A 71563-nucleotide genomic window follows, 5' to 3' on the forward strand; every position below is an offset into this window, starting at 1 on the left:
AAGGTCAGTTGTTTATAATTTGTTTCTAAAGCTGGGTTCTTTAATTGAATGACAAGGCTTTGATTCATCCTTTATTTTATCTCAAGGCGTAACTAACTATCTGCCCATCTAAGTACATGCAATGTGAAAATAAATAGCCAGGCTGTGTTGACTATCTTTAAACCTAAAGGAGGGCAAATGCTGCACTAAGATGCTTCGCCAGCTGTTTTCTGCAAACTCACCGCCGTTTTAAACAAATTATACAGCATCTTAGTGCCAAAAACTTGTCTTAATCCTGCCGTTCTGTTCCTAGCTGGTCTATTTTGATCAGTCCTTTGACCACTGCAAATGTCTTTTTCAAATACCCGGGGTGTGGAACAGTTCCCAGGACACTGTAGGTATCACGGCATGTGTTCCAGAGTCATTGAAATGTCAGGTGCATTTCAATGTGTGGGTGTGTGTACTGTCTGTCTCCTACAGAACAAGTCCTGTATGAATAGCCTAATCATTATTTCAACCAATACTGAGCAGGAGGCAGACACAAGAAATAGATTGTGCAGTGCCATACGGTTCCATATAGGACATAATTGTCTGGGTCAATGAATCACCGTCTCGGCTGTAGTAATGTGACAACCCTTACACTGGCCTCCTGCCACGTATTTGACCCCAGCCCACCAGTTGAAGATCATGGTGCCGTGGTGGTAGACATGCAGGAACGTCAGCTGACTGTTCTTCTTCCTCAGGATGAAGAAAAGCTGGAAGAGACGTGTCATATTTCATTTATTTATCAAACCTGACAGATATACAAGAATATGACAAAAACACAATTAGCTATATGGACAGAAGACAGCACATTAAAGATGTCTTGATAGAAGAGATGTAATAAGAGCACACCGTTTTTGCTTCAACCTGGGATAGTAGAATCCCTGAAGTGTACTTACAGTATCACTGAGCTCGATGACTTTGGAGAAGTAGAACCACCAGCAGACCTTGGCCATCTATTCAGAACACATAGAATATACATTTCAGCAGTAGGTTAAGATTAGAAATCATTTACACACAGTATATGTATATTAAGGCAATTGCAAAGCATTGCAGTGGATATGAGTTACCCGCATTGCCAGTGGGCTGGTGTTGTAGTCCACTGGCTGACATAATATACTATAGTTTGCCAACCAGGATGACGCTGTGAACTGAGGAGAGAGTAAAATGCATTAAAATACTATATGCTTACAGGTAGAGAAATAGCTACTCATCATCACTTATTTACACATACACTATATAACAAGGATATAGATAGGTACTGTACTGTGTAAAAGCACATACAATGTGAGTAAAATAGCTACAAGCTATCCATGCTTTCCACTGTTTCCATACCTCATAGAACATATAGGCAGACAGGCAGACCATAGCAAAGTTGTACATGATGAGCACAGGCTTGAGGTTGACTGGCTGTCTCTGAGCCATCAGCTTGGGGCCCACCCATATGAGGAGCAGGTAGCACAGGAAGATGCAAGTGATTGGCACAGGTGAGTACACCAGCAACCAGCTGTCAGTTCTTTTGTCTGAAAGCACACAGAGACAGCATTACTATAGGATAAGAAAATGGATTGGTGAAGCAATGATTCACATATGTTGGTCTTGTACTGGTAACTTCAGTCAGCACTGTCTGGTTTTAGAAGCTGGGCACAGTTACCTCCATTATCTAGCACCCCTTGGTAGAACAGTTGGATTTTCTGCCATGTTGTGGCCATCCCTAAACGCTGCAAAAATATGACGAGTTAAATGCATTTTTATCACTTTACATTATATGAAGTAAATATTCACTCTGATGAAGCTATCCAAATAGTTGGTGTGAATTATTTGCTCCTAGAAGTTGACATTTTATAACTCATACAGCAGATTTCAGAAGGATGTCTACGAAAGCGACAGTACTGCCACCTAACGTCAGATTGGTCAATTATGAAAAGGGTCACAATTGCAAAACACGCACAGAAATACTGTGCCTGAGGTGTTTTGTTGACAGGCTACTCAAATCAGTCGGCCAGCTGGATAAGCTAAAGCAGGTTTAGCTTCTTGCTTCAGGAGGATTTAGGAAATCCCTTACACAACGGCACAGCCTATTGAACCTCGGATAAACTCTTCTGTATTTTAACTCTGTCGCCTACAAGAGTTACACTTTTATGATTTTTTTTCTCTCTCACAGAAGTGTGTATAGCTCTTTATGAAATAACAAGGTGTTGGCATGAATAGTGGAGATGATGCTAATGGTGATGATCAAATGATTAAGGTATTTCCCTTGGTTATACCACTACAGTCTAGACTAGAGGGACATCCATTTTTTAGAAATGACAAAATAACTATTTAGGCTAGGCCTAACTGATTTTGTCATACGAAAGTCATTTTATAATAGGCTGTAATTGTCTATATTCAGATGCGAGATTAACAGAACTTACTTCGTAGGCTGCACTCATCGACCGGAATGCACAAATTGCAGATCTGATGGTCGCAAACCATCTAACCATGGTTGAATTTGTCCGCCATCCAACGCAGCATTCTCTCTCTCTTGATGGCGATATGAGTGAGCTGAATTGTCGTTTACCATCACCCCCCGCGGCAATGAGGTAATCCACCTGCTGTGCATGGTATTTTAGCCTATAGCCGAGCCCTAGGCTATCTATTTCATGCCTTGCCCACTTGTGAGAAGCTATTTAACTTGAATAAATGTATGGTTTCAAAGAATAGTGAATAGATATAGGCCTAGGCTCAAACACAAACAGTAACATTGACCTATTATTCGTTAGGAAATAGCCTATGAGTTTACATAAAGGTGAAACAATATTGACTCTCAGTGCTTGATTTAGACAGGAGCTCACCAGTACTCCGGCACCACAAATGTTCTAATGCTTGAGCTCCTGTTCTTCATAGAATATTAGCTCAAAAGTATTGTGGAGCTCCGGCACCTAAATATAAACAGTACCGGCACCCAACACCAGTACTGGCACCTATTTCAGTCCAAGTCAAACACTTAATGACACTGAGATGTAGCCCTACTGCTCATTAACAATGTATGGCTCACAGGTCAGTATGAGCAAGGTAGGACTCATTTAACTAATTCAGCTCACCAACCGCTTCTCTGGCACATCAGTGATAGAGCAACAGAGTTGTTCATCAGCTCAGAGTCAGACTAGTGTCATGCCCTGACCTTAGTTATCTGTTTTCTTTATTATTTTGGTTAGGTCAGGGTGTGACGAGGGTGGTATGTTAGTTTTTGTATTGTCTAGGGGATTTTGTATGTCTAGAGGTTTTTGTAAGGTTTATGTATGTCTTTGGTGGCCTGAATTGATTCCCAATCAGAGGCAGCTGTTTATCGTTGTCTCTGATTGGGGACCATATTTAGGCAGCCATATTCCTTAGTTTGTGGGTTCTTATTCTATGTTAAGTTGCCTGTTCTGCACTTCTCATATTAGCTTCACGGTTCATTTTGTTGTTTTGTATAGTTTGTTCAGTGTTTTTTCTTTAATAAAGAAGTGTGTACGCTTACCACGCTGCGCCTTGGTCTCCTCCATATGACGACCGTGACAACTAGATCCAAACTGCATTACGAATTCCCTACTCCTGTCTGCCCCCTCCCCACTGTCTGCCCTGGGTGCTTGTCTGAGATCACTTTATGAAACTCTTATTATTTCTACTTTTTAAGTTTTGCTGATGTATTCATATTCAGTTTCCTCCCTGTATCCACTGTCAGTAACTCCAGACCAGTGGTGTAAAGTACTTAAGTAAAAATACTTGAAAGTACTACTTAAGTCTTTTTTTTGGTACTGTATCTGTACTTTTTTACTATTTATATTTTAAACAACTTTTACTTCACCACATTCCTAAAGACAATTATGTACTTTCTACTCCATACATTTTCCCTGACACTCAAAAGTACACATTTTGAATGCTGAGCAGGACAGGACAATTGTCTAATTCACACACTTATAAAGAGAACATTCCTGGTCAATCCCTACTGCCTCTGATCTGGCGGACCCACTAAACACATGTTTGTTTGTAAATTATGTCTGAGTTGGAGCGTGCCCCTGGCTATATGTAACTTTAAAAAACTTGAAAATGGTGCCGTCTAGTTTGCTTAATACAAGGAATTTGAAATTATTTATAGTTTTACTTTTAGTACTTAAGTATACTTTAGCAATTACATTTACTTTTGATACTTAAGTTTTCTTTCTAAACCAAATACGTTTAGACTTTTACTCAAGTATGATTTTACTGGGTGACTTTTACTTGAGTCATTTTCTATTAAGGTTTCATTACTGTTACTCAAGTATGACAGTTGGATACTTTCCCCACCACTGCTCCAGACAAGCAAAATAAACCCACCCTTTATGAACATAGAAACACCACATATTGAAATGATTTTGATTACATTCATACAACAACATAATCATACTTTTAATTGTGAACAACCAGCAACCTGGACCGTAAATCTTATGTCTGAGTCCAGAACGTATATATCATGTATATATACACTAATGTTCAAAAGTTTGGGGTCCCTTAGAAATGTCCTTGTTTTCCATGAAAACATACATGAAATGCGTTGCAAAATGAATAGGAAATATAGTCAAGACATTGACAAGTATACCCTGAAGTCCAGCACACTGCCCTGCATGGGTTCGGTGATTGTCAGTCCAACTTTCCTTAGCACAGCATCTATCTACAGACACCTCCGTAGGGTTTGACCTGCAGACTTCATAAACTGCAGAGGAGAGCAGGACCTGTCACCAGACCACATGTAGGGAAGACATACTGTATTTCCAGGGCCTAAGTAATTCCAGTTTACTGTACAGGTTTGCCTTATCAGACACAATTGACAGGCACAGACAAAATCAAATTGAATTCATACAAAACTATTTATCGGACTGTCAAGTCACTGACACAAGCCACCACCACCACCACCACCACCACCACCACCACCACCACCACCACCACCACCACCACCACCACCACCATGCTAATGAACAATTACTCGTCTCATAAACGACACAATGTTAATTGGAGTCCTGTTTATCTGCATCTGATCCATGATTGTGGTGGTGCTGATGCTGATGCTGCTGCTGGTGGTGGTGGGGGTACTGATGATGCTGATGATGTATGTGTGACATGTTACCACCCCCCTCAGACGACATCTGGGGTCCATCACTTGGAACTGGGCTGCTGACGGTATCGACATCAATAGACCTCATTGTACTGTCTGTCTCGTTAACACGCATCTCTGAACTGCTCAGTGTCTCGTTTCTCCGGGTGCTGTTCCACCCAGCTGAGGAGGTTGTGTTGGAGTCTACCTGTAAAAGAGTAGAACAAACTAAAGTTAACAAAACAGGTACAAGCTAAAAATACACCTAGGAGATCCGCAGAGAGATCTCTATTATTAGGTTTACTAATCAGAACCTTTATTACGCTACAAGGCCAAATCAGAGAGAGAGAATTACTAGAAAGAGAAGAGTCTGTTGAGTTTTCCTGTTCTAGTAATTGTATTTCTATGGAGCACTTCTGCAGACAGTAGTGTTTTCAATTGAGGGGGCAAACTGAAATGAAATGTCTACAGTTCCCTTAATAATTGTGCTTTCACTTACGGTGCAGTTGCCACAGATGTCCTTGTGGTAGGTGGCTCTGACGGCTGCCTCTATGTAGGGGTAGTGGAGGAAGCTGTAGGGTAGGACTATGTGGAACGTCAGTCTCCCACATCTGTCAGAGAGAGGAGGGGATAGGAAAGAGATACATTACAAGGCCACACGAATGAGGTGTCACACCAGTTCTAAATATCTCTGAAGATAGAAAATGTCTCAATACAACCTGATAGATACTTCATACCATTAAAGTCAAAGAGCAGTGGTAAGCCTTCGATTAGGGCTGACGGGTTTCCTTCCATCAACACAAGCCCATTCCTTATTCATGAGAGATGTATCATTTTGAGAAACAACATGGCAGTATTTTGGCCCTCTTTGATGGCTCTTACCAGTCATATTGAAGTGAAGAAGTAATTCAGTTACTCTTGGAGGACAGTGGAAGTTGAAAAAATGACTTATTTATTGTTTAAGATCCAAAAGAGTGAAATTGTGAAAATGATGATAATGCCCTGTTAGTGTAAGAGCTGTTTAAAAAGACAGACTGAAATGTCAGTATGTTTTGGTGGGATGGTGTTTTGGTCTGTAAATTAGTTAATAGACGAATAAGTAAGAGATTTCCAAACCTCTGCCAGTAACAGTTCGTTTTAAGTTTCCCCCTCCCCACTCAAGACCACTCCCAGACCGTCCTAGCAAAATTCTTCCTGGAGAAATTTATCTTCGCTAAGAAGCTATTTTTTCAAGTTAACATTTTAATGGAAAAAAATCACCATGAGGTAGGTTTACTTAATTGTTACCCAGAAATCATTTGATATTGAGAAAAAAACTGCTGCATTTGACCTTTAAGTAAAGCCAAGGCATTTCACCATTATCATGGTCCATCAGGGTTTTTGCGCCTCAATTTCTGCACCTTGGTTGGAAAGCAAGGTAATAGTGGCAGTGTTACCTTCCATTATTACCTGTCATATACCAGGAAGTCGTCCTTGTCTCCATCCAAGGCCTCCCAGACGTCGTCCTGTAGCGGGGCCTGTTGGTAGACAGGGATGCCCGGGGGGGCCCTCCTCTTCAGCTCCCAGTACATGGCTCTGGACTGGGCCTCCCTCTCGTTCACGATGAGGAACGACACGTCTGTCAGGTTGCTGCGGAGCAGCTTGTCACGCAGGCCTCCTAGTCTACTCAGCAGCAACAGGACAATGGCAGATCAGTCATGACGAGGTGCCACTTGATTGCCACTAGATGGCGTTATTTAACTCATTTCCCATTCTTTCATAATTCATATAATTTCTCTACTGTTTGGGAAGGCTGCTCTCAATAAATCTGAAATGGATCACCAGCAGCATTACATCAACAACTTTACATACATTTGTTTGTAAATACATTATTATTACATCTTACTGATTTCTATACCAAATCTTTGCACAGTGGTATAATAACAGTATGTTGCAGTAGGTTTACAGTAATGTTATGCAAGACAGATTCTGAAGACTTCTCTCTTACTTGGAGGCCTGTGTGCGGCAGAAGTGTCAGCTTGCTTTCAGCAGAGCCAGAACAACTACATTTCCCAGCAGCTCCTTCATGGGGGCCCCATGGCCCTTGATCTCCCAGTGCGGTGCAGGCTTGCAGATCTTGGAGGCATCATTGTCCCCTTCTACTAACAGAGGCGATGCGCATAGGAGCCCTGGCAGAGCAGCACACAGCCACAAAGTCAAGAGACCCTGCATCATGTCCTCCAAACCTTACCTAAAAAGAGTTCCAAGAGAGAGGCCGATGTCAGAAGTTCATTTTCAGTTGTGATGGTCATTACAACTCTCCGTATGTATCACTAGCAAGGAACATAGCCATAGTCTCTGCTACATACAGTATGCAAAATATGGACTACTGAATGACATGATACCCGGACTGACCTCTGTCCTCGTTGAGTCTATCTTCTGCTTCACACAACTAAGCAATACAATGTTACGCTGCTGTTTTTAAGCCCTTATCTCAGGTAAGCACTGCCCCCAAAACAAACAAAGTAAGCCAGTATTTACTTTAGGGTAAGAGGGTTGTGAAACCCAACACTAACCTGTCAATTCCAGATACGTTTTCTTCTCTATGAGGCTACATTTTTGGATAATGTAATTAATGGTCAGGAAAATTTGTCAAGTTGTATTGTATTCTAATGAATGTTATAGACACCAGATCCAAGGCACTGAATTCCATGCTCATTCCATTCTGATTCCATGCTCTTTCCATGCTGATTCCATGCTCATATACTGTGTGTGATGGCTGACAAATAATGCCAAAACAGGAGAACTATAGAACAAAAAGGGTTGTGTAAATCTTCAAAAACAACATTATCAAACTGATTGTATATATACTCCTCAATGCGGAATCATTGATCACAATTTAGCAAGGTTTACCAAGAAGTGGATCAGGGGTCCAACTGTGTGGGAGTAGAATACATGCGTGATATACAAACACATCTACAAGTAGCATGTCTGATTCTGAGAACTCCAAATAACTTCAGCACCAAAGGCCTTTTCATATTTGGAGTAACAAAAATCAGAAACGTCTTTTCTGCACCTCTTTTGTCTCTCAGAATTTTGGAAAAACACTGCAATTGATTTTGACCATAGCAATGCTCTTTCTACCCTGAATGATTAGGTCAAAGTACAGTACAGGCTAAAAGTAAATCTACAGGGTGATGGGCATGGCTTTTCAAAGGTCACAACATTCCAGAGAAGCGCTATATTACTAATCCAAATATGATAAATATGTTCAACAGAATAGTTCCTGTTTCATGAATCAGTTTCATAGTATCTATACTGAACAAAAATATCAATGCAACATGCAGTTACTGATTTACAGTTCATACAAGGAAATCAGTCAATTTAAATAAATTCATTAGGCCCTAATCTATGGATTTCACATAACTGGACAGGGGCTCACTTGGCCCACCCACTTAGGAACCAACCAATCAGAAGGAGTTGTACCCCACAAAAGGTCTTCATTACAGACAGAACTACTTAGTTTCATCAGCTGTCCAGGTGGCTGGTCTCAGACGATCCCGCAGGTGAAGAAGCCGGATGTGGCATCCTGGGCTGGAGTGTTACATGTGATATGCGGTTGTGAGGCCGGGTGGATGTACTGCCAAATTCTCTAAAACAACGTTGGAGGCAGCTTACGGTAGAGAAATGAACATTCAATTCTCTGGCAGCAGCTCTGGTGGACATCAGAGCCAATTGTCATCATGCCAATTGGACGCTCCCTCAAAACTTGAGACATGTGGCGTTGTGTTGTGTGACAAAACTGCACATTTTAGAGTGGCCTTTTAATGTCCCCAGCACAAGGTGCACCTGTGTAATGTAAATGCTGTTTAATCAGCTTCTTGATGTCACACATGTCAGGTGGATGGATTATCTGGGCAAAGGAGAAATGCTCAATAACACAGATCTAAACAAATTTGTGCACAAAATTTGAGAGGAAGAAGCTTTTTGTGCATATGGAAAATTTCTGGGATCTTTAATTTCAGTTCATGAAACATGGGACCAACACTTTACATGTTGCATGTATATTTTTGTTCAGTATAGTTATAGTACTATGAGTAAGGTATGGTCTCCTTTGCAAAACAATGTTTCACACTGTTGATAAAAGTGAACACTTCAACATCACAAAAAACAAAAGCCACAAACATAGGCAGCCTACTTGATAGTAGTGATGAAAAAAAAATTAAGTTACATATTGGTATATTTTTTTGACGATGCATCATTTTGACAATATTGCAATACTATATTTGCGCTGGTTGACTGTACCTGCACCAAAACTCTAGTAGTTCTTATTCATAGCTTGTTCTCCATCTTCTTTTTAAATAGGGAGCCAATTTGTTTTCAGCACTTTTATTTCCATGACTAATCAAAACTTGTTTTCTCAAGTCTCTTTCTTGTCCCTTTGCAGAAGACATATGAGTGATATGTTTGGAACACTTGACTAAGAGTTGAGGAGACTGAATGCATCACTTATTTTTATAAGAAACATTGATGTGTTAAAAATCCCAAATTGTTTGCAAAGTCAACTTACAGACAGTTCTGACACACACTTACCTCACCAGACATGCCACCAGGGGTCTTTTCAGTGCCCAAATCTTGAATGAATTCAAGAAAGCATACAATATTTTATAGAGCCATTATTGCATGGAGCTCCGTTCCATCTCATATTGCTCAAATGAACAGCAAATCTAAAAGAAAAACCGAGATAAAGCAGCGCCTCTACCCTGTTTGACCTCGAGGGTTTGTGTGTATGTATTGACATGTAGGCTACATATGCATTTTTTTTGTGTCTATTAATGTTCTGTATTATTTCACATTTCATGTTTTGTGTTGACCCCAGGAAGAGTATCTGCTGCAACAGCTAAGGGGATTCTAATAAAATACCAAACATCGAATCGGCACCAAAGTACTGTGATAATATTGTATCATGAGGTCCCTGGCAATTCCCAGCCCTACTAGATAGATTTCTTTATTCTTTTACAGTACCATTGTTTTGATCAGGGTACTGCATACTCTCCTGCCTCTTTAGTGTTTTCTACAATCCTCCTCCCACCCAGAGGTTCTGCTTGCTGGCTAATATCCCATTAGTGATTGTAACAAAAGAAGCCTCAGGTTATTCAGCCTAAGTTCAGGGGGCGCAGCCAGTATACAATGCAGCTACCACAGTTCTCCAAAGGCTGCATACTGCATTGCAGTTTCCAAATGCAGCTAAACAGATTCCCATTACAAAATACAAACAAATCCTCCAATTTGTCCACTTAACATAAGTGACAATGAAGAGCAACTAAAAATTCTGCTCTTCCTTTGCATTTGTCAAACATTCTGAAGAAAAAAGGTGCACAACAAATTATTTAGCGTAGCTTCTGAATTATGACCTCACATTGAGCACAAAGGTGATTTGAAATTGCAGCTTCAAAGCTTAAAGGAGCAATCAGCAGTTGCTACATCCATTTTTGGACTTAGAAATTAATGTGTACTCATTGATTCTTGAAGAATATAACTTATGTCTCATGAACTTAGTTCAACTGTCAAACCCCATTAGAACTCCAAATATAAACTTGTTTTACTCCAATGTTTGTAGACAAAGAAAATGTAATAAACACTATATAGCATCAAAACATTGTTAAAACTATAATTTTGATATCATGAATGGTCAATCCTGGCATCTATAGGTCTATGAATTTGAGAGTGATTAAATTTCTCCCGACCCATCGCTCAACTTTTTACTGAGCCAGGGGTGGGGAGGACACTTTGTTATTGTTTCTACTGCCAATTGCCGCTTTAAGGCAGATGACTGCTGCTCTTTATTGTTTTGAAGGAGCTTATGTTTCATTCCCAAAATAAAACACCAAATTCTTTAGCATGAGTAAACCATTCTAAAAAAAAAAAACAATTTTATGTGAAACCAAGTCCAGAAGCAAGAACGCTTTTACACTAACATCTCCCATTCTACAGATGCTTCCACATTGTCTTCACCGCATAGGGCTACTAGCTGTCGTCAGTCTCTGTTATATTGTCCTGTCATTTTGCGTTGCATTCTTCAAAATGAAACACATAGTCAAACAAATTGATCAAAAAATCTCTCATTCATGAGTCATGACATCACTCCAATGAAAGCCTCCTCATTGTCCCCATCTCGCTCTGGACTGTCACATGTAGATATGATTCCTAGACCAAGCTCTGCAAGCTCATCACAGCCCATGGCTGTCGTCACCATGATTTTTTCCTCCAGGCGGTTGCATAAAGTTCTATAAGAGGGCAAAGGGTAGCCTAACTCCCGGAGGAATTCATAACCCTTGGCACCGACTGCACATCGGATTTTACGAGCCTTCAGCACTGTCTCGTGGGACCACACAGCTCTCCGGGAACGCTTGGTCAGGGTCAGGGCACGGATCTGGTCTTCATACAGAAATGTCTGGAGGCCCCTCTCTATTCTGTCCAGTTTGAACATCCTCTTCTTCATTTCCTCAGCCTGCACACAAGTTAACATGTTGAGGAGGTGTTATCTTTTCCAAGATTCTCACAAAATGCTATGTTGTTCTTCTGTGAGAAAATTCTAAATGACTGAAAGTGTAAAGGGTCCATTGTATAATTTCACATAACATAATTTACACTGAAAAGACTTGACTAGAGAAAGATGTTTTAGGAAATATGAGGCAATCGTTTGAAATTAGTTGGGAAAAGAGAGCTACCAACACACCTCTTTCTGAAGTCTGGCAGTGTGTTGCATTTCTTGTTCCAGCAGGGTTTTGTAAGGTTGACAATGGGTGCAGGGACGTTCCTCTGCCTTGTGTAGTTCATCAGCATCTTCCTCCATGCCCAGAGTTGGTTGCCGCCGTGCATAGCCATGATCCCCCACATTCAGATCTCTCTCTACTAGGTATACAGAGAGCATTAACAACACATCTGAATCACTCACTTGATCCACTGTTACAATCAGGAACTAACAGTTGAAAAAAAAGTTATTAGCACAACTGGACCAACATTTGCATTAGGCCTACCAGTATTCAACAATCTGATAATGTGTCAATATCTATTTTGACAGATGTTATGATTTTGAGAAATAAAGAAAAAAATAGTTACCTGGCTCTGGTTTGAAAGGTAGCACTATCTGTGGGGTGATGGGATAAGGTGGATTTTGCACACTGAAAAGAGTGGGGATAGCGTTTGGTTTCAGCTTCTTTCCCCCTGCTGGCGACCTGGCTATTTCTTCAAACTGACTCAGCTCAAAATGGTCCTGCAAGAAGACATAGCTGTAGGATTAGCTGGCTAAATATCGATGTATTTTCTCTTGGTGCATTATATATTGCACTAAATCAAATAAGTTATTATATTCAAAGTGTAGACAAACATGTCAACATGTTTTGTTCTAATTTGGAGTTGGGAATTGTTGACTGGTGGACCAAACTAGCTAACGTTAGCTAGCCAGTAAAGGTTAACATTAGTCACCCATAAACTTGCCTGGCACAGTCTGGAATGTGGAGTTGGTACAAAATTACGCCGGCAGTTTACAAGCCATTTATTCTTGCGTATAGGCTCTTTTGGAAAACGAAATAGTTGCTTCCCAATGGTTGTTGAGTTTGAGCAATTTGGAGCGGAACACCCACCCATACCTATCGCGCTAACAAGTCAAAACTGCTGCATGCAGCTAGCTAGCAAGCGAACTCTAGCCCCAGTTACTTGCATTCCAATCAAACAACAGAGCTAGCTTGTAGCTAACTTTACACTTGTTCTCATAGGAAACAAAACTAAATAGAACATGGTTGAACCATGAGCTCACATAAGATATTTTATCATCACAAAGGTTCACAAAAGTATTAAGCGATGTTAGCATGCCAAATAATATGAAATTGCAAAGTAAATAATTTCCGACTTTGTTTGAGCCAAAATGGCGCACCTGCCCTCAACGGTTGTTTGATAACGTCACGGGTTTGAGCTGCCCATGTGACTGCATGTTTCAAATATTTCTTCCAGACAACTATAAAGTATCCTCCATTAAAATTCGATTAATGCAGACTAACAAAATATACAATATATATTTAGTCAACATCGTCCCCATATTGAAAGGATGGTTATAGGATGGTAAAAACGACTGTTTAACATTTTAAATTGGAAAACTTTGTCCACTCCTACTGGGGTCCTTTGTGTGTTGCTGGTGTACAATCTGTAAGGACCCATTCAGACCACGTTGGTTGGATGTTTACCATTGCGCTTAATTCTTGCCAAGAATTTGGGTCTTCCTCCCTGAAAACGATTGTCGGATTGCATTGATTCGTTTCTCAACAAACGAAGAATAACGCATAGTAGTGAACAGGAAGCTTTCACTGGACAACCGAAAACCTCCTGCAATGAGCTCCCTGATCATTCAATAAGTCTAATCACTCCCCGTGTTCAGTTAGCTAACTAGCTTACACTGAGTTGAACATTTTGGTTGTATTCCATATATTAACTATTTAGCTATGTCATCCTCCATGATAGTCCCTGTTATTGATGTGCAAAATGATAATTTCAAAGAACTGTGGCCTGCTATGGTCCTTGCAATCAAGACAGCCTCCTTCATTGCACTGGATACAGTAAGTTACAGCGAGCTTTGCAGACAAACAGCTGTGGGTACATTGATGGTTTTACGTCTCTTATGTAAGCCCATTGACACTAATGTCATATGTTTGCATGTTTTGTTTCAGGAATTGAGTGGTCTTGGAAGCAGAAAAGCTCTGCTGGCAGAGTGAGTATGGTTGATTCTGGGTTTTTCTTCATTATTTAATGTAGCTAATGGGGTAAATCATTTGAATTCAGTAACTTTTTGACAGAACCCCTTTTGATTTAAACGAAACCTCCCATGCATTTTGCCAATTGTATAAGTTTTTAGAAAGCGACTGGACCTGAGTGCAAACACATTCAAGAGATAAAGGTGCTCAAAGTTGACCCATTTTGCGTACCATACCATGAGACATCCATCTTTTCAATAGGCTGAGATTTATATCATTTAAAAGCTTATACACAGGGTTGTCAAACTATTTTCTATAAGTATTTTATTTTTTCATTAACTTCAAGTCTATTTACAAAAGACATGTACATTCCTATTTTTCTTCTTCATATTTGCATATGCTGTAGCTTATACACTATTTGACATCATCTAAGGGTTTTATTGTGTCCGCTATCAGTTCAGACACAACATGCTCTTGGATACAGGGTGGGTGTCATGTTTTGGCTGATAAATTAACTAAAATGGGAATAAAATTGAAATGTCAACTCTAAAATTGTACTACCAAGAGGGGAGGTCCATACATCATAGAATGTTGACTTGAATGGGCATATCTGTTCCTTTAAATAGGAAACCCTTTGAAATATAGATAGTAGAAAATACATGATTTAAGTTGATATTTGACAGTGGCGGTGATCTTTGTTGTACTAATTAGATGTTCAAATTTCAATTCAATTTACATTTCGATGGTATACCAGCTAAGTTGATGTGGTCTGAAGGGATAGGTCCATTCTATGAAATGTATTTCTAGGATCGAAATGACAGCCACCCTGTATTCAAGAGCATGCTGTCTCAGCTGATGGCGGGCACAAACACAAAAACTTCCGATGTGAAATAGGATCTAAACACATGCAAATAACATTTGATACTTTTTTGATTAAATTATCAAACTCAACCGGTTTATCTTTTCCGGTGATGAAGAAAGACATGGCTGTCTCATGGTATGGTGGGGTATGCAAAATGGGTCAACCTTGACCACCTCTATCTCCTAAATGTTTAGTCATTCAGGTCCAAAAATGCACTTTCTGACCACTTCTTCCACAGGCAAACATGTATGGAAAGTTTTGTTTAAGTCTAAAGGGATGCGGTCAAAAAGGGATTTAATTCAATTGGGTTTACCCAATGTACTTTCACTATGCTATCTCAAGTTTTACATTAGATCTCTGTTTGAATTTTAAGATGCATAGAGGACCGTTACAAAGCCATATGCAATGCAGCTCGCACCCGCTCCATTCTCTCCCTTGGGTTTGCTTGCTTTAAGAAGCTTGAAAACAAGGTAAATGTATCCTTTGCACATTCTGACATTCAGAAAGCTTAACACAAAACGTTCCATTGTTTTATGATGTATTATATATCTCTTTGCAGGATGATGATACGTACCTTGTTCAGGTGTACAACCTGACGTTGCTCTGCAGTGAGGAGTATGTAATTGAACCACAATCTGTGCAGTTCCTGGTGCAACATGGATTTGACTTCAACAAACAATATGCTGAGGGTGTCCCTTATCTCAAGGGCAATGACAAGGTGAGATAAAGTTGTTGTGATCCGTCATAGATCCTGGGCTATTCCTTATTTTTACATTTAAGTGGTGAAGTGATCCAGAGTTCTGTTCCTTCCTTGTATCCAGGGAGGGGATTCCCATGGAATAAACATGCGGATGCTGTTTGTGGAACTCCTGCGTGCTCGCAAGCCATTGGTTCTACACAATGGCTTGATTGACATGGTGTTCCTGTATCAGTGCTTCTATGCCCACCTGCCAGAGAAACTTGGCACTTTCACTGCTGACCTGTCCCAGATGTTCCCAGCTGGGATATATGACACCAAGTACGCCACAGAGTATGAGCTGCGCTTTGCTGCCTCTTACCTGGAGTATGCCTACAAGAAATGGTTAGTAAACTAAACATGACACATACCCATACTACACATTCAAGGAAGTAGTTAGTATTTTTGGTGCTCTTTCCCCCCCCCCACAGTAAATTGGACAACAGCAAGTCTCTTGAGGTTGGTGGTAATGGGCACCATCTGTTCCTGGAGTTCTGCAAATACTCAGGCGACCTGTCCAGCTATGTGGACTTCAGGCCCTGCCTGGCCGGGTCGAGCCCGGAGGGACCGCTGAATGTCTGCCAGCGTTTCTCTGTAAGTACATCACTTCTTAAACTTGTAGGCATCCCCAGATTCTGTTTTAAAGGATCCCAAAAATGTGTGCCATAATGATCAGCACTGGGGCACTTCATGGACTCTTATGCAATAACTAGTGTATAACCAAGCTATTTTTCTAATGATAATAAAACTGAATCTGAACAATGCAGTGTCTTGACCCTGCATTATGACCCTGTTACACTTCAGCTGACACACGTGCAATGGGGTAATAAGTATTTTATTTTTACACATGCAACTCGTAATAAGACTAAGCAATTAACCCATTCAATTAATAATCTGCCCACATAAGATAACTAGCCATATGCAAGACACTATGTAAACCTTGTGCACCCAAGTATTATGCATTTGGCCGACTAAGATCAAGGAATGGTAAGGAGGAGCGAATATCAAAGCAAGTATTATTTAATAACTTGAATGGGTTCACATACAAGGCAAAGCCTAAGTTACAAAGCATGTTGAGTGAGAGAGGTGCACCATGGCTCGTGGCAAGGTGTAGGTATCGCAGCACATCAGTTCAGGAACAAAAAAGTGAACGGCCCTTTTATAAGCATCCGAGTTGTTTGGATTCAAAAGTTACCCTCCAATCAGATATCAGACCTGTAAAGACAACAGAACCTCTGCTTCTCAGGTGTGACAATGTGGGTTGGCAGGGTAAGAGAAAGCTTTTATACAGTTGATAAGTCACTTCAGGGGCTGTGCTGCCATACAAATAATAATTCCAATTTCTCTATTTTGTTAACTTAACATGCTGTATTTTGCAGGCTTACGGTTGGTGCCCCAATGGGTCAGAGTGTCCCTTGTCACATGACACTGACCTCATCATCCAGCACGATGAAAAAAACAAGGTGGAAAAGAAAAAGAAACGGAAGAGGAAAAGAAAAAACTCTTCTCAGGGAAACGTGGACTTTGAAGGCGCCTCCGAGAATAAGCAGGCCCATATGGAGCTGAAGGATGGAGAGCAGGGCCTGGACCAGGTGATCCCTGACACAGAGCAGGTAGATGGGACTCCAGTACAGGGGTCAGAGAGCGGTGAGAAAACGATAACCGAGAAGGTAGAGGAAGGCAACGGAGTCGCAGAGCCACAGGCTGTGTCTGCAGATGAAGAAATTAAGACTGACAAAGAAAAGGTGGAAGGCAATGATATGTCAGAGCCACAGCCTCTGTCCACATCTGATGTGGCGAAGAAAGAAAAGTCCAAGAGGAAGAAGCTGGAAGGAGGTTCCCACCGGGCAGGGTTCGATGCATTCATGACCGGCTACATCTTCTCCTATGCCGCCACTCTGACAGAGAGAGTAGGTGAGCCACCGTGTTCAGAGTCCTGGCTCCCTGAGTGCCTGAACAAAGTTTACCTCAGTGGCAAATCTGTCCCGATGCATATTGTCAAGAGCACCTTCTCCAAGTCCTCCAAGGCTCACATGCACAAGATGGACATTGTGTGGGGGAAAAGCTTTTCTAGCAGTGTGGCTAGCAAAGCAGAGGGAACTGTATAAACATTCAATGGAACCAAATGTATTCCTCGTTTATAATAAAGCCTTTTTAGTTAGACATGCTGTTGCACATCTTAAATGTTTGTTGATACAGTATTATGTTTCAATAAAAAGGCTTTTCCTTGGTTATGACAAACATGGTCATTTGTGTCTTAAACAACTTGATGTGAGGTTTGGCAGGAAAAGTGGTCCGATTTCACATTAGTCCCCATCAGCCTGTAGTACACTCGGTATGACTATGTTCATAGGATCACACTGAAATAAGCATAAGAAGCTAAAGTTAGCAATTTATTTTTAAAAACGATTGCGGACACATGTTCTTTATCAACGTAAACAACTATTGAATTGTAAGCTCGTCAGCTTTGCCTGAAAGATCCTGTTACATGTTCATACATCAGCCAAGACGAAGAAACAGGGTAGTTAACATCTCCATCACACCATCCACACACACCTCAAACAGGAAGACTTAAAAAGGAATATTGATTTTTACATCAAAATAGATCCTCTATGTAAAATTATCCTGATGCAGTTTATATTTATTGCATAGAAATTGTGATAAAGTTAAAATGTTTTCCTTTCAGGTGCAATTTCCTATTAAAGTGGTTAGACAGGAATATTTCAGTAGACCAAAACATGTGCCAAGAGAGTAGTGAACCAAAGTGTGTGAGTGATGCATCCATGCCAACTGGTGTGTGTGTGTGTGTGTGAGTGATGCATCCATGCCAACTGGTGTGTGTGTGAGTGATGTGTGTGTGAGTGATGCATCCATGCCAACTAGTGTTCCTTATACCCAACAGAGCTTTCAACTTAAGTCCAAAATAGGACCCGCCTCAACATGTGATCCCACATTCAAGCCACACCTAATTCCACAAGTTTTCAACACATATCAATCATGAAGCAATCATTTTTCATGATGGAGGACGGACATAAAATACCCCCGCCCCACCCTCAGAACAACCTCAGTTTGTCAGGGCATGGACTCTGGAAGGTGTCGAAAGCCTTCCACAGGGATGCTGGCCCATGTTGACTCCAATGCTTCCCACAGTTGTGTCAAGTTGGCTGGATGTCCTTTGTGTGGTGGACCATTCTGATACACACGGGAAACTGTTGAGTGTGAAAAACCCAGCAGCGTTGCAGTTCACTCAAACTCAACTGGTACACCTGGCAATTACTACCATTCCCCGTTCAAAGGCACTTAAATATTTTGTCTTGTCCATTCACCCTCTGAATGATACACACACACACACCATGTCTAAAGGTTTAAAAATCATTATTTAACCGGTCTCCCCTTCATCTATACTGAAGTGGATTTAACAGGTGACATCATAGCTTTCAACTGGTCAGTCTGTCATGGAAACAGCAGTTCGCAATGTTTTGACACTCAGGTTATACCAAACGCTTAAATCATAGACATGTTAAAAAGGTACATACAAACCATTTCCAGTGCACGTGGGCGTGCACATTTACACAAACAGTATTTGGTTTTACCGCAAATTTAAGAGCAGTTTATTTTTAGTCTCCATAAGAGACCTCTGTAGTCTGGTGAACCACACTCATTTTACTAGCCTTGATATGGTCTGGATCTGGCTCTCCTTTCTGGCAGGCACCGTTGTATAGTACAGAAATACCACTAATCAAGATGATGCAGGGGTGGGGGTCTCAATGTTGGAAAGACAGTGAGTATGCCGTTTTTCATTCAGAATTCAACCCTTTCTCCCTGGTGTTAGAAGTGTTACTTTAATATCATATGCATCTACTCTCCTACATTTCCACATGGGGCAGAAGATAAACACAATAGCATTGAATATCAAGGAGAAGGCAGTGATTTAAAACCAGCATACACACAGAACCTCAACGAACTATGAGACCCCTGGTTTAGGGGTGCCTTTTTAAGAAATAAAATACACGTTTTTCAGTATATTAAATAGAAATCTTTAAAAAATAAAGAATATCTGCAGAGCATTGATCATCATCACACGTCATCATTCCTATCTGAGGAGTGTCTCTCGAGGTTAAAAACGAGTTCACAACAAGGCTCCCTTTCTCCTTGACCTGTTTAAGGCCTAGATGATGTCACACTTAGAGGGCAGTTCTGTGGAGGAGTGTGGGGCCGTACAAGGCACCAGTATGATGGGATTCAGATGGTCTTGGTTTGTGGCTGGGCTGACAGTAACAGTTGGATAGCGATTGCTCTGCAGCTGCATGCCCTCCTGGTCTTCAGTCTCCATCTCCTCAGACACAGCATCCCTACTGTCCTTCACTGGGCCTCCATTCTGGGCCTGCATGGGGCAGCAGACATGTTTGTCTTTGACGTTGTCCTCCTCTGGACTCCCTTGGCTGCTAGAGCAGTCCATAGCTTCTGTACGGTCACTGGGCATGGGAGAGAGAGACCCGCTCTCATCTACTCTGTTCCCCTCCTCTTTTGTTTCTTTCCCTCCACAGTATGGAGGGATCTCCATCACAGCATATTTCCCGGCCCAGGCGCTGAGGACCTTCTGTCGGACCTCTTGGCCCAGCTGTGCCGGGTCACACTTGGAGACAGTGGCAGAAAGGGGGCAGCAGCCATCCAAGAGGGCCAGCTGGGGGGAGGCGGGCAGAGAGCGGCACTGTCTGCCAGTAAACCAGGTCTCCTGCCACATACCTGGGTGGATGTGGGCTCCAGTGTGGATCTGGGTCCCAGAGGAGAACACATTATCCTGGGGAGAGTGCAGGTCGAACATCAGGGAGAACACAGACTTGCTGGGCACGTCGAAGAACTTGATCTTGCCTCCGCACAGGTCCTCGCGGGCATTGAAGGGGTTGATCTTGCGGGCCCCTGGTACAGCCCTGGGGCCCGGGTTGTAGTAGGGGTCGTGGACATTGACTTTCCGGATAGGCTTGCGGGAGAAGATGTCTGACTGGCTGCGGGACAGCCAGATATTGCGGCGAGGACGAGGTGACTTGGGAGAGATCTTATCCTCCAGATCCAACGGGTTCAACCTCTTAATCCCCTGGACCTTGTCACCTGGACAGAGAGAGAGCGCGAGACAGAGAGAGAGCGTGAGACAAGAGAGACAGACAGAGACAGACAGAGACAGAGACAGAGAAAGAGACAGAAAGAGACAGAGAAAGAGAGAGAAAGAGACAAGTCAAATCTCTACTACACAACACATGATTGTTTTGAAGTGTTCGTTCCCAATGTAGCCACCAGGGGGCAATATATGCAAAGATATAAAAATAAACGGGGCACAGTCAAATTCTTACATTGAAGTAAATGGCATAGGGCAAAACATTATGGGAAATACATTCAAATAATTAAGATAAAGTAGAAATACTAAAGTGGACTGGGCCTCAGAGAAAGTAGATCCAGAAGGTAAACAAACAGTGAAGAGGGAATGACTGGCCAAGGAATGAAAGCTGGCCCCTGAACCAAAATAGAATTGAAATAGGATCTGAGAAAATACACATTATTTACAACCTACTCAAAGGATACATGGTGGTTTCCACCTAACAACAAATAACCGTACTGTATCTTATTCTTTACTTCACAGAATCAGGTGATTGCGAAACACTCAAGAGGTTAGAGATTTACCTCGTGCTAAATTGTAAGGCAACTTGAACCTGCAAGCAGACACTGTGCATCATTAAAAGTAGAGGAAAGGACTGAGTGGACTATTTGGGACAGGGCTTGGGAGGGAAAGGACATCCCTGGCTTGCAACTGGACCTATTTAGAGTAGACCTGGGGTACATCCAAAATGGCACCCTATTCCCTACATAGTGTGGGTTGTGGTCAAAGTTATTACACTACAAAAGGGAATAGGGTGGCATTTGGGAGGCACACCAGCTTCTTCCTGGTTCCAAGAAACCATTGGTCTGCACCGTGCAGCTATTACATGGAAACTGGGTGTCAATGACTGCGGGGTGCAGGACTGCGGGCTAACATGGCAGGCATGCGAGGCAAGCTTTCATTGCCTGTAGAAATGTACATTGAAGGGATATGGATTGCTGAGGGGCATCTTTACACAGTTTGTATTGTTTTATGGAGTTTGTTAGGTGGTGATGTTTATGGTTTTGATCGTGCATATGATATGCTATCCTCATAAAATGATGTTTGATCATGCTATTCCATAAAACAGAGTCACTGCCATGGCAGTCAAGCTTCTGTAGGGGTTAGATAGGAGGTTGGAGGCATCACCTTTAGGGATGGTTTTCTTATCGTTGTCCCCACAGAGGGGGATCCTCTCTCGTTCAGACTCCTCGGCCTTTAGCCGACACAGGATCTCCTCCAGCCTCTTTACCAGATCAGGGAACGTGGGTCGCAGCTTGGGGTCCATCTGGAGAAAGTGGACACGGACATGGTGAGGAGTGGGGGGGGGGGATACAGCAGCCAGGTCAAACAAGATCAGGGGTACTGCTCGATCAGATTGGGTTTCTAGTTTCTATTCCACACAAGGGAATAAAGATTTGGAAGCAGTTGTGTTTTGGGAAAACGGAGAGATTGAGGGCCTACTTACATTGCAGCAGTTGAAGGCCAGCTGCAGGAAGTCAGGAGGACAGTCTCCTACCATGTGCTGGAAGGCATGATAATCCAGGCCAAAGTTCTATCAAGGAGGGAGTGGGGAGAGAGAGCTCAGGCAGGAAATTCATTTCAACTAAATCCCAGATATGAGTCTTATGTAATGTGATGTATCAAGGGGATGAGGACTGAGGAAATGGAGCAATACTCACTTCAGTGCGAGGAAGGTAATCTGGGTCGGCCTGTATTCGGGCAATAATCTCACAGAGGACAATACCGTAGGAGAACACATCTGCCTGGAAACGGAAGAAAACAGAGAGACAGGCGTTTGAGATGAGTTCTTAACTTGAGGGGTTGATGTGTATCAGACCAGTAGTCCTGTCCAGTCCTGTCAAGAGTAGAGGTCAAGGGTTAGAGATCAGGGACCTACCTTAAGGCTCCATGGATTGATGAGGAATTGAAAAACTGTATAGTTGAAAGAGATGGGGCAAAAGGAGTAAGTCTGGCTGTACATCTGAATGGCTGACTTACTGCAAATGTAGAAATGATAAACAAAAAGAATAAGAATCTTTATTAGAAGCCAAGATCAATGATATAAAGATTGAATGGGATTTTCTTTTAATTTAAAGTACTCAAGTTATGGGCAGAAAGACAAATTCAAAACCATTTTTCAATGAATCAGATGGCTTATTCATCACAAAACCATTTATTTAATTGGCAAAGTGGGCAAACTTAGGCAGGAAATGCCCACGACAAACAGTGAGTAATTATATTAATGTATAAAAAACAAATGAAAGAAAAGCAGTGCAAGTTTGAATTTTGTAAAGTTATTGTGAAAAATGACAAACCTCCTGGCATTGACAACTTAGATGGAAAGCTACTGAGGATGGTAGCTGAATCTATAGCCACTCCTATCTGTCATATCTTATATCTGAGCCTAGAGGAAAGTCTTTGTCCTCAGGCCTGGAGGGAAGCTAAAGTAATTCCGCTATCCAGGAGTGGTAAAGCGGCCTTTACTGGTTCTAACAGCAGACCTATAAGCTTGCTGCCAGCACAAAGCAAACTGCTGAAAAAAATGTGTGTTTGACCAAATACAATGCTATTTCTCTGTAAACAAATTAACAACAGACTTTCAGCATGCTTATAGAGAAGGGCACTCAACATGTACTGCACTGACACAAATGACTGATTGGTTGAAAGAAATTGATAAGAAGATTGTGGGAGCTGTACTGTTAGATGTCAGTGCAGCCTTTGATATTATTGACCATAACTGGTTGTTGAAAAAACTTTAAGTGCTATGGCTTTTCAACCTCGGCTCTGAATCCACAATATGGCATTCTTTAATGGAAGCATCTCAAATCAAAGTTTGTCACATGCGCCAAATACAACAGGTGTAGTAGACCTTACAGTGAAATGCTTACTTACAGGCTATAACCAATAGTGCAAAAAAAGGTATTAGGTGAACAATAGGTAAGTAAAGAAATAAAACTACAGTAAAAAGACAGGCTATATACAGTAGCGAGGCTACATACAGACACCGGTTAGTCAGGCTGATTGAGGTAGTATATACACATGTAGGTATGGTTAAATTGACTATGCATACATGATGAACAGAGAGCAGCAGTAGCATAAAAGAGGGTTTGGCGGATGGTAGGACACAATGCAGATAGCCAGGTTAGCCAATGTGCGGGAGCACTGGTTGGTCGGCCTAATTGAGGTAGCATGCACATGAATGCATAGTTAAAGTGACTATGCATATATGATAAACAGAGAGTAGCAGCAGTGTAAAATAGGGGTTGGGGGGGGGGCACACAATGCAAATAGTCCGGGTAGCCATTTGATACCTGTTCAGGAGTCTTACGGCTTGGGGGTAAAAACTGTCGAGAAGCCTTTTTGTCCTAGACTTGGCACTCTGGTACTGCTTGCCATGCGGTAGTAGAGAGAACAGTCTATGACTGGGGTGTCTAGGGTCTTTGACAATTTTTAGGGCCTTCCTCTGACACCGCCTGGTGTAGAGGTCCTGGATGGCAGGCAGCTTAGCCCCAGTGGTGTACTGGGCCGTACGCACTACCCTCTGTAGTGCCTTGCGGTCAGAGGCCGAGCAGTTGCCGTACCAGGCAGTGATGCAACCAGTCAGGGTGCTCTCGATGTTGCAGCTGTAGAACCTTTTGAGGATCTCAGGACCCATGCCAAATCTTTTTAGTTTCCTGAGGGGGAATAGGCTTTGTCGTGCCCTATTGACAACTGTCTTGGTGTGTTTGGACAATTCTAGTTTGTTGTTGATGTGGACACCAAGGAACTTGAAGCTCTCAACCTGCTCCACTACAGCCTCGTCGATGGGAATGGGGGCGTGCTCGGTCCTCCTTTTCCTGTAGTCCACAATCATCTCCTTAGTCTTGGTTACCTTGAGGGATAGGTTGTTATTCTGCCACCACCCGGCCAAGTCTCTGACCTCCTCCCTATAGGCTGTCTCATCGTTGTCGGTGATCAGGCCTACCACTTGTGTCGTCTGCAAACTTAATGATTGTGTTGGAATTGTGCCTGGCCATGCAGTCGTGGGTGAACAGGGAGTACAGGAGGGGACTGAGCACGCACCCTGGGGAGCTACAGTGTTGAGGATCAGTGTGGTAGATGTGTTGCTACCTACCCTCGCCACCTGGGGGCGGCCCGTTAGGAAGTCTAGGATCCAGTTGCAGAGGGAGGTGTTTAGTCCCAGGATCCTTAGCTTAGTGATGAGCTTTGAGGGTACCATGGTGTTGAACTCTGAGCTGTAGTCAATGAATAGCATTCTCACATAAGTGTTCATTTTGTCCAGGTGGGAAAGGGCAGTGCGAAGTGCAATAGAGATTGCATCATCTGTGGATCTGTTTGGTTGTGTGTGGTGTACCGCAAGGCAGCATACTAGGCCCTCTACTCTTTTCTATTTTTACCAATGACCTGCCACTGGCATTAAACAAAGCATGTGTGTCCATGTATGCTGATGATTCAACCATATATGGATCAGCAACCACAGCTAATTAAGTCACTGAAAACATTAACAAAGAGTTGCAGTCTGTTTTGGAATGGGTGGCCAGTAATAAACTGGTAGTGCACAGCTCTAAAACTAAGAGCATTATATTTGGTACAAATCATTCCCTAAATTCTTGACCTCAGCTGAATCTGCTAATGAATGGTGTGGCTGTTGGACAAGTTGTTGGAGAAAAAAATATGACTTAGATTGTAAACTGTAATGGTCAAAACATACAGATTCAATGGTAAAGATGTGGAGAGGTCAAGCCGTAATAAAGAGATGCTCTGCTTTTTTGACACCACATTCCACAAAGCTCTGCAGGCTCTAGTTGTCTAATCTTGATTATTGTCCAGTCAAGTGGTCCGGTGCTGCTAGGAAAGACCGAGTTAAGCTGCAGCCCAGAACCGAACAGCACGTTTTGATCTTCATTGTAATCATAGGGCTGATATAAATACTATGCATGCCAGTCTCTCTGGCTAAGAGTTGAGGAGAGACGGACTGCATCACTTCTTTTTTATAAGAAACAATGTGTTGAAAATACCAAATTGTTTGCATAGTCAACTTACAGACAGCTCTGACACACACACTTATCCAACCAGACATGCCACCGGGGGTCTTTTCATAGTCCCCAAATCCAGAACAAATTCAAGAAAACATACAGTATTATAAAGAGCCCTTATTGCATGGAACTTCCTTCCATCTCATATTGCTCAAATAAACAGCAAACCTGTTTTTTTTTTAAACAGATAAAGCAACACCTCGCGGCACAACGCCTCTCCCCTATTTGACCTAGATAGTTTGTGTGTATGCATTGATATGTAGGCTACGTGTGCCTTTTTAAAAATGTATGTACTTCTGTCCTTGAGCTGTTCTTGTGTAATGATGTTCTGTATTATGTATCATGTTTTGTGTGGACCCCAGGAAGAGCTGCTGCTGCTTTTGCAACAGCTAATGGGGATCTTAATAAAATACCAATACCTTCTCATTGTAGGGTTCATCTCGCAGCACCTCAGGGGCCATCCAGAAGGGAGAGCCCACCACAGCCAGCTTCTCCCCCTCACCACTGCAGGCAAAACAAGTACAGGAAGATAAACAGATTGGAGTTTACAAGCCTTTTGAGTGAGTGAATAATGCAATTCATTACAGTAGATCGGGGTGGCAGGTAGCCTAGTGGTTAGAGCGTTGGACTAGTAACCGAAAGGTTGCAAGATCGAATCCCCGAGCTGACAAGGTAAACATCTGTCGTTCTGCCCCTGAACAAGGCAGTTAACCCACTGTTCCTAGGCTGTCATTGAAAACAAGAATTTGTTCTTAACTGACTGGCCTAGTTAAATAAAAGGTTAAAAAACAAAACACAATTGGACTATTTTTGCAATATTTATCACAACAATTATCAGACAAGCCAAAATATTTGTTATGAAAGCAGGTCGATTCTTCAGATTAATATGTAATAATGAAGTCATAGCCTGAAGAGAGAGAGAGAGAAAGAGAGAGAGAGAGAGAGCATCCTTCTTAACCTGCTCTGGTATTATTAGCCTAGAGCACCAGTTTATTCCAAAACAGTACTTCATGTTCCTGCCTAATCAAATGACCCTCCCCCTACTGGCACTTGTCCATCCCTTTACCTCCAAGCCCCACATTCATTCACTACAGAGACATTTCACTGGACTCAAAGGAGCAAATCTTTATTTTAGAGTAAAAAAAATAAAAATAATAATTCAACCATGGGATTCAATTTCAGTCCTGATCTTAAATCTTATGTATCGTGCTAACAACTGTTTAAGCAATGAATGTAAACCAACATTGTGTTTGTATAGCACTGGCCCCTGTTTAATATATAACCGTTACCATGGAAATGACTTACTCATAGTTGGGAATCTTCTCAGCGAGACCAAAGTCTCCAACCACTGCAGTGTAGCAGTTCTCATCGGACTTGATCAGGCAGTTCTGAGGACAAACAGTGAGCACAAATTCCATTATGAGCTTCTAAAATGACTGACATTTATGAAGGGAAAGTGTCAGTGAATGCTCAGTCAGTCATACTTGAACTGAATCACAAATTAACTTGATGTACTGCATGTTGGTTGATTAGATTCAAGTCAAAGAGGTTTACACCCTGCATGAGTCAAAGCACCACGTGGCTCAGTTTCAACCCGCAATACAAGAAACCGATACAGCCAGAGAATCACAATAACGTCAAGTACTATTGCATGGAAACCAGGTCCCAACTCCTATGGTTTGAAGAAAATGCACTGGAACACACGTTACTGTATATAAATGCTGACTAGATCTATTATCTCGGTTTCAGAAAGGAAACAGTGCACCACATTTCAGACACATCCACCCACAGTCAACTGCCACCCACTTTGGAGGTGAGGTCCCGGTGGAAGATGCCTTTGGAGTGCAGGTAGCCCAGGCCATTGGCGATCTCACAGGCCAGCTTGATCCTGGCTGCCCAGCTCAGAGGCTTGTTGCTGTCCAACAGCTGCTCCAGGTTCCCACCGTTGATGTACTGCAGAAAGGTCGAGAGGGGGGAAAACAGAACAATTTAGGAAGGTTTCAAATTAAAGTTCAGGAGAAAGTTGTCCTCTGTCACAGGCTTTCACCTTGATGTGAGCAAAAGCTGGGTAGGAAAAGTACACATTATCAGTAAATGTACACTATTGAATTCAATGACTATCGTGTACATACTCTACATGAGGTATTGAGATATGAAGTAATGTTCTGTACAGACATTGTTACAGCATCCTGTTGGTCATTTGGGGCTATGCCCCGCCCCATTCAGGAAGACCGGTCAAAGTCAATCGACTTACTCTGAGCGCTCTAAACATAGATTGATGCTAATGCCAAGCACAGCTGAGGACAATGACAGACAAGACTGCCTGCTTGCAGAAAAAGCTAAGTGAATTGGAAATCCACTCAGTAGTTTTAAAAGTAGCTCTGTCGGCTCGGAAGAGGCTTGGCTGTCCCACACAGAACTAGCCTAACCTATATCATGTAGAATGATTAATCCATCCACAAAACAAAAATTTGGAAAATAACTACGGAGAGAAATTAAAGTAGATAAGGGTCACGAAAAGAGAGACTGGGGTCCCTGGACTGACCAGACTTCTCTGGGCCTCCCTTGTGATTCTAGACTGGTGTGGACCGGATGCCTTTTTGCTAGCTTTTATATTTCTTGGCAAACTGTCAATGAATACATTGAGGACTTCTAGAAAAGAGAATATTAGTCAAAACGCGTCTGTTTTCCCTCAGTTGGAACTGTAAATAAATGATGTATGTGAACGAAGACTAAACTCCCTTAGCTTGTACCTTTAACAGCTTAACCTTTCAATGGAATTTAGCCCGCCCAAAGCGAAGGTTACAGCATCATACACATTTGACTTGTGCTGCAGCCGTCTACCTTTGTCCAGGTGGAATTTTGGAAGTAGGCCTAATAATAAGTCAACCTAGAAACACACCAACTTGTGTGTGTGTGTGTGTGTGTGTGTGCGCGTCATTTGGTCTTAGGTGCTGAAAGGCCACCGCACTGTAATACTGTCTTCCCCTGCCCTGCAGCCCATCCCCAAACCAATCCCAGACGCAGGAGAGGATGACAGCTTGTTTGCCTAACAAATTCCTCTGTAGCCCCCCGCATCTGTCGTCTGCCAGCCTAGGGCTCCACTAGGAGCCTCCACTTCACAGGGGTAAAGCCCAGACAAATCCTGCTGCCAGTCGGTCGGTGCGGACATGATCCACTCCATGCACCCTGTAGGTTGAGGTGACAGTCTCCAGATCAGATGAATGAGCCAAGGCCAAAAGTTAGGCACACAAGTAAGGTTACAAGGCCACATCAACTCACCTCCACCCCAAACCCTGACAAGGTAACCTGGAGAAGGGAAGGCCATTAACACATGATCACAGAGAGCAAGAGTAGCAGACTGGAGGATAAAAAGGGCAGAATCCAGGCAGTGAAAATGTGACTAAACAGGATATGTTGATGGAGAAACAAATCTAGCAATGTTTTCCACAAGCGCCGGCTGTCGGCGAAATGGACAATAACAAACACATTGTCAGCTGGCTACTTTTCCCCCACTTCATTAAACTAGGCTTATTTTCATTTAAAATGTTTAAATTGGCTAGTCAGAAAAGTCTGTATAGCCTTTTTCCACTAGAATGAACGATATCCATCTTGTAGTGATCTATCAATAGCACAGGCCCCTGTCAGTCAAAGCCAAACTTCTGGTTTGCCAGTCTGCTGTCTCACCTGCCGCTTCGGTACCAGTGTTATTTTTTGTGCGCTGTGGTTGGCTGCGGTAACATTTCTTTTCACGGAGGAGGGAGAGCATGATGATTATTCGTCGTCTCCTGTGAGTGAATTTATGTCCCATGTAATGTAAGTGGTAAAGATGAGTTGGAATCCACGTAATTATTGTTTTATGGCACATTCACTTACATTCTCTTTTGCGTGTTTAGCCAGCCACAGAATCGGTGGTCATATAGGCTATTACTGTTATTTCATTGGAAGACCAAACAGCTTGTGCGGAATAGTTCATAAAAGGTGTCAAACAGACTGAATAAAGTCAAATCTCCTATATCCCGCTTTTCAATTCATGAATCATACAACGTCGTTATATGTCCATGGCATCAGGACATGTAAACCAAAGATCTTGTTTGTATTTTCCTAGGAGTCGAAGCCCACGTCGAGACCTGCCGGTGACCGCTCAAGTGACTCGTCAGCGTAGCCCCATACGGTCACTGGTGTAGCCTAGTGATGGGTTGTTTGTGAACGGACGGCATTCGTTTTGCCCATTCTAACGTTCAATCGTACAGTAACTGAATGCCCGGATGCCTTTTTGCTAGCTTTATATAGCAAGCCATTGCTAAGTGACTGAACTGGCCACTGAGTGTATAATGGTGTGTAGACAGTATATTAATAGGAAAGGTGTACAGCAGTAGTTATATAGGATGAGCCATAACTAGAATATAGTTTATACATATAAAGTGGGTAAAACAGTATGTAAACATGATTAAAGGGACCAGTGTTCAATGACTATGTACATAGAACAAAGCAGTCTCTAATGTGCAGCGCAGGGTACTGGGTGGTAGCTGGCTAGAACAGTGATTAAGGTTCAGGGCAGGGTACTGGGTGGTAGCTGGCTAGAACAGTGATTAAGGTTCAGGGCAGGGTACTGGGTGGTAGCTGGCTAGAACAGTGATTAAGGTTCAGGGCAGGGTACTGGGTGGTAGCTGGCTAGAACAGTGATTAAGGTTCAGGGCAGGGTACTGGGTGGTAGCTGGCTAGAACAGTGATTAAGGTTCAGGGCAGGGTACTGGGTGGCTAGTGGTGACTATTTAACTGTCTGATGGCCTGGAGACAGAATCTGTTATCAGGTCTCAACTTTGATGCACCTGTACGGTCTCTCCTCCTAGATGGATGAACAGGTCGTGGCTCGGGTCTTCTTGGCCTTCCTGTGACACCAGGTGCTGTAGATGTCCTGGAAGGAAGGCAGTATGCCCCTGGTGATGTGTTGGGCTGACCGTACCACCCTCTGGAGAGCCCTGCAGTTGTGGGCAGTGTAGTTGTCGTACCAGGCGGAGATACAGCCCGACAGAAGTTTGTGAGGGTCCTTATGAGTCAAGCCACATTTCTTTAGTCTCCTGAGGTTGAAGAGGCGCTGTGGAGGGACCATTTCAGGTCCTCCGTGATGTGCATGCTGAGGAACTTAAAGCTTTTGACCCTCTCCACTGTGGCCTCGATGTGGTGGGGGAGTGCGCTCTCTGCTGTTGAGGGAGAGGTTATTTTCCTAGCACCACTCCCAGGGCTTTCGCCAGGGCTCTCACCTACACCATATAGGCTGTCATCATTGTTGGTAAACAGGCCTACCATATGTGTCCTAGATGGATGAACAGGTCGTGGCTCGGGTCTTCTTGGCCTTCCTGTGACACCAGGTGCTGTAGATGTCCTGGAAGGAAGGCAGTATGCCCCTGGTGGTGTTGGGCTGACCGTACTCACCTGCTCTGGAGAGCCCTGCAGTTGTGGGCAGTGCCCACATTTCTTTAGTACCCTCTCCTGTGGCCTCAGCCTGACAGAGGGCTTTCGCCAGGGCTCTCACCTACACCATATAGGCTGTCATCATTGTTGGTAAACAGGCCTACCACTGTTTTGTCGTCAGCAAAGTTGATGATTGAGTTGGTTCTGTGTAGAAAAGCCCATGTTTAACACCTGTTTTATTGTTCAAATCACACCTGTCAGTCTATTCATGGGCACCTGACTTTGTATAAAAGCGGAGGTGCACAAAATCAGAAAATGTTTGCATAATTTTTTTTTCTTAAATAGATTCCCTATTGAGAAACAATATGGTACTTGACAGAACACAACATTTTTTCTTAGATTTTAACCACAAACTACATTGAAAGGGTAGACTAGACTATTTTTTCTGTCTAGATTAGTAATCTACTGCCTTCCATCAATGTCTCACCCACAGTGATTGATTGACAGGCAAAACCGTTAATGGGATAGATCATCCATATTACCCTAAGTGTCCATAGCAGCAGAGACACTAAAATACATCATTTTAACAAACATTGTGGTAATTCATATCTTGCAGAAAAACTAAACATGACTTGAACCTCAAGAGAAGACCGGTTTAATCTTACTTAGTAGCCTAGGCCTGGACAATATCCAAAACAACTAACATGCATAAAATACTGTTCTAGGCAGGTGCAACTCTTAGAAATCATTAACTGATACACTTTGCTGAAGACAAGGCTTTCCCTGAGCCTTCCTGAATTAAAGCTAAGAAAGCCAGAAAGGAAATGGGAATTAATTGTCTCTTGTGACCACTGCGAGCAGCTTCAAATAATGGTCTAATCTCCCCAGTGGCTCATGGATTACCCAGATTATAATGCTCCTAATCGCTCTTTGCCTAATGTGTAAACGAGGTCTGTCAGGCAGTGGGAAGCAGAGCAGAGGTTACTGTGCCAACCCGATGGGCCCTGGCAGGGCCAGCGGAGTCAAAGGGTGTTTTGATCGGAGGAGCAGGGCTTTACAAGAAGCAGGGCTTTTACAAGGAGCAGGGCTTTACAAAGAGCAGGGCTTTACAAAGAGCAGGGCTTTACAAAGAGCAGGGCTTTACAAAGAGCAGGGCTTTACAAAGAGCAGGGCTTTACAAAGAGCAGGGCTTTACAAAGAGCAGGGCTTTACAAAGAGCAAGTGATTCTAAATGGAAAAATGTAGGCACACTAAGAAATGTACGAACACAATGAAAAATATGAGGTAATAAAGCTGGAATCCTTCATTCTTCTAGGCGCACTGATCCTCCTAAATTAAGATTCTAGGTCACACAGCAAAATATTTAGTCATATGTGGGAATAAAATGGTCACACTGTAGAGCCCTGATGAGTGATTGCATCTCTAAGCCTGTGGCTGCACGGTAACTTGACTCTTCATTTCCTACCATGGAGACTCGTCAGGCCCGTTGCTAAGGCCAGGATCCAGCCAGAACAGACAGTGCTGGTAGCTAGCAGCTAGTTCTGTTTATACAGCAGTAGCAGCAAAACATAACCCCATGATGCCATGTTTTCAGTATTCACAGCATGGCTTGAGGCTGCTGACACCACAGCCCCAGGAGACTGGTGTGTGAGAAGTTTCCCCTCTCTCCCAGTCTTCATCTCCATGGATCCACATATTGGATAACTTCCTGCTATCATTCACTTCACACGAGTGCTTGGGCTCAGATGGGGCAGTCAGTCGTAAAGCTACTCCCCTTACTAATCGACGCTTATCATTAGCACAGGGCTACCTATTTGGATTACATGGACACACCGACTCAGTCACACAGATAGGTCAAGCTATTTTGTGCACAATTTGACAGAAATATAAAACATAACCCTTAGCCCTAATGGAACCCATCCCCTGGCTTTTCATTGAGAACATCAACAAAGCTTTATTTGCTCACATGTAAACTATGCAGGGAAACACAAGGTTCTTCCAATTACAGGTTGCTGTCCTTCTGGGCGAAGCGGCACTGTTTAGTGTTCACCTGAAGAAAAACCCTCAATAAAAACCCTCAATACCTTTTCATTATAATCATGGCTATGAGGTCCCCTTTCAGTGGGTTATACTTATCTGAGACTTACATTACATAACAAGCGGACCATACTGCAACAGGACTCAATGAGCAATATGACAGTATTAGCTACATTACAAGTAAAACGCATTTAGGCCTATACTGATGCTAGAAAACCCATCATGTTTCTAGAATCCCATTCCATGATAGAGTGGATGGAAAAACAGAATAAGACCGTGTGCCAACATCCCGACCTGAAACACGACAGCAAGCGGTGCAGTCATTTTTCTGAGGTGTAGGCCATCTATACAAGGCTCTAAGTCACAAAGACCAACAGTGGTTCCTCTTACCTCAGTCAGAGCATGGAGCTGGCCTTCCTGAACACACACACCCATGAACCTAGAGGAAGACAAAGACAGTCAGTCAGTTATTGTTTCTATGTATAATGAACATTTCATGAGCTGAAATAAAAAGAAAAAAGCCCAGACATTTTCCATACGAACAAAAAAAAGCTTATTTCTGTCAAATTGTGCACACAAATGTGTTTACATCCCTGTTAGTGAGAATTGTTCCTTTGCCGTGATAATCCAGCCACTTGACAGGTGTGGCATATCAAGAAGCTGAAGAAACAGCATGATCATTACACAGGTGCACCTTGTACTGAGGACAATACAAAGCCACTAAAATGTGCAGTTGCCACACAACAATGTCCACCAGAGCTGTTGACAGAGAATCAAATATTTATTTCTCTACCATAAGCTGCCTCCAACGTCGTTTGAGAGAATTTGGCATTACATCCAACCGACTTCACAACCGCAGACCACGTGTAACCACGCCAGCCCAGGACCTCCACATCCGGCTTCACTACCGCAGACCACGTGTAACCACGCCAGCCCAGGACCTCCACTTCCGGCTTCACAACCGCAGACCACGTGTAACCACGCCAGCCCAGGACCTCCACTTCCGGCTTCACAACCGCAGACCACGTGTAACCACGCCAGCCCAGGACCTCCACTTCCGGCTTCACAACCGCAGACCACGTGTAAACACGCCAGCCCAGGACCTCCACTTCCGGCTTCACAACCGCAGACCACGTGTAACCACGCCAGCCCAGGACCTCCACTTCCGGCTTCACTACCGCAGACCACGTGTAACCACGCCAGCCCAGGACCTCCACTTCCGGCTTGTTCACTTGAGGGGTCGGCTGAGACCAGCCACCCAGACAGCTTATGAAACTGACAATTCTTGATAAAATACATTTTTAAATTCAAATGTAGGAACTGGGTTCTACAGTTTGAACCCCCTTGGCTGCACCACTGCCCAGTCATGGGAAATCCATATATTAGGGCCTAATGAATATATTTTAAAATGGACTCATTTCCTTATATAAACTATAACTCAGTAACATCATTGAAATTGTTGCGTTTATATTGTTGTTCAGTAGATTTACCACAAAATACCACGAGACATGTGGTGGATGCATATTTATGGCTCTCCTGTTATGCTCTTCTCATGTTGAAATGACAAAGCTAAGCTATGGGGTCTAGAGTTTAAAATTTGAGTGGGTCTATATGTAGCTCAAAAAAGTAATTATTTGGCCCAAGGACGACAGCAAAGTCCTGTCGAGAGCAAAATGACAAATCTCTTGGTGGTTAAATACTTCTGCACTGGAAGAAAAGACCAACAAGAGCAGTGCAAACAAGAAAGTAATTTCTAGGGGGAAACGAGGCTCACTCTCCAGACCCACATTCCATCTCTTTTTTTGAGCCACTGCATCCAAATCTTAAGAGTCTGGATTCACAGTCAAGGCCGTCTGTCTTTGGAAATGACAAACTGGTTGTATGAATATCCTAAACACACGAGCCAGGCTGTACACACAGCGAGTGTTGGCGCCACTGAGTTATGACCCAATAAATGCGAGACAGAGGGTTCTTCGAAGGGTTTCTCAGACAAAGAACCCCTCAGAATTCTCTTCAGCCAACCACCACAGAACTAACTGCCACAAAGCTGTGATTGTAACACAGCACACGCAGACCATCTCTTTCCTACCCACCACCTACAGCAGAATGTGAGCTCTGTAGTGTATCATGCAAAGCCGAGGTCAGACGAATCCATTTGAGGATAGGAAATTCAGATTGTTCCATATTATTGTCCATGACAACATAAAACATTGTCGTACAATAATAAATCCCAAACTATTTGTTCTATCATGATGAGTTTGGTCAAATATGTATGTGTGCCGATTTTGCAGGCTCCCAACTTAATAGGAAAATAAACGGCTTTGGTGAGAAGTGAAAGGTTGGTCCTCATAAGGGAATTCATGTCAATGAAATTCAAACTCAGGATGTTGTTCCAGAAAATCCATTGTTAAATACTGTGGCACAGCAGAGATCAAGGTCACACCCCATACGTAAAATGTATGCACGCATTACTGTCATTTGCTTTGGATAAAAGAGTCTGCTAAATGGCATATTTTTAAACAATAAGGCATGAGGGGGTGTGGTATATGGCCAATATACCACGGTTAAGGGCTGTTCTTATGTACGATGCAACACTGAGTGTCTGGAGACGGCCCTTAGCTGTGGAATATTGGCCATATACCACAAATCCCCAAGGTGCCTTATTGCTATTATAAAAAGTGATTACAAACATAATTAGAACAGTAAAAATAAATGTTTTGTCATACCTGTGGTATACGTTCTGATATACCACGGATTTCAGCCAATCAGCATTCAGGGCTCGAACCATCCACTTCATATTATTTATTACCCCACTGATTCCATTAAAGGGGAGGCTAACGTCATTTTGACAGAAAGCTACAGATCAAAGTATCTTTCAAAGATGAAGGATTCACAAATGACTTAAGAGTCACTTTCTAGAAGAAAAAAAACGGGATTAGGCCATTAGTCAGTAAGAAAATGACACCATTTCTGAATATGGCACCCTAACTGAACTTTTCGAGCCCTGTATTGTACCCATTTTTTGAGTAACCCCTTGAGATTGTTATTAAAAAGCTGGGATAATTTAATCAGTAACTGACCAAGAATGAAAAAGAATTGTATAATATCGCAGAAGGCATTTTAGTTCCGTTTCTCCAAAAGGACAGATTGATATTCAAACTATACAAAATATTGAGGATGGTGCCGTGCCAAAAAAATAAAAAAATAAAAATAAAAATCAACTGTCCAAAATGTAGTGGAACAGATGTTTTGTTTCCTGGAGGTCACCTGAGGATGTTGGGATGGGACAGTCTGTTCATCAGTTGGACTTCTCTCAGCATGTTGGCGCGGTTACTGCTCAGTTTGTTCATCTTCAGAGCCATAACCTGGCCCGACACTCTGTGGCGTACCTGCAACGAACACAACAATCCGGTCATTTAGGCATTATCTGAATGCTCCTCTTTAACACTACCGTTCCCTTATCAATATTCCCTTATCGCTTCTCTATTATCGTTATTCCAAGATCATGGAGAAAGGTTCTCTTCCTGCAGCAAAATGAATGTCCTTCCACATTCAGAACCATAACAACGGGAAGTAAAACAGTCCATTTCTCCTGTGAATTAGATCAGTCACTGGCCTTCCTTGCAGCATTAACTCCAATGTGATCAAAGATGAGTGGCTGGCTTTCATCCACACATTGGTGCACTAGAAAGAAGACTGAGCCGAGGCCAAGAATATGAATGTTGTGATATGTAACCTAGGTGTTAGCCTATCACAACTACCTAAAATGTAACCATTTTCTTTGGCAGAGAAGGAAGAACACTTTTCTAACTACAACAATACAAACAGCAATCTGATCGTTGGGAAATAGTTTTATTTGCTTCCTCAAAGCCATAACAACCACAGGAAGTTATGAGTCAGGGTGAGAAAAATAAGCTGTATCTGCTACTGCTCACTTCCTCCAGATGAAATATTAAGACACTGAAACCAGTGAATAAGAAGTTAAAGTCTCAACTCAGGTCGGTCTGCGAGTACAGTAACAATGCCTATCTGGTTATATAGCTAGTTTACAGGTTACATTTGTTGGAGAGCGGAGATAAAAAGGAAGTTTGAGGTACAGAAAAGGGAAGCAGGCCGATCTAGGCCTTATTTACATAGCACTTGGATGAGTATCCAGTTCATAGTGCTTCTTTAGCCGCTCTTGAAGTTCTAGTACAAAGGTGCAGCTAGTCTTCCCTGTAGGAGAGGAGCAGGCAGCAGATGGCCTCCTCTAGACCACCTCCCCCACTCCCATCCTCTGCCCACCAGGAGAGAGAGTGCAGCCTGGCTCAAACAAAGACCCATAATGTTGCCCCAGCAAGACCCTGCACCTCCAATCTGTTCCATCAATCCAGCTAGCCTCCTCAATACCTAGCCCTGTAGACAGGACACACAGTCGAAGACAAACAGATAATTATATTTTATGTAGATCCATTGTCCCCTTGCTTAGACAAATATGGAACTCTCATTACACAGGAAACATTTGTGTCCGTTAAGCATTTAGAGAAGCAAGTCTGAGGCAACGAGGGTCAATATTGCAAGTGAGAAGCAACAAGGGTAAATATTGTTGTACTAATAGAGCTGAAGTCATAATTTTGACTTGAGAGGAAACAGCTGCAATATAACAATATTATGGCCCCAAGGATTAAACAGCGTTGACATGGTTGAGCATGTGTGTGAATAAAGGAAGCTTTTTCTTAAGCTTTGTTCAACAAGGACTATTTGTAAAGGCCCTAGGCATATTCAGGTTGGATGGGCATTCCCTCCCTAAAATACATGGTGTGATGACAGCCACCTCAGGCAGCCTGGGGCAGGACCCTACACGCTGCCCTTCCCCCACCAAGTCAGCACTGGGTCCTTTGCATTAACCCTTTGACTCCAATGAGCAGTGATTGAGTAGCTCTAAGGCAGACCACTGTGGCCATGCTCTGAAGCGGCCATTAGATTACTGTGCATCACAGCTCCAGACATAGCGACACTTCTATTCCTTTCTGTAATTAGGCTAGTTTCCTGTTTGAGCTAAGAAACTAATCTGAATTCTATTTCCAGTCCATCAGTATGTATTGACTCATACATACAGATGGAAAGGAAATAGTATGACTAAGATAGAGGCATGGGAGAGAAAGTGCTGACATTGTGGTGGTTGTGACAACATCAATATAGAATGACCGGACTCCGACTTTTCAGTAGGTGAAGCTGAAGTCTATAGCCTATAACTAATTGAAAGTCCCTCATTGAAAGTAAAAGTCACTTTCATGAGCGCTGACGCTGGTTGGAGGAAATTACAATGTGGGTTACACCAAAAGTGAACGTAGCTAACATGACCTCAAAATGTCAGTAAAGGAGTTGAACATCTAACCTCAACAGCCATATCTGTTGAAGTACCAAACCCTATCAGGTTGTTAGTGTAACGGACGATATAGCACTTAGCCATTGTAGCCTAACGTCTAGTCGCCATCATAAACCTCTTCAGCCCTTCTATATTTTCATGTCGTAACCAGAGCGACGTGGAAATAAAGGGCTTTTCGCACGTCCCATCAGTCGATTGTGAGACAATAGCCTAGATCAATGTAATAATGAGCGGCCACAGTATCTGTGTGCTAGAGGTGTTCACGGATCCACCTGTACCCGAATACCTGAGACCCAATCCAGAATTCTAAATAATGTCACAGCTTATTGTTGGATCTGATTGATACGGGAATGTGTCATTTTAACTGACTTGTCCGGAAGGGCCTGTACATATCAGAACGCGACTGCTGTGCGTGCGCGAGGGAGAAATTGGATCATTTATGCTGCTGCTCTTGATTTTCACGAAAGTGGAGAGTGGTGAATGTAGCTTGTTGTTGTTGCCCAATCATAAGTCCTCAAAGTGACAATAGGCTACAGTCAGAGCCTCTGCGCGTTTCAAAAGAGATATGTATATATGCATGCGCACACACACAAATGTTTGGACACCTACTCAATCAAGGGTTTCTCTTTATTTTGACTATTTTCGACATTGGAGAATAATAGTGAAGACATCAAAAATAGGAAAATACAAATTCAATCACGTAGTAACCAAAATAAAATAAAAAAAAGTGTTAAATCAAAATATCTTTGAGGTTCCTCAAAGTAGCCAGACTTCGCCTTGATGACAGCTTTGCACACTCTTGGCATTCTCTCAATCAGCTTCATGAGGTAGTCAACTGGAATTAATTTCAATTGACAGGTGTGCCTTGTTAAAAGTTTGAGCCAATCAGTTGTGTTGTGACAAGGTATACTGAAGACAGCCCTATTTGGGAAAAGACCAAGTCCATATTATGGGAACAACAGTCCATCACTATTTTAAGACATGAAGGTCAGTCAATACAGAACATTTCAATCACTTTGAAAGTTTCTTAAAAATGCAGTCGCAATAACCATCAAGCTCTGATGAAACGCTCTCTCATGAGGACTATCACAAGAAAGACCCAGATTTACCGCTGTTCGAGTTAACTGCACCTCAGATTGCAGCCCAAATAAATTCTTCAGAGTTCAAGTAACAGACAGTCTCCTCTGAGCAGTTGATATGTGAATCAGCCCTTGTTGGTCGAATTGCTGCAAAGAAACTACTACTAAAAGGACACCAATAAGAAGACGAGACTTGCTTGGACCAAGAAACATGAGCAATGGACATTTGACCGGTGGAAATCTGTCCTTTGGTCTGATGAGTCCAAATTTGAGATGTTTGGTTCCGACCACTGTCTTTGTGAGATGCAGTGTAGGTGAACGGATGATCTCTGCATGCATCGTTCCCACCGTGAAGCATAGAGGAGTAGATGTGATGGTGTTGGGCTGCTTAGATGGTTACATTGTCAGTGATTTATTTAGAATTCAAGCTACACTTAACCAGCATGGCCACCACAGCATTCTGCAGCGATAAGCCATCCCATCTGGTTTGCGCTTAGTGGGACTATTATTTGTTTCTCAACAGGACAATGACCCAACACACCTCCAGGTTATGTAAGGGCGACTTGACCACAGAGTAATGGAGTGCTGCTTTAGATGACCTGGCCTCCACAATCACCCGACCTCAACCCAATTGAGATGGCTTAGGATGAGTTGGACCGCAGAGTGAAGGAAAAGCAGCCAACAAGTACTCAGCATATGTGGGAACTCCTTCAAGACTGTTGGAAAAGCATTCCAGGTGAAGCTGGTTGAGAGAATGCCAAGAATGTGCAAAGCTGTCATCAAGGCAAAGGGTGGCTACTTTAAGGAATCTAAAATATATTTTGATTTGTTGAACACTTTTTTGGTTACTACATGATTCCATGTGTTATTTCATAGTTGTGATGTATTCACTATTATTCTACAATGTAGAAAATAGTAAAAATAAAGAAAAACCTTTGAATGAGTAGCTGTGTCCAAACTTTGGACTGGTACTGTATGTATGTATGTTACACTACCGATCAAAAGATTGGGGTCACTTAGAAATGTCCTCATTAAAAAAATTAAAAAAAATAAAAACATAAAATTGATCAGAAATACAGCATAGACATTGTTTATGTTGTAAATGACTATTGTAGCTGGAAATGGCACGGTGTGTTAGCTAATCCAAGTTGATCATTTTAAAAAGGCTGATCATCAGAAAACCCTTTTGCAATTATGTTAGCACAGCTAAAAACTGTTGTCCTAATTAAAGAAGCAATAAAACTGGCCTTCTTCAGACTAGTTGAGTATCTGGAGCATCAGTGGGTTTGATTACAGACTCAAAATGTCCAGAAACAGAGACCTTTCTTCTGAAACTCGTCAGTCTATTCTTGTTCTCAGAAATGAAGGCTATTCCATGCGAGAAATTGCCAAGAAACTGAAGATCTCGTACAACACTGTGACCTACTCCCTTCACAGAACAGCGCAAGCTGGCTCTAACCAGAATAGAAAGAGGAATGGGAGGCCCCAGTGCACAACTGAGCAAGATGACAAGTACATAAGAGTGTCTAGTTTGAGAAACAGACGCCTGCCTCACAAGTCCTCAACTGACAGCTTCATTAAATAGTACCCGCAAAACATCAGTCTCAACGTCAACAGAGAAAAGGCAACTTCGGGATGCTTGGCCTTCTAGGCAGAGTTGCAAAGAAAAAGCCATATCTCAGACTGGCCAATAAAAATAAAGATTCATATGGGCAAAAGAACAAGACACTGAACAGAGGAACTCTGCCTAGAAGGCCAGCATCCCGGAGTCGCCTCTTCACTGTTGATGTTGACTGGTGTTTTGTGGGTACTATTTATTGAAGCTGCCAGCTTCATTTCTCTTATTCTTATCTGTATTTTTTGAAACTGCACTGTCGGTTAGGGGCTCATGAGTAAGCATTTCACTGTAAGGTCTACACCGGTTGTATTCGGCGCATGTAACCAATAACATTTGATTTCATGCTCCAGATACTCAACTCGTCTAAAGAAGGCCAGTTTTATTGCTTCTTTAAATCAGCACAACAGTTTTCAGCTGTGCTAACATAATTGCAAAAGGGTTTTCTAATGATCAATTTGCCTGTTAAAATTATAAAACTTGGATTAGCTAACACAACGTGCCATTGGAACACAGGAGTGATGGTTACCGATAATGGGCCTCTGTACGTCTATGTAGATATTCCATAAATGTTTTGTTTTAAAAAATAAAACAAAATGTGCTTTCCTTTCAAAATCAAGGACATTTCTAAGTGACCCCAAACTTTTGAACGGTAGTGAGTGAGTATGTATAAATAAACACACAGTATGTGGACCACAGCTTCAAATTAATGGATTCGGCTATTTCCGTACACCGTTGCTATCAGGTGTATAGAATCAAGCACACAGTCATGCAATCTTTATAGACAAACATTGGTAGTAGATAGGCCTTCCTGAAGAGCGTAGTGACTTTCAACGTGGTACAGTCATAGGATGTCACCTTTCCAACAAGTTAATTCGTCAAATTTATACCATGCTAGAGCTGCCCCGGGCCAACTGTAAGTGCTGTTATTGTGAAGTGGAAAAGTCTAGAAGTAATAACGGCTCAGCTGCCGAGTGCTAGGCCACAAAAGCTCACAGAACGGGACTGCAGTGCTGAAACGAGTAAAAAAAAAAAAAATTTTAAATTGCCTGTCCTCGATTACAACCCTCACTACAGAGTTCTAAACCACCTCTGGAAGCAACGTCAGCACAATAACTATTCGTTGGGCGCTTCATAAAACGGGTTTCCATGGCCGAGCAGCCGCACACAAGCCTAAGATCGCAATGCCAGGCGTCGGGCAGAGTGGTCTAAAGCTTGCCGCCATTGTACTCCGGAGCAGTGGAAACACGTTCTCTGAAGTGATGAATCACCATCTTCACCACAGAGGAGGAACAATGGTCTAGGGCTGTTCTTCCATGGTTCGGGCGAGGCCCCTTAGTTCCAGTGAAGGGAAATCTTAACACTACAGCATACAATGACATTCTAGAGTAGACAGTTCTGTGCTTCCAACTGTATGGCAACAGATTGGGGGAGGCCCTTTCTTGTTTCAGCAGGACAACAGCCGCGTGCACAAAGCGATGTCCATACAGAAATTGTTCGTCGAGATCGGCGTGGAAGAACTTGACTGGCCTGCACAGAGCCCTGACCTCAACCCTATCAAATACCTTCAGAATGAATTGGTAGACCAACTGCGAACCAGGCCTAATCACCCAACATCAATGCCCGATCTCACTAATGCTCGTGGCTGAATGGAAGCAAGTCCCCGGAGCGATGCTCCAACATCTAGTGGAAATCCTTCCCAGAAGAGTGGAGGCTGTTATAGCAGCAAAGGGGGGGGGGGGGACCAACTACATATTAATACCCATGATTTTGGAAAGAGATATTCGACAAACAGGTGTCCATATACACTACATGACCAAAAGTATCTATCAATGGAAGTGACAGAATTAAAAACGATAGGCTACAACGACTAAGAAGCCAACAGGCAGAGTACTACTTAATATTCTGAACGGATTGTTATTTGTAACTGTAGGATGAGAATGCGCTTGCAATTTTTAAAAAACGCTTTGCAGCCTCAATTAGCTTAACTAGCTTCTCCCAGTTTGATGCAGTCAAGATAGGTACTACGTCATCAACCTCGCTATGGTAGCTATTAGTCTACTATGGTAGCTATTAGTCTACTATGGTAGCTATTAGTCTACTATAGCGATAGGGGCGGCAGGTAGCCTAGTGGTTAGAGCGTTGGCCAGTAACCGAAAGGTTGCCAGATCGAATCCCCGAGCTGACAGGGTAAATATCTGACGTTCTGCACCTGAACAAGACCGTTAACCCACTGTTCCTAGGCGGTCATTGTAAAAAATAATTTGTTCTTAACTGACTTGCCTAGTTAAATTTAAAAAATAAAAAGTCCTCTTGGTCGGTTGCCGTCTCCTCGTCACTCGCTCAATGTATTAGCTAACTGTATTCTGCACCACACACTGAGGTTTAATAACAGAATGAGGGCTGAGACATCTCAGGGTGTGAGATTATATGTTTCTAAGTAATCCTGGTGATGACATACCATAGTTTTTCTGATAGCCTAGCCTAAACCATACGTTGCTATGAATGAATAAGCAGTCCTCACACAATCTACTATTTACCTACTAGTACCACCTACCTACCATAAAACTCTTGCATTTCAGGTCAATCATAACATAAACCCACCTTGTAGACCTCTGAGAAGAAGCCGGAGCCAATCCACTCGCAGATGAAGTCATCAAGGCGCGTCAGGCAGGAGAAGGCACTGATGAGGGCGCGGTAGGATGAGGGGCACACTCTTCCCACCTGAGACGGGGCCCACTCCCCTCCACCATCCAGGTCATCAAGACGGTCAGGCCTCATGGAGGGGAAGCCGGCAATGGAGTTGCGCTTGTTCCGATCCATCATGGTCTCTTCACTGGTAACTCTGTGGGAGACTTCTCCATGAAGGTTTCACATTTTCGATAACTGCTTGGCAACCCTTTACAGCCCTAAGAGGAAGGAAACACCAAAATCCATTCTCAGCAGGCAGACTGAGAAAATTGTGTGCTTTGGTGCCAGCTAATAATATTTGTACTTTCCTGTAGTTTAGAATGTACAGTACAAGCTTATGGTTCACAGGATACAAATAACAAGCCAGAAAACACTGATAGTTTCAGCTAGTATCTGTATGGAAAACATGGTGTTTTATGTACCCCTGAAGTATAATAAATCAGTGTGTGTGTTTTTTTAATCACCATTCCGTTCATTTAAACAGAACACAGCTGTGTTGTCATGAGGGGGATAATGAGCCTAATCTATTTTATCACATTCCTCCATTTCCTCCAACTTTTTTCAAATACTAAGACAAAAGCATTACTTCACACAAGATCAATCTACTTAGACACACATGACAGGAGTCCTAACCCGCCTCTGGTCTGACAAGCCTACAAATAATGGCTCTAATAGGGATGGCTTGTCCAATTATATGAGATTAAGCCATGATTAAGCCAAAGCCCAAGACTGGGATCCTAAACGAACAAGGGAGCATGTACAGGAACACAAGGAGACATAATAACCCCAGAGTAATGACCATAGGAAGAAGTCCTTTGATTTAAATGACCTTTCACATGGCACTAGTACTTTGAAGCATCCAGCACTTGTTAAGGACCCCTGATTTCCCCAGCATGCACAGGTCTATTGAGCTTACTCGATGGGCTGGTTGTAACTAGGCGAGGTCTTTGGATTATTCTGCTGTCCTCCCCTTTCCTTGAATTAGAGACTAGAGAGAAGCTATTAAAAACTCTGGGAGAAGAATGCTATTCTTAATTCAACCGTGTGATTCCCATCCCCCATCCAATCCCAAATGAAAACAACTGAAATCAAATCATCCAAAGTTACTGGACTAGTTCTGGGATCTTTTTGCAGCTCCAGCCGTACCCTTAAAAGGATGTTATCCTCCTCCATTACTAAAGGCATTTTTTGCCATTTTGCAAGTGTATGACAATGATCAGACTCGGTCTGCCAAGAATGTTCAAAGCAGCTATTTTAGTAAATCTGCTTTTCAGTAGCAGAACGAATGTATAACATATGAGGGCTGTTTTTCCATTTCAATTGCTGCTAGGCCTAAGTCATCTGGGTTCACAAGAACAAGTCATAAATGTCACTAAAATTATACATTTCCCTTCATTCAAAGCAGAAACACTTAACAGCGTCATATCAATAATGCAGATAGTGAATTCATGACTTCTCCAGTCTGAACCCTTTCTTCCCTCACTCCCTCCCTCCCTAGCATCTCAGCAGCAACCTACATTTTGTAGCTGGTGAGAATACAACTACAGTGCCTTCAGAACATATTCACACCCCTGGACTTTTTGCACATTTTGTTGGGTTATAGCTTGAAATTTGAAATGAATGACATTTAGATGTGTCACTGGCCTATACACAATAGCCCATAATGTCAAAGTGGAATTGTATTTTTTTGAGAGAATAAAAAAAGTTAAATGAAAAGCTGAAATGTCTTGAGTCAATAAGTATTCAAACCCTTTGTTGTTATGGTAAGCCTAAATAAGTTCAGGAGTAAAAATGTTCTTAACAGGTCACATGATTTTTGAATGACTACCTCATCTCTGTACCCCACATACAATTATCTATCGGTAAGGTCCCTCAGCTGAGCAGTGAATTTCAAAACACAGATTCAACCACAAAGACCAAGGAGATTTTCCAATGCCTTGCAAAGAAGGGCACCTCTATTGATAGATAGGTTAAAAATATATATATTTTTAACCTGACATTGAATATCCCTTTGAGCATGGGGAAGTCAATAATTACACTTTGGATGGTGTATCAAAAACACCCAGTCACTACAAAGACACAGGCATCCTTGCTAACTCAGTTGCCAGAGAGGAAGGAAACTGCTCAGGGATTTTACCATGAGGCCAATAATGTAACAGTTACAGAGTTCAGTGGCTGTGATAGGAGAAAACAGGATGGATCAACAACGTTGTAGTTACTCCACAATCGTAACCTAATTGACAGAGTGAAAAGAAGGAAACCTGTTCAGAATAAAAAAACATTACAAAACATGCATCCTGTTTGCAACAAGGCACTAAAGTAATACTGCAACAAATGTGGCAAAGCAATTAACATTTTGTATTCAGGACACAAAAAAGTTGATTGGGGCAAATCCAATACAACACATTACTGAGTACAACTCTCCATATTTTCAAGCTCAATGGTGGCTGTATCATGTTATGGGAATGCTTGTAATCGTTAGGACTGGGGAATTTTTCAGGATTAAAAAAAAAAGAATGGAGCTAAGCACAGGTAAAAATCCTAGAGGAAAACCTAGTTAAGTTTGTTTTCCAACAGAGACTGGGAGATGAATTCACCTTTCAGCAGGATAATAACACAAACACTAGTATACACTGGAGTTGCTTACCAAGAAGACAGTGAATATTCCTGTGTGGCAGAGTTAGTTTTGACTTAATCATTTTCAGATCTTGCCATAGAGTTTATCTAGCAAATTATCAACAACCAATTTGACAGAGCTTGAAAAATGTTTGAAAATAAAATGGGCAAATTTTGCACAATCCAGGTATGGAAAGGTCTTAGAGACTTACCCAGAAACACCAACGGTTGTAATCGCTGCCTAAGGCGCTTCTACAAAGAATTGATTCAGGGGTGTGAATACTTATGCAAATGAGATTTCTGTATTTAATGTTCAATATATTTGCACTTTGTCATTATGGGGTATTGAGTGTAGATGGGTGAGATTTTCCTTTTCTCAACTGAAACCATTTTGAATTCAAACTGGTCACATATTGTGGAATAAGTCAAGGGGTATGAATACTTTGAAGACACTGTAGGCTTTTGTGGACATAATGCATTTTTCCAAAGCGATAAATCAGTCTCAATGATAATGAACTGGAGGAAGTAGACGAATTCTACAATGGGCCACTAATGACAAAATTACAGATGAGGGCAATTCCACGGTAACGGATTTAAACTTTGAAATTCGTTTTTCAATTTAAAATGTATGCCAAAAAAAACAAAACTCCATGCACAAGGACTACATAATGATTTCCACTGAAAAAAAAATATATACAAAAACTATTTTTGTGGATGAATGGTATTGTGTGGTCACAATACCATTATCACAATACTAGGAAGAAAGGAAAATCTGGTATCGCAGTGGTCCTTTGTAACTCAGTTGGTGGAGCATGGCGCTAGTAACGACAGGATAGTGGGTTTGATTCCCGGGACCACCCATATGTAACATGTATGCAAGCATGATTGGATGAAAGTGTCTGCTAAATGGCATTTATTATCGCAATACTGGTATCTTGATAACACTAGAACTGTGCAGATGCAAACTTTGGTAACATCTCCCTTTTAATGAGAAGGGTCCAGCTACAACCTCTCAGAGCAGTCATCCCTCAGGGTCTCTATAATGTCACCTACTGATATGTCATCGCTCAATGCATCTCTCAGGAAAAGTGGGGGAGTCAAAAAGAATCATATTGAGAAGTGGGGTGTTTGAAAGGTACCACCCAGGACGTTGTTTGGGTTATCGGACATCAGTCATGGCCTGCAGAGTTGACAGTAAGACATTTCAGTTATGCAAAAAATATTATATGTCTATTCACTCACTGTGAGCTGCGTCTTTGAACGTTACCTATCGGTAGCAATGTATGTAAGGTTTAGTATACTGTAAATGTAAATGCTAGCTAACGTTAGCTACCTTAATTTAAAAAAATGTAAGTTATTATTGAATATTTGAAATAACAATCATTGAAATATCAAGTCATGGCGGTTCTAGTAATTAATGGAATTCCAGCGCTCCTACTGTTAAAAGACTGTTTGAAACCCCCAGTTCTCCTTATATGGTTCCATTTGAAACACCCACTCCTTTCGACACCCCCCCACCCCACCCCCATTCTTGAGAGATGCACTGAGCGATGCCATCTCAGTAGGTGAAAGCATAGAGACCCTGTGGATGACTGCCCTGAGAGATGAGGTCGCAGCTGGACCCTATTGCTTTTACAAAAACATAAATATTTGCTACGAATTAAGATTAAAATACATCCCCAATAGTATGTGGACACCCCATTCAAATTAGTGGATTCGGATATTTCAACCACGTCACCAACAGGTGTATAAAATAAAGCACACAACCACGCAAACTCCAAAGAACTTGACTGGCCTGCACAAAGCCCTGACCTCAAAACCCATCAAACACCTTTAGGATGAATTGGTACGCCAACTGTGAGCCAGACCTAATCACCCAACATCAGTGCCTGACCTCACTAATGCTTGTGGCTTAATTGAAGCAAGTCCCCACGGCAATGTTCCAACATCTAGTGAAAATCCTTCCCAGAAGAGTGGAGGCTGTCATAGTAGCAAAAGGGGGTGGCCAACTCCATATTAAAGCCCATGATTCTGGAATGAGATATTCGACGAACATGTGTTCACATACTTTTGGCCATGTAGTGTACGTATGCAGAGAGAATGGGATGCCAACTATGACATGGCACCTTGAGTTTAAAATATATATATAATTTGGTTATTGAACTACAGTAAGTGAAGTGGATTTACACCCGGTAACAGAATTACATCATGTTTACCTGATCTATTCTACACAGATATGCATAAGTGTGGATATGAATGTCAGTCTCCTCATGTTTCACAAGTTTGGACATCGCAGCACAGTAGAGTACAGTGTAGTACAATACAGCAGAGCAGAGTTCAGTACTGTATATTTCAGTACAATATACTGTACTACTGCATTATACTGTACTCTGCTTTGCTATCCAAACTTGTGAAACATACATCTATAATAGGTTCAGATTCGGGCCAGTCCGGTCCATCTGTGGACGCTAACGTCAAGGCCAGGGTGGACTGAACAAATGTCAACATCCATGGACGTCCGGTTCTCAGTGGGTGAGGATGCTGGTTACAGTAACTGGAAAGAGAGGGGGCTCGTGGGTAGGTGTCACTAAGAGCTGTGAGAGTTGACATTAACTGGAAAGAGAGAGGTAGAGGGAAGGGTTGTCCAGACTCCGACTGTGTGCGGTGAATCGTAGTTTGACCACCAGACAATAGAAAGAAAGAAAACAGTAATGAGCTGATCATCACAGTATGCCAGTGGAAGGGAGGAGAGTAGCAGGTGACCCAACTGTGGTTTGTGACTATGATTTCCCATTGTAGCCAATTCAGTTGCAGTAATTCCGTTACGGATATTTTGGTAATTCTGTTACCAATTTGTTATAAATCACTTTATAATTCATAAACAAAATTGATATCAGTAAAATCACTATAACTAAATCAGGTCTACCATTACTTGTTACTTCTGTGAACATTTATTATCCTCCCTCCACATCAGGGAGCGAAATAATTAAAGATCTTAAAGATGTGTGTGCTTTTGGTAATGGAATTACAAGGCACAAGACAATATATATTTTTTTTAAACATCCTCAATCTCCATACAATACCCCATAATGACAAAGCAAAAACAGGTTTAGAATTTTTGCTAATTGATGAAAGAAAAAAAAACACTAATATCACATTTACATAAGTATTCAGACCCTTTACTCAGTACTTTGGTGAAGCACCTTTGGCAGCAATTACAGCTTCGAGTCTTGTTGGGTACGATGCGAAAATGAGCTCAATTTCGAGTCTCATATCAAAGGGTCTGAATACTTGGCACACCTGTATTTGGGGAGTTTCTCACATTCATCTCTGCAGATTTTCTCAAGCTCTGTCAGGTTGGATGGGGAGCCTCACTACACAGCTATTTTCAGGTCTCTCCAGAGATGTTCGATCAGGTTCAAGTCCAGGCCACAAAGACATTCAGAGACTTGTCCTGAACACACTTGTGCGTTGTCTTGGCTTTGTGCTTAGGGACATTGTCCTGTTGGAAGGTGAACCTTTGCCCCAATCTGAGGTCCTGAACAGGTTCTTCAAGGATCTCTCTGTACTTTGCTCAGTTCATCTTTCCCTCGATCCTGACTAGTCTCCCAGTCCTTGCCGCTGAAAAACATCCCCATAGCAGGAGGCTGCCACCACCATGCTTCATGGTAAGGATAGTGCCAGATTGTCTCCAGATATGACGCTTGGCATTCAGGCCAAATAGTTCAATCTTGGTTTCATTAGACCAGAGACCCAAGTGGGCTGTAATGTGCCTTTTACTGAGGAGTGGCTTCTGTCCAGCCACTCTACCATAAAGGCCTGATTGGTGGAGTGCTGCAGAGGTGGCTGTCCTTCTGGGAAGTTCACCCATCTCCACAGAGGAACTCTAGAGCTCTGTCAGAGTGACAATCAGGTTCTTTGTCACCTCTCCCCCAATTGCTCAGCTTGATCAGGCGGCCAGCTCTAGGAAGAGTCTTGGTGGTTCCAAACTTCTTCCATTTAAGAATGATGGAGGCCACTGTGTTCTTGGGGACCTTCAATGCTGTAGAAATATTTTGGTATCTTTCCCCAGATCTGTGCCTCGAAACAATCCTGTCTTGGAGCTTTACGGACTTTTCCTTTGACCTCATGGCTTGGTTTTTGCTCTGACATGCACCGTCAACTATGGGACCTTATATAGACAAGTGTTTGTCATTCCAAAGCACGTCCAATCAATTTAATTTACCACAGGTGGACTCCAAGTTGTAGAAACATCTCAATGATTATCAATGGAAACAGGATGCACCTGAGCTCAATTTCGAGTCTCATATCAAAGGGTCTGAATACTTATGTAAATAGGATAAACATTTCTAAAGCCCTGTTTTCGCTTTGTCATTATGGGGTAGTGTGTGTAGATTGATTAGTATTATATTTTGAATCAATTTTACAGTAAGGCTGTAATGTAAAGAAATATATAAAAATGTAACAAAATGCAGAAAAGTGAAAGGGGTCTGAATACTTTCTGAATGCATTGGAAGTGTTGATGTTAGTTGGCAGGGAACTATGTAAACATTGTGTTTTGATGAATACCTTTTCAGAGCTTTCTAGTAGATTCTTGCTAAAAACACCTTTTTCATCTGTTAATCCAGAAATCAAAGCCTTTTTACTTGTTTTGTTTTTTTATGGAAAATGGTTGAAAAATATCTTTATGCCTTCATTTCCCAAAAACATAGACTAAGCTTCCATTTGACACCCAATTTGATATATGGTCCTATGAACGTCACGTTTGTGCTCATGGGTCCTTTTCGATTGAAATGCCCATGGGACATCAGGGCTCGACTTGCCCGGGAGGTTTTGAAAACCCTCCTGGCAAGTTGCTCATCCCTGTCAGTTGCCCGCTTGGACAAAATATTGTAATAATGCTATTTTTATTTTATTTTTTAATCTAGGCTATAAAACTGATAAAAAAACTGATTAATTCATGAAACTGTTAGTTCGTCATGTCGATGATTTATCACACGCGCGCCGCACAAATAAAGCCTAATTTGAGATTGCAGCAACTCGATAGGACACCAACAGCGGTAGGAAAGATGTCCCAAGTTATGATATATACTAGTAAAATTTTATTTTATTTTTTAAGTTTTATTGGCACAATTCCTTTAAAAACAGCTCATACATTTTTTTACATCATTTATACACATAAAAAACGGCAACAAAGCATAAAACACAGCATTTGAAAGTTACATTTAAATTTGTTAAAAGTACATGTTGTTGAAACTAATGAAAACAACTATGAATAAAAGTACTTTCCTTGTAAAAACATCAAATCTGGAAAAGCCATTTAAAATGTGTACTAATGATCTAACAAAGGTTAAACATTTTTAAGACATGAAAAAACATGTTAAAAAGACACTTTGTTAAAAGGCTGTCTTCAGTCCCTTGTACAGGAGCGGGGTGAGTCTTTATCAAGCTCACCTCATCCTGCTCTTCTGAATGGATCATCGTCCCGTCCTTCGGGCCGAGGGGGGGATCCCTCCCCTAGGCGCCGCAGCGCTGTCAGGCCGTGGCCTAGGGTGTTGTGGGGGACCCTTCGCTTGGGGTCGAGGCCCCCTTTCTTCCGTACCACCCCAGGGCTTCCGTGGCTAATACTAAGGCAATAATCAAGAATGGGTATACAAACCAGCTATAAAAAGTTCAGTTTTAGTTGACGGTTGAATATTTGCTATGCGCAATTCACTCATGGAATAGCCTAATTTGACATTTCCTCGAGGCTATTTGGTCCTTAAAGCCCTTAAAGTTATGGTAGCCGATTTAGAAGTTCTACTGCTCAAAATAATTATTATGTGATTTAATTTCTGATAAATGTTTATGAGATGTAGCCGCTTTCATTTATTTCGGGTGTTGCGCTAGTCTGTTGCGGTAAAACATGCATTATTATCTAAGTGTTAATGCAGATGTTTTTATATTGGCTATTATAACAATTAGATAAAATGTAGTCAAATAAAAATGACAATTAAGTGCATGAAAAAGTATTTGAAAGACCTTGAATTTGTATGCTACTTGCTCAGCCCAAATGAAAGAAAATAACCTGCAATTGAAATTATGCGCGCAATCATTTGCTTCCCTGACAGATCCTGACCCGGGACAATATTTTGTTCATTTTATTTGGGCCAGTAGCTTTCGGTTGGCACTTGTCCGGTGTGCCATTGGCATCTTTACCTGAATGTCAAGCCCTAGACATCCCTGTGGTCGCCTGACACCAGGTATTTGTGCTCTATCCAGCTGTTCAAATGTGCTACAATAAAATATGTTTATTGTTAAATCGCCAACAGGAGGGTCATCTGGTAATGATGAAACGCAAGATCAAGAATCCCCATGAAAAAGATGGATGATCAGATTGTTTGAGGGTAGAACATTTAGGTTTCTATTCTGTTGTGAAATAGTCAATGGATTCTATTCACTAAAATGTATTTTTTTATGATCACTATCAGAGCCCAGTCAGATGTAAAGGATGGGTATCCGAGGCAGCAAAGGTATACCTGACATTTTAAATAATGACCCAGTCTTGTTCATAGGGGAGGGACCAGTTTCTTCTGATCTGATAACATCTGTTTATAACCTACAATACGAGTTCGGATACAACTACGTTAATCAAATACCTGGCCAGAATTATCTGAACACTTGCCGTTTGATTAGTTCAGTGCAATATTCCATTATAAACAATGAGTTACTGCATTAGCTACAACGTCGAAACTATTTAATTAAAGTAACTTTGTTGTTACTGGTACCTAGCTACTACTTGCAACAAATGTTGGTATGTTTACCCCACGCGTTTCACTTTCCGTGATTACGTTAGTTAGCTTATTTTAGCTTGCTAAACTAGCTGACCAACTAGCTCACGTTAACGTTAGTTACGAAACGGACACATACTGAGTGGCAGGTTTCATCCGCCAACGTTACCTAAGCTAGCAAACTTCGCATGCTGGCAGAGCTAGCCAGAGTTCTTACCTTGTCGTTTGTCATGAAGATGATGAGATGTTGGACTCTTCAACAACAACTTGATGAAATGACAGGCCAAACTCAGTTACTTCCATCTCATTGCAATAGTTTGCAGGCCAGTCGGCCTACTCTCCATGCACGAAGTAGTAGCGGCCAGTTGGCTAACTTGCTTGTAGTTAGCTGGTCTCGGTAACGTTAGTTTAGTTTGTCAACAAGAGAAGATGAGAAGCTAGTTAACGGTAGCCACTCCACTTTGCTAACAAACGAGAAGTTACGCAGCCAACGCCGAAGTAACTCTTAACTACACGAATTATAGCTTACCTCAAATCGAAATGTGAACTCGCGGTACACCATATGTGGCATTTGTTTTCTCATTAAAACACAATCGCAGTGGTTAAAGACAGTTCAGTCGTTTGACAGCTCTGCTACGCAGTGTTGACTGGCTCCCCTAAGAGCCAATTTATGCTTGATCCGAAAATGTGGTCGGAGGCCATATGGATGGTGTGACGCAATTTTGCGGAGCAACCAGAGACACACAGAAGCACATATTGAGCTCTGTGCCGCATCGCTGTGCGCCTCTTAAATGTTTTAACATTGTGGATGGCTCCGCATTGACATGATTGGGTGAAGGCGGGTGGTCCTGTATAACCTAAACATAAACTCACTTTCTTGACAACTTCCTTCACAACAGCTCTGCGCTTATCTGCGAAGCGCAAGAGGTATGAAAGGCCATATCACCGTAATGCTGCACGGTCAGTGCAGACAGCCGATTGACCATGTACCGCCTTGAACACTCCCACTAAACTGGGATCCCCTTTTTCACGCCCAGATTGACAGCTGAGGCTTCCATTCAGGGACAAGAATGCAACACACTAATGTTTTTGTTTTTGATGGGGTGTGTGTAATGTACAATATTTGACTGTGTTAACTCGAATATTGATGGTAGTTTGAACGTATATAATAATTTCACCAGTTGTGAATACTAATTTACCTCTACTATGCATTGACTACAGAAGTCTATAGTTATTTCACATTTCACACTACTAACTTACAACACTCATCACATAATGTGGTACAGGGTACACCTCTAAATATATTTTGGTCAAAGAAATAAATTACAAAATTGTTATTCCACAGATTGCATAATGTTGTCAAATAATTCCCATGTTATTCTGAGTGAAATATTCGATTCGTTTTCTACTGTAGGTTGAAAACTCAAATATGGACATTGGCTGTCATCTCGTGGAGGAACTTGGAACTGAATGTATAGTGAAGGGAAAACGAACCAATCAGAAACAATGAACGAACAACTCTTGACTTCCGTAGCGACTAGCGAACCTGCGAGAACGTTGAGGTTCAGCGCATCAGCCAAATGAATCGTATAGCAAAAGGGCTCATTGTTCTGTAATATAATCGGCTACAGAATGGAAGATGATGGCATGGACTATAACATTGTGTTTCCAGATGCATTGATCTCGGGTGAGCACTTCATCTGGCCTTGCTTAAGCTAGCTAACAACACTAATCTAGCTAACGTTAGCTGTCAGACAGACCCATGAGCTATTTAGACAACGTTAACGTGGGCACTGGCAGGTTTGTCCATAATTCAATTATAGCTGAATTGGACTGACTCAAAGACTGCTTGCTAGCTAGCTAAATTCGTTTTCCTGGTTATGCAGTTAGTTTACTTAACAGATAACTGATTTGTTTTTCTCCTTTTAGAAAGGCACTGGCATGGAACAAAGGAACCAGTTGTCATACTGCTGGGATGGGCTGGTTGCAGAGACAAACATCTTGCCAAGTACAGCTCCATTTATAACGAACAGGTTGGCGTAAAAACTATTATTGTGGTGGTAAATGTCTCCTGTCATTTCAATAAATTATTATTCTACTTCATTATTCATGTGTGACTTACCTTTCCCCCTCTCTTTGTTCCAGGGTTGTGTCACTATTTGCTATACTGCGCCCTTGAAGACAGTATTCGTCTCTGAATCATTTGGCTACAAGGAGCTGAGTAATACAGCCCACAAACTACTTGAGATACTCTATGATTACGAGGTGGAAAACAGCCCTATATTTTTCCACGTGTTCAGCAACGGGGGATTCATGCTGTACCGCTACATTGTTGAGCTCTTGCACAGTCATAAACAGTTCAGTACCCTATGTATAGTTGGGACTGTGGTGGACAGTGCCCCAGGCAGTGGAAATGTGAGGGGGGCATTACGGGCTCTTACAGCCACTCTGGGACCCAAAATCAATGTGATGTTGAGGTGTGTTCTCTTGGCACTGTTTGCTGTAACTGTTTTCCTGCTTAGGGTGGTTCTGTACCCCATAACCAAGTACATCCACAAGAACCACTACGATGCCATCCGGGAGCACCCTCCTACCTGGCCCCAGCTGTACCTGTACTCCAGAGCTGATCGAGTGATTCGGTACAGTGATGTTGAGCTCATGGTCAAGACTCTAAAGGAGAAAGGGGTGTCTGTGGAAAGTTTTGACTTCAAAACGCCTGCCCACGTGAGCCATTTCCGTGACTTTCCAGAGGAGTACTCCAAGAGATGCCTGGATTTCCTGACCAACTGCATGAAGGATTCAACAGCGCAAATAAAAAAGCGACACTTGATCCAGCATTGAAAGCACACTACTTTAATTAATGTTTCTCAAAAGTCTGTGGCACTTATGTTTTTGTGATCCTACTGTAATGTTACACATGTATAAATCTGTACTTGGAAATCGGCAGCTCCACTGAACATCTTATTTCAAATGCTTAAGTTTTAAGAGTTGAAGACAATTAAGCAAAAATAGACAAGTGATAACCAAAGTGCCAGTGCTGTGAATTTTGATTGGTACTATTTGTGAATCTTTAATCCAGTGGTTGATATTTCAAAAGAATGTGATTGACTAAGAATGTATGTACTTACTAAACACGTGTTTAACTATTGTGCCTTCTATAAATTAAAGAAGCGTTATGTCAACATTTGCATTTCTTTTGGTCTACTTGTTTGAAAATGCGGAACCTTGGATTACTCTGGAAGATGAACAATTACAGTTAGCAATGGCCATTACATGAATTAAGTTTCTTGTGAAGTTATAGGGTTGAACACATGATTACAATTCAATAACATTTCGCAGTTGTCGTAAAGCAGTGCAGCATTCTTATTGACTAGACTGTAAATATTGCATCACACAAAAGGTCATTTAAAAAAAATACTCTTTATGATGTGACAATCTGTATGATGCTGCGATTGGAGAAGGACCCCTTCCACTCAACCCAGCACTGCATATTGTGCATGGCTACCTTTGGCCTTGTCTAAACTCAGCCTTTGCCTCGCCAGACATCAGTGATAGTTTGAAGAGCAGTGCTCTAAGTTGGTCAGGTAGAGATGATTATTGAATTATTCTGAATGTCAAATTTGACATTTTGGAGAGAGAGGCATGGGCATGTGTCTCTACAGAAAGCTCACCCTGGCACATCAAACATCATTTATTTCCACTCAAAGGAGAAGGGAAAAGTTTACACATCTGCAGACACAGATGAACAAAGCTTATTGGAGTACATACTAGATTATTTTTGTTAGTTGGGTGGCTGCATGGCTCACATTGCCAAATGGTTGTTTTGGGAATGTTTTCCGGAGATGCAGACTCTTCCTGCTGATCTGATTTAAACCTAACTGCCTCCCTGACTTTAAGAGATGAAGAGCAAACATGAATAACCATTTGGATGGTGTGCCCAATTAATAAAAGTCTGAATAGCAATATTACAAAAGACAGAAAATAATGAATTACTGAGGTGATTTGGGGATAAACTATTGGCCTATGTTGTGACAATACAGACTCATACACACTGTCCCCTAATAGCAAGGATGTGCCAAATACACAAACATGAAAAGGAGTGTGTGTGATCTGTGTTCTTTATCTTCTTTGTGGATGTTTATTTCCTTTAGCTTGTATGACCTGAATATGTCTGCCTTATGGAGAGATTTATTCTAATGAAATCTAAAATCTTTGATTAAGTGTTTTGGTTCAAATGGTTTTGTTTCAAGCATCAATCAGCTGATGCTAGTGGGGTTAAGTTGACACTAAAATGTGTTTTTTTTTAAATAGAAACAATAGCTTGGTTGAAATGGGAAACGTCATCAACCACGGGACTTTTTGAAGCAGAAGGTCAGGAGTCAGCTTATGTTAGCTAGCAAATTCATGGAACGCCCTTTGTGTCTTTTGCGTGTCAAAAAGACACAGGTCAAATAACACTATTTGGGATTATGCGAGATTTAGGTTGTTTTTCTACTTACCCAGAGTCAAATGAACTCATGAATACCATTTTTATTTCTCTGCGTGCAGTTTGGAGATTATTGGAGTTAGCATATCGTTAGCTTAGCACAATTGTTGGAAGTCTCCTGGTACAGTAGCCAGCAGATCGCAAAGTTGCATCTGTCTCAATGGTGCGCTTACAGACGCCATAATGAAACAAACACAATGTAGTGATGCCAACTGCAAAGTGAATGACAAATTGGATAAAATCTTGTTTCTTATGATTATCAGTAAAATAAACAAACATATACAATCTAGATGACTATGTATTGCCTTGTAAGACTATAAATGACTAACCACCCCACCCAGCTTTGTAGTAGTTAGAATGTCTATTTCCATGTTTTTGAGAGGAGCTGGCTACTGTGGGAGACTTCCAATAATTGTGCTAAGCTAACAATATGCTTACTTCAATAATCTCAATCAGAAATTGGCTTTGACAAAGTACCCAAACAAGGCCAAAAGGAGAAGGAGAGCGATGAGCAGCCGCAGCCCCATCCACTGACTGTTCCTGACCATCTTGGAAGAGAGGAGCCAGCGCATGTTAGCCTATAATCCTACCCTAGCTGCAGGTTTTCTGTCCCAAAACATTCTATTTGACTTTGATTTTGGCCTTTACTACTATTGCCCATAGAAACGCATTGAATGATGGATTCATGAATGGCAAAACAGACAGTCAAAAAGTGTTTCATAAGGAATAAGACGTTGATGTGTCTGTCCTATATCTAGGATATATAAGAAAGCTCAGAAGTTTTTTGGGACACATATTTAACATTCTTTTATTTGTTGGCACTAAACTACCTCCATACCTCCATTCATTTTTTTTCTTTCTACCAGTTCAGGGTTACCTTCAGAGGAGTCCCATGACACTTGTGGGGGATGTAGCAAAACTGCAAAAATCTGTTCATAAAAATCTCATCTTTCATAGAGTGGTCATATTCATTTGTAGACCAAAACGTTTGGACACTCACAGATGTTTTCATGAGAAGACCGATTTTCGGGATGTCTCATGGTCTGACAAACACCACTTTAGCTCGGCCACCTTCTATGTGGAAGGCCTACATAGATACATCAAAGCTGGGACCGAGAGACTGAAAAACAGCTTCTATCTCAAGGCCATCAGACTCTTAAACAGCCATCACTAGCCGGCTACCACCTGGTTACTCAACCCTGAACCACATGCAACTTTAATAATGGAATACTAGGCACTTTAATAATGTTATATACTGCTTTACTCATCTCATATTTATAAACTGTATTCTAATTTAGTCAATGCCACTCCGACATTGCTTGTCCTAATATTTATATATTTCTTAATTCCATTCTTTTAATTTTAGCTTTGTATGTATTGTTGTGTATTGTTAAATACTACTGCACTGTTGGAACACAAGCATTTCACTACGCCCACAATAACATCTGCTAAATATGTATGTGATCAATAACATTTGATTTGATTTGATAGGCGGATCCGGTGGATTGAGATGCAGCCCATGCAACAACAAAAAAATGTATCTCCAGCTAAAACTGACAGATTTTTATGAGGATGCATCAATAGACTCATATTAATAGAAACTGGCTCATAGGAAGATAGTGGCTGGAAAGCTTGGTTACTGCAGATGTGGCATTTTGTTTCCTATAGTAGGCTGCGATTTGCTTTACTGTGTACCTTTCCAAATCATGTCCAATCAATTGAATTTACCACAGCTGGACTCCAATAAAGTTGTAGAAACATCTTGAGGATGATCAATGAAAACAGGCTGCACCTGAGCTCAATTTCGAGTCTCGTAGCTAAGGCTCTGAATACTTATGTGAATGAGGTATTTCTGTTTTTCTAAAAAACAGTTTTTGCTTTGTCATTATGGTGTATTGTGTGTAGATTGATAAGGAAAAACTTAATTTAATCAATTTCATAATAAGGCTGTAATGTAATAACATTTGGAAAAAGTAAAGGGTCTAAACACTTTCCGAATGCAATCGACCTAACAGTATTCACACTGACCTAACAGTATTCACACTGACCTAACAGTATTCACACTGACCTAACAGTATTCACACTGACCTAACAGTATTCACACTGACCTAACAGTATTCACACTGACCTAACAGTATTCACACTGACCTAACAGTATTCATACTGACCTAACAGTATTCACACTGACCTAACAGTATTCATACTGACCTAACAGTATTCACACTGACCTAACAGTATTCATACTGACCTAACAGTATTCATACTGACCTAACAGTATTCACACTGACCTAACAGTATTCATACTGACACAACAGTATTCATACTGACCTAACAGAAGCATTTCGCTACACTCGCATTAACATCTGCTAACCATGTGTATGTGACAAATAAAATGTGATTTGATTTGACAGTATTCATACTGACACAGCAGTATGCATACTGACCTAACAGTATTCATACTGACACAGCAGTATGCATACTGACCTAACAGTATTCATACTGACACAACAGTATTCATACTGACACAACAGTATTCATACTGACACAACAGTATTCATACTGACACAACAGTATTCACACTGACCTAACAGTATTCACACTGACCTAACAGTATTCACACTGACCCAACAGTATTCATACTGACACAACAGTATTCATACTGACACAACCGTATTCAAACTGACACAACAGTATTCATACTGACACAACCGTATTCATACTGACACAACAGTATTCATACTGACACAACAGTATTCATACTGACACAACAGTATTCACACTGACCTAACAGTATTCACACTGACCTAACAGTATTCACACTGACCCAACAGTATTCATACTGACACAACAGTATTCATACTGACACAACCGTATTCAAACTGACACAACAGTATTCACACTGACCTAACAGTATTCACACTGACCTAACAGTATTCACACTGACCTAACAGTATTCACACTGACCTAACAGTATTCACACTGACCTAACAGTATTCACACTGACCTAACAGTATTCACACTGACCTAACAGTATTCACACTGACCTAACAGTATTCATACTGACCTAACAGTATTCACACTGACCTAACAGTATTCACACTGACCTAACAGTATTCACACTGACCTAACAGTATTCATACTGACCTAACAGTATTCATACTGACCTAACAGTATTCACACTGACCTAACAGTATTCATACTGACACAACAGTATTCATACTGACCTAACAGAAGCATTTCGCTACACTCGCATTAACATCTGCTAACCATGTGTATGTGACAAATAAAATTTGATTTGATTTGACAGTATTCATACTGACACAGCAGTATGCATACTGACCTAACAGTATTCATACTGACACAGCAGTATGCATACTGACCTAACAGTATTCATACTGACACAACAGTATTCATACTGACACAACAGTATTCATACTGACACAACAGTATTCATACTGACACAACAGTATTCACACTGACCTAACAGTATTCACACTGACCTAACAGTATTCACACTGACCCAACAGTATTCATACTGACACAACAGTATTCATACTGACACAACCGTATTCAAACTGACACAACAGTATTCATACTGACACAACCGTATTCATACTGACACAACAGTATTCATACTGACACAACAGTATTCATACTGACACAACAGTATTCACACTGACCTAACAGTATTCATACTGACACAACAGTATTCATACTGACACAACAGTATTCACACTGACCTAACAGTATTCACACTGACCTAACAGTATTCACACTGACCCAACAGTATTCATACTGACACAACAGTATTCATACTGACACAACCGTATTCAAACTGACACAACAGTATTCATACTGACACAACCGTATTCATACAGTATTCATACTGACCCAACAGTATTCATACTGACACAACAGTATTCATACTGACACAACAGTATTCATACAGTATTCATACTGACACAACAGTATTCATACTGACACAACATTTACATTTACATTTAAGTCATTTGGCAGACGCTCTTATCCAGAGCGACTTACAAATTGGTAAATTCACCTTATGACATCCAACAGTATTCATACTGACACAACAGTATTCATACAGTATTCATACTGACACAACCGTATTCAAACTGACACAACAGTATTCATACTGACACAACCGTATTCAAACTGACACAACCGTATTCAAACTGACACAACCGTATTCATACTGACACAACCGTATTCAAACTGACACAACCGTATTCAAACTGACACAACCGTATTCAAACTGACACAACCGTATTCATACTGACACAACCGTATTCATACTGACCTCACAATATTCATACAGTATTCATACTGATCCAACAGTCTTCACCTGCACACGTAGAGAAACCAATCCCTATTTAAATACTGCGCCAACACTATTTTCACGTGATTGTAGGAAAACCAATCCTTACTATTAGACACCTCTGTGCTCCCATTGATCAATGTTAACTGGCCAGATTAATTATTATAGGAAAATATAGAAAAGTATTGAACCCTAACATTTTGTGGATGAAGAGGGCAAGAGATCTTTCACCATTAAGGCTTGGCTGGAAAACAAACAGTCCCTCTTACCTTCTTAATTGTGGCCAGAGGTATGTCTGGGTCCCAGCTGAGTGAAACGGGCCAAAAAGTCAAGTCGCTCTCATCCGTGTTACGACACCAAATGTTGTTGATAATTAGATCCAAAGATTAAGGCAGAGACTGTTTAATTGTATAATAGAAAAATCTTTAATGCATACGAGCAGCTGGCAGGTAGATCCGTCTCTGATCGCAGTCAGGGAAGGAGCTTGAACAGTAAATGGTTACATGTTCCTTATATAGTGGGAGGTGATAATATAATCATATTGTTACACAACAGTTATTTCATACAGGCAACAGTTCCAGAACACAGTGACATTTTGTTAGGGTGCAGTGATAATAGGAGTCTAAGAAATGCATCACAGTCTAACACAGAGCAATAGCATAACCCTTGAGAAGTTACAACAGCCATTACCAATTCTACCACAACATCTCTGTAGCTCTGAATTTCCATGATACGGATTGAATAGGGCCCTAGGTTGGGTGAGAGCCGGGCAATGAGCTAAAGATCTTTGCTTGTGTTAGCCTTGATGTAAATCTGCCCACTCTTGCTTCACCAGTCCATTTCTCAGCATTTCTGTTAATACACATTGACATTTTACTACTGTGTGTGCAGCTTGTTACTTCCTCTTATTTTCACTGCTCTCACTGTGCCTGGACTTTGCAGTCTCCCTGTTCAAGTCCTCCTTCAGAGACTGGTTACCTGCCTACAGAGGGCAAGTGTCAGGCAGATTCGCCCGCAATACACACTCCCTATTCCACAGGCTAGGACACCCTTTGAGTATCTCCACACATATATGTAAATACTGTCACATGACTGTCATGTGCACCAATATTGAGTTTCAAAAGCCTGTTACATTAAATGAAGTTTCCTTTGAAGTTGGAATCCTTAACGGTGAGACTGCCTCGTCCGTTTTGCAATATAACAACAACAAAGATCTTACTGCATCAACAAACAGTTTTTCCCCTCAGACATTGCACGAGCGATAGAACACTACGTTGCACGACGCTCACCTCCACTTCATCAACAATAACAATGGCGGTGGGACTGACAGTGGCTCTATTTCCCCTACTGCGGATTCTATCTTTAATACTGTGGGTAATTATTTTAAGTTCCTCGGCATACACATCACAGACAAACTAAATTGGTCCACCCACAAAGACAGCATCGTGAAGAAGGCACAGCAGCGCCTCTTCAACCTCAGGAGGCTGAAGAAATTCGGCTTGTCACCAAAAACACTCACAAACTTCTACAGATGCACAATCGAGAGCATCCTGGCGGACTGTATCGCCGCCTGGTACGGCAACTGCTCCGCCCACAACCGTAAGGCTCTCCAGAGGGTAGTGAGGTCTGCTCAACGTATCACCGGGGGCAAAATACCTGCCCTCCAGGACACCTACACCCCCCGATGTTACAGGAAGGCCATAAAGATCGTCAAGGACAACACCCACCCGAGCCACTGCCTGTTCACCCCGCTATCATCCAGAAGGCGAGGTCAGTACAGGTGCATCAAAGCTGGGACCGAGAGACTGAAAAACAGCTTCTATCTCAAGGCCATCAGACTGTTAAACAGCAACCACTAACATTGAGTGGCTGCTGCCAACACACTGACTCAACTCCAGCCACTTCAACAATGGGAATTGATGGGAAAGGATGTAAAATATATCACTAGCCACTTTAAACAATGCTACCTAATATAATGTTTACATACCCTACATTATTCATCTCATATGTATACGTATATACTGTACTCTATCATCTACTGCATCCTTATGTAATACATGTATCACTAGCCACTTTAACAATGCCACTTTGTTTACATACTCATCTCATATGTATGTACAGTACTCAATACCATCTACTGTATCTTGCCTATGCTGCTCTGCACCATCACTCATTCATATCTTTATGTACATATTCTTTATCCCCTTACACTGTGTATAAGATATTAGTTTTGGAATTGTTAGTGAGATTACTTGTTGGTTATTACTGCATTGTCGGAACTGGAAGCACAAGCATTTCGCTACACTCACATTAACATCTGCTAACCATGTGTATGTGACAAATAAAATTTGATTTGATTTGATATAAACCACATGTAAAATTCAATACATCTGATTATATATATGAATAAAGACTTGCTTACGTCCCTCAGTGCACCCTCTGTGATTTCTAGGAAGATTTTAACCCACTTAACCCCAGTTAAGATTATTATTATTGTCACGCCCTGGCTTTTTATTCTCTATTTTGGTTAGGCCAGGGTGTGACTAGGTTGGGCATTCTATGTTATTTTTTCTATATTTTGTATTTCTTTGTTTTTGGCTGGGTATGGTTCTCAATCAGGGACAGCTCTCTGTCATTGTCTCTGATTGAGAACCATACTTAGGTAGCCTTTTCCCATCTGTGTTTTGTGGGTAATTATTTGTGTTTGTGGGCACCTCGGTTGTGCCACGGTCTTTGCTGTTTACGTTTTTGGTTGTTTCACTTTCATTAAAAGATGTGGAACTACATGCACGCTGCGCCTTGGTTGATTTATGACAGGGAGTTTGAGGATAGCGAGCGTGACAATTATTTATTTAATGTGATTTTTTTACATATGTCCCTCATGACAATGTCAACACAGTTACGTGAACTGAACTCTCATTTTAATATGGTGAAACATTGAACTTCTAGTGTAAAAGCAGGTGAGCTGGTTCTAATCTTTGCTCATTTTCTGGTGTTTTATGGTGGAAAACTGAGCAGGTCGAGCATAACGTCAACCCTTTTACCGATAGGTAGACAATTTCAAATTTGCATTCAATTGCCCCTCCCTGTTGCACACAACAAGCTTCCATTCCCCCTTACAGTCAACCCTTTTTATGTATTTAACCTCTTGAGATTGGAAAACATTTCTTTATTAAATTGTAATCTTGTAAGATTACCATGTAATCTTTACTACAGAATGTTAAAATTTGGTGAAATACCAAGTTGCACGACCCAAAAAGGTACTCAATTGGTGGAATGACCCACATATTATAAAACACTTTCCTCAATAGATATTACTTTGGAGAAGGTTTTGTGAGGGAGAAGCAGAGTCAGACATCAGTGCCTACCCCATGCAATCCAAGCTGGATGTTGCTCTAGAACTCTGATCTGGAGCGGTGCTCACATATTGGTCCTTGTGTGTAGGAGATGTACGCAGAGATTGGTGCTCCAAGGGCAGGAACTATGGCAGATGTGCAGAGAAGGTATGATTAGAACTGCGCTGCATTGGAAGAGGAGTTAAACAATTGTTTTGTTGCCTATGGAGTGATATTGCTGCCTTTATTGCCATTGCAGAAGGTTGAAGTTAGTAAGCAATGTTCTTTCTATCCCAAGGGCAGGAACTATGGCAGATGCCTGATATTCAAAAAATGCATTTGAGTTGTGCCGGCCCGGGCTTATGGTTTGGTTTGCACAACATTGTAGCCTATAGACCACCACGTGGCTATTGCGGTGGTGAGATAGAGGTGTGGTGAGAGAGGTGCTCGCCTGTATCTCTCACAGAACTAGAATGGCACTCCCTTTCTCGCTCTGCTCTGATAGACACGAGCCTGCAGCTTTCATCTCTCCAGCATTTCATTTTATTTATTTCCTTTTATAAACTGGGTGGTTCGAGCCCTGAATGCTGATTGGCTGACAGCCGTGGTATAATTGAATGTATACCATGGGCAAGACAAAATATAAAATTGTACTGCTCTAATTACATTGGTAACCAGTTTATAATCCCAATAAGGCACCTTGGGGGCTTGTGGTATATATCCAATATACCACGGCTAAAGGCTGTGTCCAGGCACTCCGCGTCGTGGATAAGAACAGCCCTTAGCCGTGGTATATTGGCCATATACCACACCCCCCCAGGCCTTATTGCTTAAATAGAGTCATAGCTGCGAGAAGATTGCTGGAGGTGCCGCAGCACCCCTGAAAATTTTAAATATATTTACCAAAGTTATGTCTGTTCAGAAATAAAGGAAATAATTCAGAAGACTACACCAGCCATAGGCCTATAATTTAACCACAGAGGATCAATAACTTGTTAAAAAAAAGTTACAAATATATTTTAGCTGTCGATTCTGTGTAGCCCAATCACAAGCCATTCTTACAGTTGGGCACACACGGCAAATCTGTCAGTGAACAAACAGCATGCAGCAAAAACAGGCCAATATTTCAAATGCAATCGCGGGAAAACACAGATTGGAAAGCAAATGGCTCCTGCTGAAAAGAGAAAACAAATCTCCCTGTAGGCTACCAAATATGTTATCAACTTCCAAATAGGCCTATTGAGTGAACAGCATTGTTTTCCATAGTAAAACAAGACAGAGGTTTTTTGACACAAGGGCATCAGGCATTGCAGGTGAGTGAGCTGCGCATCATTGGGTGAGTCAGTGTAACTGGGAAGCTTTTTTACACCATCATTTCCTCCTCATATTGTACAATATGTGTCTCCACACACACCTACTGTAGGTCTAGGCTATTCATGGATTCAAGACAAGGTCATTTTTTATTGATCACAGATTCTCAGTGTGTCAGTGTACAATTGCCTGTAATTTCCATCATTTTTGAGGTATTTAAAAAAAATGTGTCTAAAGTCTCCAGTCATCTAAAAGGATGTAGAATTGCATGAAATGCGTTTATAAAAAGCCAAAATTAGCCTGGACCATAGGCTACAAACATTTTTACCTGGACCATAGGCTACAAACCTTTTTACCTGGACCATAGGCTACAAACCTTTTTACCTGGACCATAGGCTACAAACCTTTTTGCCTGGACCATAGGCTACAAACCTTTTTACCTGGACCATAGGCTACAAACCTTTTTACCTGGACCATAGGCTACAAACCTTTTTACCTGGACCATAGGCTACAAACCTTTTTACCTGGACCATAGGCTACAAACCTTTTTACCTGGACCATAGGCTACAAACCTTTTTACCTGGACCATAGGCTACAAACATTTTTACCTGGACCATAGGCTACAAACCTTTTTACCTGGACCATAGGCTACAAACCTTTTTACCTGGACCATAGGCTACAAACCTTTTTACCTGGACCATAGGCTACAAACCTTTTTACCTGGACCATAGGCTACAAACCTTTTTACCTGGACCATAGGCTACAAACCTTTTTACCTGGACCATAGGCTACAAACCTTTTTACCTGGACCATAGGCTACAAACCTTTTTACCTGGACCATAGGCTACAAACCTTTTTACCCATGTGTGCACACCTCTCCTCTACTGCTCTATGCCAGTACGCAGAAGTGACGCTAATGCATGCAAACTTTATTATAAAGGTGATAATCTTTTCGTTCCGGAACATCAGAGCCCCCCAGGTCAGGTCAGGTTTTAGTTTTTTGGGGGGCCAATATGGAAAGTGGTTTTCAAGCTTTTCTTTCTAATAGGGTTCTCAAGATTCTGAATCAGACGGGTCACATTGAGATTGACTTTATCATTTACAGGTAGATTCAGCAAGTTGACGTTGCCACGAGCAGCACCGCAGATATTAGGCGTGTCTGAGTGGTAAGGCTAAAGCAACCGACTGTAGATAAAAGTCGAGGAGTGAAATAGGGGGAGGTGCATCTGCGATAGCCGAAAGACGGACACTGGTTTTATAACAGCAAGGCTCACATCAACATGGCAGGTCATCATTCTAAATAATAATTTGTTCATAATTATATGTTTTTTTTATAATGTTGAAATAAATATGGACAGGTAGCTACCAAAATAAAGTAAACACCAACATAAAGTGTTAGGGCGTTAGGCCACCACGAGTCAGAACAGCTTCAATCCATCTTAGCATAGATTCTGCAAGTGTCTGGACCTGTTTTGGAGGGATGCCCCACCATTCGTCCACAAGAAAAGCTGTCTAAGTCACCGATCCAGAATCTCTCATAAATGTTAAATTGGGTTAAGATCTGGTGACTGAGAGCCATGGAATATGGTTTACATCATTTTTATGCTCATCAAACCAGTCGATGACACTCAAGCCCTGTGGATGGGGGCATTGTCATTCTATGGGGGCATAGCCATGGTAGCCAAAATAATGGCATGCCCAGCATTTTTATGCATGACTCTAAGCATGAACAGATATTAATTAATTAACTCAGGAACCACACCTATGTGGAAGCATCTGCTTTCAATACACTTTTAATCCTTCATTTACTCGTGTTTCCATTATTTTGGCAGTTACCTGTATCTAACCCCATATCACATACTCACAAACTGAAATCATAATATAATATTAGGTGTGTACACGTTGTATAATCAGTTACTGAGAGAGAGCCTCAAATATCAAATGTATTTGTATATATCCACTGTACACATTAATCACGATACATTGGTTCCTGTTTCAGTCATGTCTTTGGTCACATTTGTGTGGGTCAAACAAAAGCAATCATATGATTGGTTGACAAAAGAGCCGCTCACTATGCAGGCGATGGCTGCAGGATGAAGAGCAATTGCAGAAACTTGCAGTTGACTGCAGTCAAAACTTCTTGACCTTTGATCACATGATTTTTGTAAAGCTCCTACAAGTCAGACTATTTTTAATCCCCAGAATGCAACACCCTTGAAAGGCGGTGACTAATGCGTGTGCACGGGTGTGCTTCACACTGCTACAACGTGGTATCTACAGGACCAAAACATCAGAGAAGTTTAGTCTCGCTCTTCAACGCTCCTCGTTGTTGCAGAAATTGACCCACTAGAAGTCAGTGATATAGGGAAACTGGTTGACAATTACATTGGTAGAAGTTTTTATGCTTTTTTTGCCGCTTTTCACAGATGGATCCAAGGACACAGAGATTCTGCTGGGTCCCAGCACATTCAGGTGTGGAAGGGAATGACATTATAGACCAGTTAGCTAAAAGAGCTTTGAAACAAGATATAATTTATATATTAATGTTCCACTGTGTAGAGGTGAGACCAAATGTAAGATCAGAGCCATTTTGATAGATGTGTGGCAGAAGAGGTGGGACTCTGAGCCCAAGGGCTGGTATTTATATGCTCTCAAAAGGAAGGTTGATGGAGCAAAATTCAAAAGTCAGATTAGGAAGGAGGGGTGGTGTTTGCTCGATTGCACTTTATATTGTTTGCTCGGTTGCACTTGACATTATACATTGAAGTCGTTATTATGTCTGGTTGGCAAGCACATGAATGATTTGTCTGGAGTGTATGGTCAATGAAACGGTCGAGCATGTGTTGTTATATTGTTGCAAGTATGTTGAGGAGAGGGAACGATTGAAGTGTATGGTCATTGAGGTTGGACAGGGTTGGGGGGGTTTGGAAGTGATTTTGGGGATGGGGGAGGGTCTAGTAGAAGTTAGTAGGGCTCTTTTTTATTTTCCCAGAAGTACTGTTACATAGGTGTCACGACTTCCGCCGAAGTTGGTCCCTCTCCTTGTTCGAGCAGCGTTCGGCGGTCGAAGTCACCGACTTTCTAGCCATCACTGATCCTCTTTTCATTTTCCTTTGCTTTGGTCTTCTCTTCCATCATACCTGGTCCCAATCCCAACAATTACATGTTGTGTATTTAACCCTCTGTTACCCCTCATGTCCTTGTCGGTGATTGTTTGTTGTAAGTACTTGTGAACGTCTGTCCTGGTGTGCGTTTGGGTGATGAACCCATTTATTTTATTGTTCTGTTTTCCTGTGGGTTTTGTTAATAAACTGCGCCGTTGGAAACACAGTTATTTCTCTCCTGCGTCTGACTTCTCTGCCGCCAGTTCACACCCCTTTTACAATAGGAGGATTTAGAAATGCTGTAAACTGTGATTACCACACACTCCAGCACAGGAGGTGGTGGGATGCACCTTTAACATCGGTTTGCTGAATTCCATTATATCATAGAAGAAGAAGAGTCTTCTGGTGACAGTACCCCTTGCAAGTCTTCAGATGTAAAATCCTTGAGTCCCAAAAACTTTTCTTCCGCAGCCATAATTAATGTCCAGTTTCTTCGACTTCTTTGAGACTTGTGCTCTGCAGTTTATAACTGTGGCGATGAACGCAACAATGCTTTTTTTAAACACACAGATTATTTTTTGTCTGGCAGCAGACATTTACGACAGGCTCTGGTGTATCCACTACCATTATCTTCACTAGCATCACTTATAACAGAACATGGCCAAGATGTTCAAATGTTCATAGATGACCAGCAGGATCAAATAATAATAGTCACAGTGGTTGTCGAAGGTGCAACAGGTCAGCACCTCAGGAGTAAATGTCAGTTGGCTTTTCATAGCCGATCATTGAGAGTATCTCTACCACTCCTGCTGTCTCTAGAGAGTTGAAAACAGCAGGTCTGGGACAGGTAGCACGTCCAGTGAACAGGTCAGGGTTCTATAGCTGCAGGCAGAACAGTTAAAACTGGAGCAGCAGCATGGCCAGGTGGACTGGGGACAGCAAGGAGTCATCAGGCCAGGTAGTCCTGAGGCATGGTCCTAGGGCTCAGGTCCTCTGAGAGAGAGAGAAAGAGACAGAGACAGAGACAGAGACAAAGAAAGAAAGAAAGAAAGAGAGAAAGAAAGAAAGAGAAAGAAAGAGAGAGAGAGAGAGAGATAGTGAATTAGAGAGAGCACACTTAAATTCACACACCAGATAAGACAGGAGAAATACTCCAGATATAACCCTAGCCCCCCGACACAAACTACTGCAGCATAAATACGGGATGTACTCAACAAGCGCATCCCAACAAGAAACAATTCATTATCATTCATACATGTATTCTCCACTCCAATTTTAGACAACTTCCTTTTTGTTCCAGTTTTCGATAGTACTGTTGTCCATTTAGAACATTCGTCTTCACCAAATTCACTCGATGTGCTTAATTCGAACTCAGCATCCACTTCAGCCATTTTCCCGTTGCTAGCCCACTGCAGAAATGTTAGGCATGATGGGGCCCTGTTCAACCAATGAGCAGCAGTCTCTTCACCGTCATAACACACATCACATGATGTGTTCCTACTGTACCTAGATTCAGTGGTGTAAAGTACTTGAAAGTACTACTTAAGTAGTTTTCTGGGGTATCTGTGCTTTAATTTACTATTCATATTTTTGATTACTTTTACTTTTACTTCACTACATTCCTAAAGACAATTCGGTACTTTTCACTCCATGCATTTTCCCTGACACACAACAGTACTCGCTCCATTTTCAATGGTTAGCAGGACAGAAACATCCCTACTGCCTCTGATCTGGCAGACTCACTAAACACATGCCTCGTTTGTAAATTATGTCTGAGTGTTGGAGCATGCCCC

General features: G+C 41.7%; 5 protein-coding genes and 1 pseudogene across 9 annotated transcripts in view; 2 read left to right on the top strand and 4 right to left on the bottom strand.

Annotated features, from left to right (window-relative positions):
• The window catches only part of elovl8a (ELOVL fatty acid elongase 8a), a 3712-nt gene extending 1976 nt beyond the window's left edge, over positions 1 to 1736 (bottom strand). The window contains exons 1-5 of the mRNA XM_064927980.1: positions 1676 to 1736; positions 1357 to 1544; positions 1092 to 1172; positions 921 to 977; positions 620 to 734 (exon numbers count right to left, since the gene is read on the bottom strand). Of these exons, the coding sequence (XP_064784052.1) occupies positions 620 to 734; positions 921 to 977; positions 1092 to 1172; positions 1357 to 1544; positions 1676 to 1733 (499 nt within the window). The 5' untranslated portion in view covers positions 1734 to 1736. The remainder of the gene's footprint in view (positions 1 to 619; positions 735 to 920; positions 978 to 1091; positions 1173 to 1356; positions 1545 to 1675) is intronic.
• Positions 1737 to 4964: 3228 nt separating this feature from the next.
• On the bottom strand, positions 4965 to 7578 carry LOC135513934 (selenoprotein Pb-like; annotated as a pseudogene).
• A 1508-nt stretch (positions 7579 to 9086) lies between these two features.
• On the bottom strand, positions 9087 to 13037 carry LOC135513944 (THAP domain-containing protein 1-like). 2 transcript variants are annotated; one of them, XM_064936993.1, is made up of 4 exons: positions 12593 to 13037; positions 12215 to 12368; positions 11832 to 12004; positions 9087 to 11603 (listed from the first exon to the last, which is right to left on the bottom strand). In XM_064936993.1, exons 1-4 carry the CDS (start codon positions 12740 to 12742, stop codon positions 11226 to 11228), a joined length of 855 nt encoding a protein of 284 aa, XP_064793065.1. In that variant the 5' UTR covers positions 12743 to 13037; the 3' UTR covers positions 9087 to 11225. The 2 variants fall into 2 exon arrangements, with proteins under 2 accessions (XP_064793065.1, XP_064793055.1); XM_064936983.1 differs by having other exon boundaries at positions 11832 to 12007.
• A 243-nt stretch (positions 13038 to 13280) lies between these two features.
• toe1 (target of EGR1, exonuclease) lies at positions 13281 to 17600 on the top strand. The gene is made up of 7 exons (XM_064937045.1): positions 13281 to 13704; positions 13816 to 13856; positions 15075 to 15171; positions 15261 to 15419; positions 15523 to 15782; positions 15869 to 16031; positions 16817 to 17600. Exons 1-7 carry the CDS (start codon positions 13591 to 13593, stop codon positions 17543 to 17545), a joined length of 1563 nt encoding a protein of 520 aa, XP_064793117.1. The 5' UTR covers positions 13281 to 13590; the 3' UTR covers positions 17546 to 17600.
• Positions 17601 to 18795: 1195 nt separating this feature from the next.
• Positions 18796 to 54122, bottom strand: LOC135513956 (dual specificity testis-specific protein kinase 2-like). Of its 4 annotated transcripts, none has more exons than XM_064937014.1 (12): positions 53728 to 54122; positions 53416 to 53586; positions 43726 to 44030; positions 36327 to 36448; positions 33450 to 33498; positions 27414 to 27560; positions 26913 to 26995; positions 26027 to 26111; positions 22251 to 22334; positions 22037 to 22123; positions 21718 to 21856; positions 18796 to 20546 (listed from the first exon to the last, which is right to left on the bottom strand). In XM_064937014.1, the coding sequence occupies exons 3-12, from the start codon at positions 43945 to 43947 to the stop codon at positions 19606 to 19608; spliced, it is 1959 nt and encodes a 652-aa protein (XP_064793086.1). In that variant the 5' UTR covers positions 43948 to 44030; positions 53416 to 53586; positions 53728 to 54122; the 3' UTR covers positions 18796 to 19605. The 4 variants fall into 4 exon arrangements, with proteins under 4 accessions (XP_064793086.1, XP_064793095.1, XP_064793077.1 ...); XM_064937023.1 differs by adding an exon at positions 51883 to 52055 and having other exon boundaries at positions 53416 to 54122; XM_064937005.1 differs by having other exon boundaries at positions 53416 to 54122.
• Positions 54123 to 54698: 576 nt separating this feature from the next.
• Positions 54699 to 56382, top strand: LOC135513983 (transmembrane protein 53-like). Its single transcript, XM_064937059.1, has 3 exons — positions 54699 to 54885; positions 55128 to 55231; positions 55344 to 56382. The coding sequence occupies exons 1-3, from the start codon at positions 54831 to 54833 to the stop codon at positions 56037 to 56039; spliced, it is 855 nt and encodes a 284-aa protein (XP_064793131.1). The 5' UTR covers positions 54699 to 54830; the 3' UTR covers positions 56040 to 56382.
• The last annotated feature ends 15181 nt before the right edge of the window (positions 56383 to 71563 follow it).

This window comes from Oncorhynchus masou, chromosome 3 (genome assembly GCF_036934945.1).
Source record: "Oncorhynchus masou masou isolate Uvic2021 chromosome 3, UVic_Omas_1.1, whole genome shotgun sequence".
NCBI classification, from domain to species: domain Eukaryota; kingdom Metazoa; phylum Chordata; class Actinopteri; order Salmoniformes; family Salmonidae; genus Oncorhynchus; species Oncorhynchus masou.

Bases quoted from the DNA above. Each gene is read 5' to 3' on its own strand.
- LOC135513944 (XM_064936983.1), bottom strand. From the start codon at position 12,742: ATGGGTGGGTGTTCCGCTCCAAATTGCTCAAACTCAACAACCATTGGG. The intron at 12,369-12,592 runs GCAAGTTTATGG...GTCTTCTTGCAG, and splicing joins CACATTCCAGACTGTGCCAG to GACCATTTTGAGCTGAGTCA. The intron at 12,008-12,214 runs GTAACTATTTTT...CTGTATACCTAG, and splicing joins ACCTTTCAAACCAGAGCCAG to TAGAGAGAGATCTGAATGTG.
- LOC135513983 (XM_064937059.1), top strand. From the start codon at position 54,831: ATGGAAGATGATGGCATGGACTATAACATTGTGTTTCCAGATGCATTG. The intron at 54,886-55,127 runs GTGAGCACTTCA...TTCTCCTTTTAG, and splicing joins TCCAGATGCATTGATCTCGG to AAAGGCACTGGCATGGAACA. The intron at 55,232-55,343 runs GTTGGCGTAAAA...TCTTTGTTCCAG, and splicing joins GCTCCATTTATAACGAACAG to GGTTGTGTCACTATTTGCTA.
- LOC135513956 (XM_064937014.1), bottom strand. From the start codon at position 43,947: ATGATGGATCGGAACAAGCGCAACTCCATTGCCGGCTTCCCCTCCATG. The intron at 22,124-22,250 runs GTGAGTATTGCT...CCTCCTTGATAG, and splicing joins ATTACCTTCCTCGCACTGAA to AACTTTGGCCTGGATTATCA. The intron at 21,857-22,036 runs GTAAGTAGGCCC...CACTTTCTCCAG, and splicing joins TGGCCTTCAACTGCTGCAAT to ATGGACCCCAAGCTGCGACC.
- toe1 (XM_064937045.1), top strand. From the start codon at position 13,591: ATGTCATCCTCCATGATAGTCCCTGTTATTGATGTGCAAAATGATAAT. The intron at 15,783-15,868 runs GTTAGTAAACTA...CCCCCCCCACAG, and splicing joins GAGTATGCCTACAAGAAATG to TAAATTGGACAACAGCAAGT. The intron at 16,032-16,816 runs GTAAGTACATCA...TGTATTTTGCAG, and splicing joins ATGTCTGCCAGCGTTTCTCT to GCTTACGGTTGGTGCCCCAA.